This window comes from Micropterus salmoides, unplaced genomic scaffold, assembly GCF_014851395.1.
Source record: "Micropterus salmoides isolate LMB-PRFRI ecotype aquatic unplaced genomic scaffold, ASM1485139v1 Ms_hic_scaffold_17, whole genome shotgun sequence".
In the NCBI taxonomy this organism is placed as follows: Eukaryota; Metazoa; Chordata; class Actinopteri; order Centrarchiformes; family Centrarchidae; genus Micropterus; species Micropterus salmoides.
This window is the reverse complement of record NW_024040817.1, coordinates 6,738,459-6,810,547: the sequence shown is the minus strand read 5'-3', so window position 1 is coordinate 6,810,547 and position 72,089 is coordinate 6,738,459. Positions and strand designations below refer to the sequence as shown.

Below are 72,089 nucleotides of genomic sequence, written 5' to 3'. Positions count from 1 at the left end.
CACTGGGATTTTTGTTTATTTTATCAGTAATCAACGTGTAAGTTTTTCATTAATATGAATATCTGATCATTTTTGTATTTTCTTTTAGCTCAATGTCAAGTTTATTTTATGTACATTTCTCTTTTGCTTTATTTTACTATAAGTCAGAATATTTTTAGACCTTTAAAAATTCAGTAAGTGTGAAATTCTTCCTTTTTGATTTGTATAGTTTAACTTTTTACTGCATAACTGTGAATGTGTTTGCTGAGTTTGTTTGTGTCAAAGTCAGAGAGCCGTGTCTCTCTACAGTGAGAGGTTTTTGTACGGCGGCTCAATGAGTTTGTATCACTGTGGTACACGTTCGGTGGAGGAACCAGACTGGATGTTGGAAGTAAGTCAAACCTTTAACAAAACTTTTATTTCAATAGCTATTTTTCAACGTTTATAATCAGCATGCCAGAAAACTATTTGACTTTCCATATTAATGTATAAAGTTTATTAAAATTATTTGCACTATGAAACAAAGTTCACTTTACTAATACAAATTTACCAACTCATTATATAAATAGTAAATATACAATATTAAGCCACAGCAGAAATCATTATTTCCCACCTTAATGGTAAAGTTGCATCTTGAGGGCTTGTAGCTTTAGTTCAGTCTGACAAAGTCAGAGAGCCGTGTCTCTCTACAGTGAGAGGTTTTTGTACGGCGGCTCAATGAGTTTGTATCACTATGGAGGACTTTTGGTGGAGGAACCAGACTGGATGTTGGAAGTAAGTTTCTGCTCAAATACTAAATACAATATTATCAAGTCCTTTAAATTCAACTTTTCAATGTTTAAGGCAGATAAATACATCTTGTTTTAATTATAAAAACATGAAATGTTTTTATAATTACCATGGAGGCTAACTCAGAGCAGCTTAATTAAACTGTGCCTCACACAGTCCTGTCAAAATGAAATATAATCAACTTGGAAGTGGAGAAAATATAAAACTTTAATCTTAACGTAAAAATGTTTAGATTAGTTAATTTTAAAATGCTCTCCACAATAATGGCTGTTGTTGTGATTAAATACAATTCACTTTCTTCATGTAAAATTGAAGTGAAGATAAATATGGGTGTTTTGAAAATGTTGCCTATTGTTATGAATTTGGAAAAAGAATACAGTATTTCCATATTAATAGTGAAAGGACAACTGGCACTACTTTCAACACAGTGGTCAGTGTATCTGTCAGTAAGTGAAGTGATACAGCTGAGCAGTGATACCTGTGTGACTGAATTTGCACTTGAACAGTAACGACGTTTAAACTGTATCTAGTGGTTCAACTCAACATTATAGCTGTTAATATAAGTGAAGAAACACTTTGGTGATGATTGAAATCCAGATGAAGAACATCTGATTGTTGTCAGTTCATTTCTGTTTTGGTTTCCACTGAATAAATTATTGTACAGTCAAGTATTTGATGATCTTGATAAGAAAGTTTGTTATTTATTTCCAGTGTAGTTTGATATATTTCAGGTCGTTCTGTATGATGATTCTCTCTGTGCTGATTTGCATGAGAGGCTTCTTAAAGGGAAGTGAAACAATGTGTGAGTGAGTGACTGGTGGAGCAGAAAAAACATCTGACAGAAACTCCTTAAAGGAGAAAATCAGCTCTCACACAGTAAAGGTGTCCTCTAAGCTGATTGGTGTCTCCTAGGTGATGTCCGTCCCACCCTGACGGTGCTGCCCCCCTCCAGTGAGGAGCTGCAGCAGGGGAAGGCCACGCTCATGTGCCTGGCCAACAAGGGCTTCCCCTCAGACTGGAGTCTGGCCTGGAAGGTGGACGGCAGCAGCAGCAGCAGCAGCTGGGAGGAGAGCAGGAGCCCCGGGGTGCTGGAGAAGGACGGCCGCTACAGCTGGAGCAGCACCCTGAGGCTCCCTGCAGACCAGTGGAGGAAGGTGGGCTCTGTGACCTGTGAGGCCACCCAGGGCTCCCAGGCTCTGGTCTCAGAGACACTGAGGAGAGACCAGTGTTCCCAGTCCTGACCTGACTCACTGGGACTCTGCTACTGGTTTTACTCTGCTCTCTGAACTCTGTAACTCTCTCTGTGTCTGTGTCTCTTTCTTTCCTTAAGTCATTCTCTAATCACATGTTTCATGGTTAAAGTTTGTTTACTGGATTTAATTTTGATTATTTCTACACAATAAAGACCAGTTCATCAAATTAGTTGTTTTCATTTCTGTTATACTGAAAGTAACAGTGGGTAGAGGTCGCGCCCCATGAACAAGGCTGACTCCTTACTGCAGCAGCCTGGGTTTGAATCTCACCTGATCATCATAGTTTCAGTATCTGCAGTGTGATTCTTCACAGAGTCAGTGAGCTGTAGCTGTCCTCAACATATCATGGTGTTTCCCCCTCAGTGCTGAGAGCGTTGATCTACATATTTACATATTTACATGAAGAGGATACTAAAAATCTGGTAATAAACTGTTTCAGTGATTTTGTTTTTCATTCCAATGAGGAAAATGAGTTTAATATGGTCTGCTGATAATGAATAGTGACGTTATTTTAATGCGCATTGACGACAGATTTGGTTGTATATAATATCCAGATTTTCTCAAATAAAGAAATGACAAGTCAAGAACGTTGGCAGAAGCTGGTATATGGTATACGTCTGTTTCCTTCTTTCCTTCTGTCACTCTCTAATCACGTTTCATGGATAAAGTTTGTTTACTTGATTGTTGATTTGTTGATTTCTACACAATAAATACCAGTTCATGAAATTAGTTGTTTTCATTCATGTTATTGTGAAGGTAACAGATCAGGAGCGTAGTTGGCTTAGATGAATTTCAAATTACATTTAAATAATCTTTACATGGAAATAAATATTCTATTTTAAAAACTAAACAAATATATATTATTATTATTATTATTATTATTATATGTTGTTACCTCTAACTTATTCACTTTTCAACTCATCTACAGTAGACATATATATTTCATATACATACATATGGTGTTTCACCCTCAGTGCCGAGAACGCTGCCCTACATATTTACATATTTACATGGAGAGAACATTGAGAAGTCTGGTAGTAAACTGATCCAGTGATTTGTGACAGTTTGTTTTGTCAAGTTTGATCTTTTTTTACACCCGATTCACTGGGACTCTACTGGTTTTACTCTGCTACTGCTCTCAGTCTGTCTGGTTCTCAGTTTCTCTCATGAGATGTTTCAATATGGACCTCAGGTGGTTAACGTGCTTGTGTTGATCGTTGATTGATTTTTATCATGTAGACTGGATTATAACAGAAACTTCCTTTCTTTGACATATAAGTTAGCAACATTGGTGAGTTTCACAGTAGCAAGTTTATTTTTACCATATTACTTTTTGATGGTTTTTGTTCTTTGCTATTACTAATGTCATCCTTGGATAACATACACATACCTAGAAATGATTAAAAGTATATTTTTAAAAAAGGAAGGTATTATCTGCATAAAGTCATTCATGAGTCTGATTTGATATATTGCACCAAATAATATTTAAATGAGACAGTATCACTTCGCCAAATGAGAACGACCGTTTCTGTCTCTTGGTGTCAGCACAATTAACACATTGTGATTTTTCACTGCTTGTAGTTTACACCCATCCCATTTACCAAATCAGCTGTATCCCTGCACATTATAAACATATAACTGTTGTGGTTGTTGTTGTCTTAAATTAAAACATTTAATCCGAAGAGACTGGATTATTCTTAGAGTCAGATCACCAGGATTTTATACTTTTATGTGAACATTTTACACAGAAATAATGCTCAGTGCCCTACTCTGTACTGAAACGTTCTCTGTTATATAGTAGTTTATCATGTATGAGCGGGGTTGGGAGGATTACTTTAAAAATTTAATCCGGTACAATTACTAATTACTTGTTTAAAAATGTAATCAGTAACGTAATCCAAGTACCAAAAAATAAAAGTAATGTAATCTGATTACTTTTAGTTACTTTTGCATTATTTCAATGCCAAATAGGCAAATGAAAACAAGAGATGTATCAATGATGTGTTTTCTGCTCAGTGTATTTTTAAAGAAAAATAGAATAACAAAATTTCCTGTTTCCAAAATCCATATTTAAATGTTTTTATATCATATGCTTTGCACTATGTCACCACTATGGCAGTATCTCGCCCATCAATGACAAAAACATTGTTTTGTAGGTATTCTTGATGATATTTAAGTTTGTCATTTGGGAAAACATTTTACAATTTTGATTACTCACTCTGCACTTGTATTAATTTAGCATGAAAACAATATAAAGCTGCTGAAGCATAGTGTTTATGGGGCCGGGCCCCACTCATTACTGTACAAAAAATGTTCTTATCTTATTTGAAAGAGAAATATTAGAAATATGGAGACAATATTTTTCTAGTTTTCTCTCTGATGTCCCCCGGCTGCTCTGCCTCAACTCTGTGTCTGAGTTTCCTGATGGACAGATAGCTTTACTTGTTGTTGAAGTTTAACAAGCTAACTAGCTGCTGTTATTAGCTCAGTTAGCTGTGCAACTACTAGTAAAATAAGTTTACTCTGCCCATACTGGGAGATCGGATCACCGGGGTAGTTTTAGTGTTTACCATAGACTGTAATGTTATAAAGGTGTTTAAGTTACACGGGGTGCAGTGTCTGATTGGGAACCGTAACTGGGCGAGCGGGCAACAAAACCTCGCTCAGCAGCCTCCCACAGCATGAACAGGACCGAACACAGCCTCAATGACCAACAGGGAATCCAGTAACTTACTGAGATGATTTACACATTTACTTTTTGTTAAACTGTTAACTGTAGCCTATCTGCCTGTATCTGGTTGGTTACTTCGGTCGGTTAGCCGTGCTGCTAGCGGCCATATAAGCTTACTCAGCCCCGGGTTGCCAAGAGCCAAACCCAGCAAGAAAACTACACTCGTACTGTATCCCCAGTGGTCAAATTGGCCTCTGTCGGTCTTGGAGGCTGTGCTCGGTTCTGGTCCAGCTGCGTGTTCACTCACTGGGAGCTGGAACCAGAATCTGCATGATGGGGCGGAGGCGTAAACACACATTCACCGCAAATGGCGACTGTAAACGCCAATCAATGTCTGCGACATGTCCCACCCTTGCTTTGGCTTTTTACCAGACTGTATATAAAAAATATATATAGTGGCAAATAGCACAGCGTTTTGTTTCGTGGAAACTTTCTGCTTAAAGGAATCCCTATGAGTAATCCCTGTTGTGGGATTGCGTGGTGTGGGGACAGAGAGGACCCAAATGCAATGTTCGGAGGGAAGGAGGTTTATTGAGGGAGAAAGGGGTAGAGGGACTGGAGGAAGAGGTGGATGTCGGGAAAGCACAGGCACGGGGAACCAAGGAGAAAGGGGGCCACGGAGCTGGGGAACACTGGGGCCGAGGAAGCGAGGAGAGGCGGGGGAACAGGGAGGACGCCGTGAGGGAAGTCCGAGGAGGAGAGGGCCGGTGGATGAGCCCAGCCGACTGAACGGAGGACGAGGGTGAGTGTACCTGGGAGGGAAACAGACAGAGAGACAGGGTTAGGGATGACAGCGACAAGGCACAGGGAAAATGCGAAAAAACAAGAAACATGAAAGCCTGAATGTGGGGGTGGCACCGGGTATGGAGCAACAACGATCAAGCGAGGATGGTGTGGAGAACCGGGGATGAAATACAGGCAGGCGTGAGGTGATTACTGGCAGGTGTGGCAGGCTGACGAGGTGGCTGATGGATGCAGGTGCAGGTAGTTGGCTGGGCTCAGGAGCAGAGAGAGAGAGAGAGAGAGCACACAGGGGAGAAAACACAGGGAGGCAGGCAGGGAACAGAAAACCAAGGAAAAGGCAGAAAAACTGATAAAAAGGAGAAAAAAACAGGATACTCACTGTCAGCCGGGCTGCCACCACAACAAATCCCCATCATTTTTGTATCCTGATTACGTAACGCCGTTACATGTAATCCGTTACTCCCCAACCCTGTGTATGAGTTTGACAGTCTTAAGGGTTTTTTTCAAAGCATATTCAAATTATTAAGCATTTTTACCAAAATTAAGTTATTGATTATGTGGTAATGTCTTTTAGTCTATGTGTTAATAGCTGAAATAAAACAGTGTTAGTTCTGACTTATATTGTGCACAAACTGCATAAAATAACAAGTGTAAAGACAATAATACCCAAAAGACAATACTACAAAAACAATACAAGATAAAAGCAAGAAAACATTGAAGAGACTAAAATACACGTTTAAGATAAATATAAAATAAGTAAAATAGAATAAAATAAAAGGGATAAAGTCAAATAAGATCGGGAAAGGCTCTCCTATAAAAGTATGTTTTAAGAAGGGACTTAAAAGAGTTCACTGACTCAGCCGACCTGATTTCCTCGGGCAGGCTGTTCCAGAGCCTCGGGGCCCTGACAGCAAACGCTCTGTCCCCTTTAGTTTTCAGTCGAGACTCTGGAACAGACAACAGACCTCTGCCCGAGGATCTCAAGGTACGTGCTGGTGCGTATGGGACTAAAAGTTCAGAAATATAACAAGGCGAGAGGCCATGAAGAGCTTTAAAAGTGATAATTTTAAAGTCAATTCTAAAACATACTGGGAGTCAGTGCAATGAAGCTAAAACAGGGGTATTTAAATATATGTATTTTTCATGCTGAAAGTGTTGCTGTCGTCTAACATGTTATAGTTTCTCTGTAGCTGTTGATTCAGATCAGTTCCTCTCCAGCTGAGGGAGGTTTTAGTACTACGTTGTATCACTGTGTGAACGGGAAGCCATTACAGTGCTGACAATAATAATCTCCTGCATCTTCAGTCTGAACTCCTCTGATGGTCAAAGTGAAGTCAGTCCTAGATCCACTTCCAGTAAAACGATCTGAAACTCCAGACTGACGACTTGTAGAATAATAAATCAGGAGTTTGGGAAATTCTCCAGGTTTCTGAAGGTACCAGTCCACCTCATTGCTAACACTTGAACTGGCTTTACATCTGAGTCTGTCCTGGAACAACAGACTGAGCTCCAGGAGACTGAGTCAGGATGATTTCTCCTGATGAATCTGGAAAACATGAAAAAGAGGAGAAGGGTTATTGAGACAAATCCAGTTTGGAGAAAGATGATCAACATCCAAACAGAAGAGTCTCATTTCTTTAACATGGAGAACAGATGGAAGAAGGTAAATGCTGCTTGTTTCAGTGTTTCTCCATCACAGCAGAACATCATTGTGGTGAACCTGGTTGCATCCTGAAGCAAAGTTTTCAGAAGAGAGTCTCACCCTGAACAAGGAGCCCCAGGGTGGCCAGCAGTAGAATCAGTGACATCATCATTGTGCTGCCGGCGTGTCAGTGGCTCTGAAAGGCCTGGACAGCCACTGATCAACACTGGCCTCTTAACGGCTGGGAGCAGAGAGGCAGGACACATATGCAAACACACAGAGTCAGTGAGCTGTAGCTGTCCTCAACATATCATGGTGTTTCCCCCTCAGTGCTGAGAGCGTTGATCTACATATTTACATATTTACATGTAGACGATATTGAAAACTCTGGTGGTAAAAAGATCCATTGCTGTTTTGGTTTGTCTACCTAGTTTGGGAAAAGGTTTTTTTTCACAATGATTAGTGACATTAATATTCATCTTTAGGTGTCTTTAATGTTGAGATTTCATCATGTAAAGCAGTGTTGGGTGTTCATGATCATGCAATGTAATTGAAAGCTCAACAACAGTTCGTGGATGGATGTGCAAAGATTATTTAACTGTAGTGTACTGCAACAATTTTAATTTAAACATCTAATTTGACTTGGAATATAGAAAAGGGAGTCTTCATCATTACCTCTTCTTGCATGGAGTCATATATAGTGTTGGAATCCCGGGCAGGAAACCTATCGCGAGAAATGCATAATGCTGTACTGCAAGCTACCTCACTAATCTCAGTATGGATATCATGACAGAGATTGCAAAGAGACCAAAGAAGAAATTATTGGAGGAAGAAGGGATGAGAAGAAGAAAGTGTGACAGAGCACGAGACAGACAAGAGTAAATATCAGACTGGCTTTTTTTTTGTTGGCGTGAGCTAAAGGAGCTAAAGCTCTCGCTGTAATTGATGTTACTTTGTTTGCTCTGTCCTGTGTTGTTGCTGTTGCTTGATGTTCGGCTGTGTTAGCAAAGCTGTTGACATTAATGATGTAATATAATCAGAGCAAATACATGAACAGGTGTCCGTATACAACAGTGTCATGTAAGTGAATAGTACTCCTAAAACCGGGAGCCAATTTTGATTATAAAGTTTTCTGATGCTGATCTGTGTCTTCATATTTTGTTTTATTTGGAAAAAGTTGAAGTTACTGTGCGCGTGCCGTTTACTCACGGAGCGCTGTCTCATCAGACAGGTACTACGTTATGATATTAAGAATGTTTCTAAGACCGAAATCTTCCCCCCAATAGTAATCAGCATGCAGTGTGTAGCTATCCACTTTTTAATTTGATGGCTTGTCTTCCTTTTGTTTGTCTACTTCTCCCACACGCTGCATCCAGTCTGCTGAAGTCTCCCTCCACTGCTTATTTGGGTGGGTGATTTGCAGGCTGATCAACATCCCGCCCCTCCTGTGATGATGATCAAGAGTTTCTTGATCATTAAAAAATTATCTTATTCTATTATTATGCATCACAAAAACAAAGCTAATTCATGTGTGTGTGTGTGTGTGTGTGTGTGTGTGTGTGTGTGTCCTCAGTGAAGTGTATCAGTCTCTGCAGTAGCTTCCAGCTGCAGCACTCAGTTCAGTTCCTGTTCAGTCTGACTGAGGGAGGTTTTTGTACGATGCTTTTTCACTGTGTGAACACATTCTGACTGTTGATCCAATGATAACTCTGACAGTAGTAAACTGCTGCATCCTCAGTCTGGATTCCACTGATGGTCAGAGTGAAGTCAGAGTTTGATCCACTGCCTGTAAAACGACCTGGAATCCCTGATGCTCGATTGCTAGCCTCGTAAATGAGGAGTTTAGGAGTTTCTCCATCTCTCTGTTGGTACCAGTGTAAATAGTGGTTTGGGCTGCTATAGTAAACATTCTGACTGGTCGTACATCTGATGGAGACGGAGCCTCCCAGAGCAGAGCTCACTGCTCCAGGCTGAGTCACTGTGACCTGGCCTCTGGACTCTGAGGATACAGAGACAAAAACATAAAGCAGCGTCATGGTTTTGTGGGCTTCATTTCAGAGGGACGGATGTTCATAGAGGAGAGGAGTTTGATTCTCTGGACTTTACCTGTGAAGCAGCAGCAGAGGAGAGTCCAGATGAGGACGCAGATCAAAGTCATGTTTTTGATGAGGAGGATTTCTGTGGCTTCTGTTGTCATGAAGGACAGCTGTCAGTCATCCAGTGTTCAACTCTCAGGACTATAAACTCTCCCAGAGCACTGGAGCATGGAGCTGCTGATGCAAAGTGGCTCTCTATGGAAATGCTCTAACTGACTTCAACAGGGACTTGTATGTGAAATATAGTCATCATATACATAACAAACCAACTTCTACCAGCACAAATTATCTTTTTAGCACCATTGTTACTGCTCTGTATAAAAATTTGTAAGATGACTGCTTCTGTTTTTTCTAATGGAGTTATTGCACATTCCAATTCTAATGCTGTGTCAGTACCAGAACAGGTAACAGGTAGAGGTTACAAAGAACTGTCAGTCACCTGCTGTGCTGTGTGAATTTTAATGCTTCATTTGCAACACTTCATTTGCTGTCAGTGAACCCAGACTGGATGTTAACTGTAAGTAAATTTGACTCTTTTAATAACCAAAGTTAATTTAATTTCATAACTGTAGACATTGCTGTATTTTAGCTGTTGCAATGATTCTTGAATGTGCTACATTATGTCCTCCAACAGATTAAAATCTTCTTCAGTTAACCAGTTTTGTATCACAAGAATTAAATTTCAGCAGTTTCAAGATATCATGTTTTCGGTCTGACAAAAAAAGTATTTTTCATATGTTTTAATTGATCTATGTGAAGATTATTGTAAAATGTATTTTTTCAACCTTACATGTTTGTCATTTGCTTATTAAAGGTTCAGTGTACAATATTTAGGAGGATCTTTTGACAGAAATGCAATATAATATCCATAACTATGTTTTCAGTAGTGTATAAAGACCTTACATAATGAACCGTTATGTTTTTATCACCTTAGAATGAGCCATTTCTATCTATCTACACCGAGGGTCCGCTTACATGGAAGTCGTCATGTTTTTACAGTAGCCCAAACGGAGAAACTGCTCTACAGACTGTGTTTCGTCACTACATTGAATACATCTGAAAAACAAGCAGAAGAAGAAGAACAACAAGTAACGTTAGTAGTAGTAGTAGTAGTAATTTTAGCAGTAGTAGTAGTAGTAGTCTTGTGGTTTATTAGAAGAGAAGTGAAATTCTGACTAATGGAGGACCACACATATTATTTAACCCAAGAGCCGACCCAATGTGTCGGCCACCTTAGCTTCTCCTGCATGCTTGGAAAAGAAGGGCTGAGCGGTGACTGATGGTGCATTCATGTGGTGTTGGAATAATTGGATTTATTTTCCTTTTCCTTTATTGCAAAAAGAAGAATAAAGTGTAAATGGGACATAAAAAAGTATAGAAAACAGCGTACAAATATAAGAAGACACAAATAATAAAAACTTTGGTAGTCTGTATCATATATAAATATTAAAAGTTTGAAAGTTTTCACAGCCTTTTTATTGTTGGATTTAGAAATTAAATTGCTCTGATAATGCTAATCTAACACATCTTTGTAGTAGCATCCATGTTGATTCCACATTCCGACATAAAAGCGCATGAACACACCAGAAGTCGGAAGAACGACTTCACAACTCGGGAAATGGGACCATCCGAGGAGCACGTGAATGCACAGTGAGCCGTTGGTTGCAAACTGCCACCCTCACCACGAGATGCTACTAAAACTTACACACTGAACCTTTAAACATGAATGCATCACAGGAACAAAATGTCATTTTAACTTCTTTAAATTTGTAGTGAAACCTGTTTGTTGCCATGGTTCAGCAGTGATGCCTGCCTTATGCCAAGGTTACTGAGCTCAGCAGGTGAGAAAAGAAACACTTCTTTTACATATGTCTCAAAATCTGGCAATCTTTGACTCTCATTTGTAAGTTATTGAATATTTACTGCGTGTTGTTATGCTCTTTATTGTTGATCAATAAGGCAGAGACTAAAAAGTTTTATCCAAATTCATGAAAACTTCACATCTGCTCTCTCTCTCTCTCTCTCTGGTTCTGTCTTTTTCCCTTTACACGTTTTAACATTAAGTGTTCTTGTCTGTTGTATTATTAGTGGTTTTAATAGTTCAACACAATAAAAAATCTCATCAAATACTGCTTTCCTTGTGGATTATATTTATATATTTTTTTCAAGTTTGACATGTCATGATTTTCTTTTTTTTGCCATACATCTAATAATAGGACCAGTCATTTGAATAAGGTATGAAGACACAATAATAGCAATACTGTCTTTTTTTAATGTTCCAGGCTGAGTCACTGTGTACTGGCCTCTGGACTCTGAGGATACAGAGACAAAACATAAAGCAGCGTCATGGTTTTGTGGGCTTCATTTCAGAGGGACGGATGTTCATAGAGGAGAGGAGTTTGATTCTCTGGACTTTACCTGTGAAGCAGCAGCAGAGGAGAGTCCAGATGAGGACGCAGATCAAAGTCATGTTTTTGATGAGGAGGATTTCTGTGGCTTCTGTTGTCATGAAGGACAGCTGTCAGTCATCCAGTGTTCAACTCTCAGGACTATAAACTCTCCCAGAGCACTGGAGCATGGTGCTGCTGATGCAAAGTGGCTCTCTATGGAAATGCTCTGACTGACTCCAGCAGGGACTTGGATTACTCTGATGATGCTGTTTATCAATAAGATATTTTTAAAAAACCTCTTGTTTAAAATATGTTATGATTCATTTCAGTTAATTGCTAGAGAAAAAAAATGTACCAGCAGTATTCCCTTTACACAACAGCAATAAAATATTTCTTGTAAATCTCAACTTAAACATTAATGTGATCAAATCAAATATTAAACCAAAGCTATTTACCACTGCCAGGGAATTACCTTTTATCTAGCTTGTTAAAACAAGTTACCATCAGAGTCCAGTTTTCTTGGGATTGGGAACATAGAAACAGTCTATGTTCAGTAGAAAGTGTCCCTGTTACAGTGAGGTGAAGTGGTCGAGCACAAGGTGTACTGGGGTTCCCGTGAAACTGTCGTGGTCGCGGTCGCCTCACGCACACGCCCGCCTGCTGCCAAAGTTGAATTGTCTTGAATTTTTTTGTACACGATGCGCAGCACAAGTCAGTGGAAGAGAGACTGATCCTCGCTGTTTGTGAGTTTCCAGGATCTGAATAGTTATCAGGACATCAACAGGAGGGAATTCACATGGCAGAGCATCCCCACAAAACTAAATGCAGGCCTACCAGGTAAAGTTAGCCTGTGTATAATTTTAATTTACAGTTTTTTTCAGTCGCCAACAAGCGCTTACCCATACTTCAGATACTTTTTCTAAACTCTTAACACAGACTCACACCTACAAAACACAATTGGCCAAATGGATAATTTTCTTCTCAAAAACACATTTTGTTACATATATACTAACTCTTCATTTCAAAATATAACACATTTTTCTCTGCACACACTATCTTTACCAAAACACTGGAAATCTGACTCAAAATGAAATTATTCTGTCAAAGAATGACACAAAGTACATGCAGTCAATCAAAGTACACCAGGTTTCAAAATACTGGCTATTGTTGACATTACAAAAACTACATAGACTTTTATGTTTCAGTTTTACAGGTATTTGCATGCAAAACATGCAATCCACCGTTTTTACACTAAATTTCTTGGTTGGTAACTGTATGTCCACAGTAATGTTCACATTCAAAAGCATTCCAGTAAAAAGCAAATCCGTTTTTTTTTTCCTTTACTGTTTACTACAGGAGGTACAGTAGAAACACGGTATGATAGAACAGAAAAAGTTTTACAGTATTTCTTACAGTGAACAAAATATCCGTGAAACACTCAAGACCATTCTGAACAAAAAAACAACAGCAAAAAGTCCAGATAAAAATTGGGGGAACTAAAAAAAAAAGCACAACATTGCTGTATCTAATCTCTGCGATCTTCAGGGTTAGGCCACATGTTTTCGTCATTATCCAAGGTGATGCACCTGGGATAAAACCGATTGGTATGTCGGATCCACCCTTGACAATCCTGAACTGTGATGTCCCTGCAGCCAGCATCCATGGCTTCAAGGAGGGACATCTGGTCATGTGGCTGATGGTCATAAACCTTCCACCTCCATGCTGAAAAGAACTCCTCTATGGGGTTGAGGAAAGGTGAATAGGGTGGAAGGAAGAGACTTACCAGTCTTGGGTGAACTTCAAACCATGTTGTTATTGCTTGCGCATGATGGAAAGCCACATTGTCCCAGGTAATTACAAAGGTCCTCATGTTTTCACCCTCCCGATCCTGCTCTGGAACCAGGCGCTGGTGGAGATCATTGAGAAAGGCAAGGATGCGCTCAGTATTATAGGGTCCAACCTGACATCTGTGAAGGAGTAATCCTGCATTTGCAATTGCTGCACACATGGTAATGTTTGTCCCTCTCTGTCCTGGCACATCAACTGTGGCCCTTTTTCCAATTACATTTCGTCCACGTCGACGCCTTTTGGCCAGATTGAATCCTGCCTCATCTATGTAAATGAATTCATGAGGGGCCTGGTTGGCCTCCAATTCCAAAACTCTCTGAAACAAAGTTTATGTAAATCATGTCATTACTGTAATCCATACTGTACTGTAACCTATTACTGTGTAGGTTACCTATTTGCAAAGTGCAAAGCTTATAGAACTGGACATTGAATATACACTATACCTGGACATATTGTCGTCGTAGCTCCTTGACTCTCTCACTGTTCCTCTCAAAGGGAACAGTGTAGAGCTGCTTCATCCGCACTCTGTGTTTGGACAATGTCCGCGTAATGGTTGTGAGGCTGATGCTATCGATGTTATCAAACATCTCATGGTCCTCCACAATTCTAGTCTGAATTTCACGCAGTTTTATTGCATTGTTTGCAACAACTATTTCTACAATGGCAAGCTCTTGATCATTATTGAGGAGCTTTCCTCTTCCCCCAGAGGGTGGAAGACGTTGCATTCTTTAGAGGGACAAAAAAATTAAACATATGCATTACTGTATGACCTTATTGACATGTCAAGTGAGAAGAGAAACAATCCATGTAAAATGCAATACTTACCTGTTGGTTTGTTGAAAGATGCGTATAATGGAAGCAACCGTTGACAGCCTCAAATTGGGCTGCACTCTTTCACCAGCCTCTCTTAGTGAAAGACCGTGGTTGATTACATGGTCAATGATAGTGGCACGAATTTCATCACTGACTACTGTTCTTGGAGCCCTTGGAATGCCACCACCACGCATTCTTACACCTCTACCTTGGGCCTGCTCCTCTCCCTGGTCCCGCTCCTCTCCCTGGTCCCGCTCCTCTCACTGCTCCTGCTCCTCTCCCTGGGCCTGCTCCTCTCACTGCTCCTGCTCCTTTCACTGCTCCTGCTCCTCTCACTGCTCCTGCTCCTCTCCCTGCTCCTGCTCCTCTCACTGCTCCTGCTCCTTTCACTGCTCCTGCTCCTCTCCCTGCTCCTGCTCCTCTCCCTGGCCCTGCTCCTCTCACTGCTCCTTCTCCTCTCACTGCTCCTGCATCTCTCCCTGGCCCTGCTCCTCTCACTGCTCCTGCTCCTCTCCCTGGCCCTGCTCCTCTCCCTGGCCCTGCTCCTCTCACTGCTCCTGCACCTCTCACTGGGCCTGCTCTTCTCCCTGGGCCCCTTGCTCTTACTCTTCCTCGTCCAGACGTTGAAAACGACATGAAATGTGTGAATGGTATGGCCACAAAAGACCGATGCTGTGCTAACTGTGTTTAGAGTTTTGAAAGCTGATTGGACAAACGCATGTTAGCGACTGAAAAAAACTGTAACCCAGTGGTACATATTCATCTGTTACTGGACTGCACACATTCTGTATTGTAAATGTAAAGGACTGAAACACTTACCTGTACATATTCATGTCAAAGTTCTTTGACCCTGCCACTGTTCCTCTCAAATGGCACCCTGTACAATTGCTTCATGGTCATGTTGTGCTTTACTTAGATGCGTCTGATAGTGGTAATGCTTACTCGATGTTATTATGTATTATGTTGTTGAATACTTGCCTATCTAAGTATTTTTTGCTGTAGCTGGTGGAGACGGATTGCATTGTTTGCTCTGACTACTTAATACTGAACTTTACTGTATTTACCATACACAGTACTGAAACATCTCAACACGTTATCACGGTATGTTTCACAAAACTACCACTTTTGTTGGAAAAGGAGCATTAGCCACCTTGCAATACAGTACATGTGATCCGGTAACGTGATATGGTACAGTACTGTAAATACTCTAGATACAGTCTGAGTAGAGAGTTGAAGACATACCTGTTTTCCAGTTGGAATGTCCTTATTATGGATTTAACTGTGAAACAGCTTAGATTAGTGTGGACTCTCTGCCCAGCTTCCCTCATTGTCAGGCCATGGTTTATGACATGGTGCACCAAGTTATGTCACCCGAAATAATGGTCCTCGCATGGCCTCTTCGACCATGTCTTCCTCTTCCTCTGCCTCTAGCTTTCCCTGCCTCCATGCTTGCAAAGTTCTCAAAATGGCTTTACTGAGGCCATTTTACTGAATGGTGTTCAGTTTTGTAAGTAAGTATTTTATGTGTGTATCTAGGTCTTTTCAATTAACCAATGTGTGTTGTATTTTGAATAGATGTGTTTTTCCAATGGTACCCTGAGATTTCATTTTTGAACTAAGTGTCTTATGTATAAATAGTGTGTAGTGTCTAGGAGCAAGTGTGTTGCATAAAGGAGCAAGTGTGTTACAGAATTGCAACTAAAGTGCAAAGCAGCGCTTTTGTTTAAGGTATGGTTACACTTTGTTTAAGGTATAGTAACAACAACTTCAAGTTATGTTACTTTGGTTTAAGCATGTGTCTTTAGTGTTCAAGCAATGGGTAAAAACTGTATTACAATATTGCACTGTGAAACAATAGACTGACTGAAAAGATATATTCTTGAAGAAGTTAAACCTGTCAAAATGAGAGTAAAGACCATACTTAAAAAAACGTTAAACATTCTTAAGTAGGAAAGTCACCTACAGATCGGTATAGTGTTTATATACAACTACTGGCTTTGTGTGTGTGTGTGTGTGTGTGTGTGTGTGTATATATATATATACAGTGTGTGTTTGTCCTCAGTGAAGTGTATCAGTCTCTGCAGTAGCTTCCAGCTGCACCAGTCAGTTCAGTTTCTGTTCAGTCTGACTGAGGGAGGTTTTTGTACGACGCTTTTTCACTGTGTGAACACATATGGACTGTGATAACTCTGACAGTAGTAAACTGCTGCATCTTCAGTCTGGACTCCACTGATGGTCAGAGTGAAGTCAGAGTTTGATCCACTACCTGTAAAACGACCTGGAATCCCTGATGCTCGAGTGCTAGCATAGTAAATGAGGAGTTTAGTAGTTTCTCCATCTCTCTTTTGGTACCAGGCTAAAAGGTTCCCATTAGCTACATCCTGACTGGTCCTACATCTGATGGAGACGGAGCCTCCAAGAGCAGAGCTCACTGCTCCAGGCTGAGTCACTGTGACCTCGCCTCTGGACTCTGAGGATACAGAGACAAAAACATAAAGCAGTGTCATGGTTTTGTGGGCTTCATTTCAGAGGGACGGATGTTCATAGAGGAGAGGAGTTTGATTCTCTGGACTTTACCTGTGAAGCAGCAGCAGAGGAGAGTCCAGATGAGGACGCAGATCAAAGTCATGTTTTTGATGAGGAGGATTTCTGTGGCTTCTGTTGTCATGAAGGACAGCTGTCAGTCATCCAGTGTTCAACTCTCAGGACTATAAACTCTCCCAGAGCACTGGAGCATGGTGCTGCTGATGCAAAGTGGCTCTCTATGGAAATGCTCTGACTGACTCCAGCAGGGACTTGGATTACTCTGATGATTCTGTCTAGCAATGGATCAATACTCACATTTTGTGTCTGATATTTAAAATGTGATGTGTTCACAGGGACATGTTGTTTATTTGTTTTTTGTTTTATCAGTTAGTTTGAAAATGTCACGCTCTGCCGGTTGGCCATCCTTGGTGTTGCACTTTTGTGTTTAGTTAGTGTTATTTTGGTCTGTTGGGTTTTGGGGGTCTGTCTTGTCTTTCGTCTAGTGTTCGGTAACCCTTGTCATGTCTGTTACCCCAGTGATCCCTCTGCATGTCTGTCTCTGTTTTCCCCTGCGCTCTCTCTCTCTCTCTCTCTCTCTCTCTCTCTCTCTCCCCCTCTCTCTCTCTCTCTCTCTCCCTACCTGTGCCTCGTTAGCCTCATGTCTTTCACCTGTGTTGCTCCCGCCCTGCTCGTTAGTCCCTGTGTATATATACCTGGTGTTTCTGTCTTGTCTTTGCCTGGTCATTGTTCATGTTACCCCCCAGTCTGTTGTGCGTGAACTCTCTGCCTGCCTGTAACCAGCCTTCCTTGTCTTGTCTCGTCTCCCTGTACTTTTGAATTTTGGATTTCTGTTATTCAGCCACTCACCTGTAAGTGTGCTCGCTTTTGGTTATATTAAAACCCTTCGTTGAACTATACCTGCTCCGCTCTGTGTCCTGCGTTTGGGTCCTCCAACCTGCCTCCACACCACGATCGTGACAGAAAAAGTAGTTCAGTAGTTAACATTGTCATTTGAATATTTCATTGTTGATTCTTAGGTACATGAAATGGACAAACATACCATCTTCATGTAGGAGGTTTTTGCTTGAGACAGGAAATATTTAAGACAGTTAAAACAATAAAAGCCTTACAGTCTTCACTATATGTGAAATATTTAATTAAAGAAAATACATAAGAGGAAAACTGTGCCTGTTACTACTTTTTATCTTTAGTCCTGAAAACCATCTGTTGTCATGGTTCAGCAGTGATGCCTATCGGTTGCCATGGTTACTGAGTTCAGAGAGGGAAATGAAACCAGTTTCATCCAATCTGAGGAAGATCGACACACTAGCAGCCTCCTCTCCTCCTTTCCTACAAGTGTTCTCATGTTAGGCTCTGTCACTTTAAGAGGGTAACCTCTGACCCTGAGGTGTGACTATGGCTGTGTCCGAAATCCCCACTCATTCACTACTCCCTACCCCCTATGTAGGGAGTGTGTAGAGCATTAAATAGTGAGCTCACTCGCATTGTTAAAACACTTTCGGACACTACCCCGATCGTTATTTCAGCGCCGTTAATTACGTAATTGCCGTCGGCCAATCAGTTTTTTCTATTAGCGGAATGCATGATGGTATATATGGCTTGGTTAGTGACCATCGGTTGTAAACTACTTTTCAAAATGCATTCTGGGATACATTGAGTGGACTATATAGGGTATAATAACTCTCACTATATAGTCCACCATAGTGAGTAGTGGGTGATTTCGGACACAGGGACAGGGACATATGTTTCTTATGATCGCAGGATCTCTGGATCTCTGGAATGTTTCCAGAGATCTACTGGATCTCTACTTCTAACTCGCAAGGAAAACCTTTGGCAAAACTATTTAACTTGCAAAACTTTCTGACTCACAAGGAAAATATTTTGTCTTCAAAGAGGACATATTAGCAATCAGAACTTTTCAGTGACACAAAAAAAGGCCTGTTTATTTTTAATTACAAACTTTTTATTGCAGTGCGATAAATATGCTCTCAAAAATTTTTTTGTTTGCTTGCATTAAAAAGACAATAAACCTTATACTTATACAAGCCTTTTCCTAACGTGTTATCCAAAATGATTTATCCAGAGCAGAAGGGGCATCAGAGGCAGGACAGATCTAAGTCTGATAAGAACTGTGCTCTATAATATTTTCATTTTTAGGCTCCCATGGCTCTGTGTATGGAAATGTTGGTCAGTCACTACTTTGGTCCATATGATGGATTGTAGTGAAGTTTTGTACAGAAACTTTGGTTGATGACCTTTCCTCTTCCGCCACCAGCAGGTCAATGTTTTCTTATTCTGTTAAATTCTCATTGCTTACACCATGTGGTCATTGAGAAAGCACTAACATTCAATATTGTTCACTCAATCAGTACAGATTGAGTTCAGTTGACCCTTCTACCACATCCCCCGACGATTGAGACAAAAGCCAACAATATGAACAACAACAACACTGTTCCTGTCAAGCTGGGTAGGCTGGGTTGTCCTCTATTCATTATTACATTAAAAAGCAGAACAGTAGGGCTTTATAACGTTACATTCAGTAGGAAGTTAGCTAGCGTTAGCTAACTAACATTAGGAACAATCCATTCTGGATTTATTTCAGGTTTTGGAAAGAGAGTAAATCGTACTTCTCCTTTCAACCTCTCGGCGGTTGCGACTGTAATTATTACAAGGGCCCCAGCGTTTGACCATATCTTAGAAAAATACAGCCAAAAAAAGCTAGAAAACAACTCCTTTTGCATTAGAGTCAATGGAGCGCAGCCATGAAAGTTTCGGACCTCAGTTAGAGAGAGTCCTATACTGCGCTGTGATTGGCCAGCTGCGTATTCGGGCCGTGGCTTAGCGAAGGGTCAATTAGCACACAGTTACCCAGGTGGTAACACAAGGAGGAGGAAGAAGATCAGTATGGAGGAGGAGGAGGAGGAGGAGGAGGAGGAGGAGGAGTTTCTGAGGGCTTGTGTGTCATGTCTGAGGTCAAAGTTTGGTTTTTCTGCAAGATTGAATGGTTTTAAGTGGAGAGCTTCATTTTGACCTGAAAATAGGATGTTTGGGAAATTGGTTGAGCAGTTGTGGATTTGTGTTACGTACCCACGTACAATCTTTCCCTAACCTTTTGGATGTTTCATTCAGGATGTGAATCCATATTTCTAGTGTCAAAGTGCTGTGCTTTGTTCACCAACCATCCACCCTGATCACCTGCCTGTGCCGTCCAGAATCGTAACCCTTTCTTCACAATTCCTATAGAGTCACAGTTGTGAATATTCACCTCTTTTCTCTGTTATTTATCTTTTTGTTTAGGACTGAAAAAGATATTCAGCAAAGTCAACTCTGGTAAAATTGGATGAACATTTTTCGATATTGTCTGAAGTTTCATTGACTAAACCATTAGTCTGAGACAAAAATCACCAGGCAGTGATTTTGTTTCTCATTAGCCTGTTGAAAACAGATGCCATCAGTACCGGGGAAAACGGTGCTGTGGGCGAAATTACTGATTGAAAAAAACCCCACCAATGTTGTAGCTTCGATTCTATTTTAGATTTCATTTCTGCAGAGAGGAAATATAGTGGTGCAGTGGTTAGCACTGTTGCCTCATAGAAAGAAGATTGTGGGTTTAAACCCTGGTTGCCCTGGCTTCCTCCCACTGTCCAAAGACATGCATTTTAGAATAATTGGTGTCTTTGAAATTGTCCTTGTGTGAGTGGTTATTTGTCTATGTGTGGCACTGTGATGGACTGGAGACCTGTCCAGGGTGTACACTGCTTTTGCCCAGTGTAAGCTGGGATTGGCTCCAGCCCCCGCAACCCTGTACGCAGGATAAGCGGTTGACGATGGATGGATGGAAATTTACATGTAAAGGATACTAAAAAGTTATTAGTAACTAATCAAGTGATTTGTAACTGTTATGTTTTGTCTTTCTATTTTGGGAAAGTTGTGTTTTTGATAAGTGACATGAATATTGAAGTTCAAGACATTTATTTGTTCCTGAGGGGAAATTAGTTTTGCTGCAGTAGCAAAGAAGTTAACACACAGTACATAACAACAAAGACGACAACATTGTAGCAGACCTAAATGTATTAGTTATGCATTTTAATAAATTTATGAGAATTAATACCCAATTATGAATTTTAATATTCATAAAATCAAATTTCATTCTTCGTTAAGGGCACCACCGGAGTTGTTATAATCCTAGACTCTCCGGCCCTCTAGGTAGTTTGAATAATTGTACAATTATTACTAGTGATCAGTTAGTTAATAATCTCTAAATTATCTTAAATCAGTCAGTCAGTCTCATATCTAAAGGGTCAATTCTCTTGGCAGGAACTATAAAGAGGCAACAATTATATTACAGTGAATTTATTCTCTAACTAAGGTGATAAAAAGACGGTTGGATACAGGGAACATAAACATTTGCTGAACAATGAGCCTGGAGGTTCGATTGTGGGAAGCATTTGACTCATACGGCATAGAAGAGCTACTGAAAGTAATCTAACGCTATGGTTTTAAGCTTTACAATGGACATCTGATCACAGAACGTGTGTTAAGTCTTACTGCTTGTCGACAGCCTGCTTTTGGCCTGTTGCTGGTCCCACGCTAGCTGCCGATCCTGGCTTTTTGCTAGGGATTCTCCGGGGTTCTCTGTCTGTTCTCTGATTGAAAACGCCTCCTCCGTCTGGCAATTCGGCTGTTTTCAGGTTTCCTTCGTTGTCACTGGCGAGACCACGTGGCTTGGTCTGACCTCGGTGAAGTTGGCTCGACGAAAAAGGCTTAAAATGGAACTTGGTCGTTCCTGAATTAGTCCAGTGTAACTTAACGGACTGATAACTTTAACAAACAAAAGAAATAAAGAAATTAAAACAAACTGAAGGCAGATCGATGTCGCGGCACTTCAGGTGTGTAGCTTCAAGTGAACAAAGGCCTGTTTGTTTCGCTGGTCGACTGAGGGCGTTGCCTGGCGCGGCACGCCGGCGCGTGCCGAAGCGTCCAGAGAGCAGAACAGAGTAGAAGAGAGCCAACAGCGAAGAAGAGAGAGCGCAGCAAGGTCGCGTGTCGCTCTTTTGTTGCCTAGGGCGCGGTTCCCCAGGGGGCGTCTCAGGTTTCCCAAGGGACTGCCTTTCTAAACTTAATGTCTAAAAAGAAATCTATTTGCACGTATTATAATCAAATATTTTCCACAATCGAACCTCAATGGTTGAACGGTTGTACTGTTCTAGGCATTTGGTAACAGGAAACAATTGTCACATTATTGGTCAGGATATTTATACATTTAACGGCATTTCCGATGAGGGCATGTAATACTTATTTCGTCCACTTGGGGGAGCTCAGGTTACACGAGGAAAGCTTGGATTACATTAGATGAAGGAGTGTCTTGCTGAAAATAAAAACACTGCACAAGTAACTTTTCAGCACTTATATCAACAACAGATAGCAACAACAGTTAACATAACTACTCAAATAGAGGCAAACGTAATCAGGTAACTAAAGATTTAATTAAATGCTTTGAGTCTTTGGAGACTGCAGTCCTTTTACATTGAAAGTTCAGTGTCTGGACCATGTCACACTTAGGTGAGACAAGGAGTATCCCTTTGATGTGGTAATAAAACAAAGACTAAGGTCAGTTGCCATGGAAACGTGTGTGGTGGGGCCAGTTTTGATAGGCTGTTCAGGGAATGCCAATGGCTGGTTTGTGTCCCTTTGTCAGTTTAACAGTCAGGCCCCAGGTTATCAGCTTCGGAATCAAAAAGGTGCCAGTTTTATGGTCGGGATAGCACTTAGAGAAAGCAACTTTGACCCCTCCCCTTCTTCTCTGGGGAGGAGAAAGGAATTTAGGGTAGCTCCAAATTTATTCAATGTAAAATGTACAAATCCACACCGTTGTTCACTACAACATCGGTTAAAAATACAGGGTCAGACCAATGGGTAAATGAATACCACAACATTAAAAGTTTAAGTTCAAGTCAGCCTTATGTGCAGACGTTACCTATTCTTTACAGAGTTAAGCAGAGAGATAGCAGAGGGTACGAAGGTGAATATCGATATGTTTTGGCTGGTGGTTGACTGAAGCGGGAACCAGAAGGCAGCATCTTAAATTCTGCATGCAGGGGGTGAGAACTATCAGACATGATGGATTCTGCCTTTTTAAGCACATGTCTATTGTACAGTTCAGTTAGTTTTATCTGCTGAATCCCAATGATTTTGCTGCTAACTTTATTTACCATTGCTAATGTGTTTTTCGGTTTTAAACTTAGAGAAGCATACCAGCAAATTCATGAAAAAGTAAAGACGGACTCAATAAAAGATTTATAACACAATGTCATCAGGGATCTGTCCAATAGACACTTAGTTAGCTTTCTCAGACAGAAAAGACGTTGCTGAATTTTCTTACTCAGCATATCTGTGTTTAGTTCAAAGGTCAACTTGTTATCAATGATGATTCCCAGATACTTATACGACTCAACAATTTCAACCTCTTTACCATCTATAATCGTCTTTTCAGGAGTTGGATGGTGACGTCTAATCTAGTCGGACTGTCAAATCAAACAATATTTCAGTCAGATTTCATATCAAACTGGAGGGATAAGAAATAATAACTACTCTAATAATAAATTCTAAATTTAATTAAACTAAAATAAAGTGCCTAATTTTTAGAAAAAATTAAATTGAAAGTGTAGTTTGAAGTGATGAAGTGTAGTCTTAACCAATTTTATAATAAACACTCAACACATCATAACAAATGAACAGCTGTAATGCCTCCTCTTCTTTCATCCCCTCTTATAGAGCTACCACTTTTCTACTTTCTCATGTCACGTGAGACGATTGAAGCACATGCGATTGGTCTGTGAGTTTCCTGGGCCGCTAAACCAGTACAGTAAATGCTAGAAAAGCTGTGCGGGTTAAAATTGAAACGCTCCGTCCCGAGGTAGTAAGTCTCAATAATAAATCGGCTGTAGGTTGGCGGTCCGGAGAGGACAGCGGCTGGGTCCGGATCCGGACCTCGGTCCGCCTATTAGTGACCACTGGTATAGATATTTCATCAAGTGAAGCAGTAATGAGTCATGAGTTGGTGCTGAGGCCAAGGATCTCAGATAGTTTGCTAAACTCCGGCCAGAAGTTTTTTTAGATGTCATCATCAGTTACAGTTGGACAGATTGCCTCAAGTCCATGTTGTAATATCAGTGAGCAGTATTGTGAGGTTTATGCTGCACTTTGAGGACTTCTTGCCCTTGTTGACTTAAAAGTTGGACTGAAAGTTGATGCTTGATAAATCATTTCACCACAAGTTCCATTCAGTAGCTCTTCTGGAGCTTTGGATCAGTTACATGATCTTCTTCAGCAGATGGTGATAACACAGAGGTCAGGGAATATTTGAACTGTGAAGCCAAAACACAAAATCCCTAAAAATGATCAGAGGAATGGAAATTTGAAAATCTACATTTCAGTGTAAACATGCCGACTCCATCTGCTGAGAAACATCATGTGATGTAACTGAAAGATCCACAATAGTTTGTGGTTTATTTGTTTATTTGCTTTTACTTTCTTTCTATTCTTTGTACCATTTTGGGCTAGGGCAACATGCAATAGTACTGGCTTCTGGAATTATACTGTAGTTTAGTCAGATGGTGGTGATCTCTGTACATGTTTAGTGACCCACTTTTAATTGAAGTGTAACAATGTGTGAGTGAGTGACTGGTGGAGCAGAAAAAACACCTGACAGAAACTTCTTAAAGGAGAAAATCAGCTCTCACACAGTAAAGGGGTCCTGCTGAGAGAGCAGTTTCCTACATATTCACATATTTACATGTAGAGGATTCTGAAAAGTCTAGTAGTTAACTGATCCAGTGATTTGTAACAGTTTGTTTTGTCTTCCTTGTTTGTAAAAAAAATTAATATAAATGCAGGTTTTACATGTTTAGGTGTCTGTAATATGGAAATATCATCAAGTAAAATAGTGTTGGGTGTTTGAGGGGATGCTGAGGCCAACAATCTCAGAAAGCTTCCTCGAGAAACTCCAACCAGAAATTTCAGAAATGTGGGTGGAGCCAAAAAACATGGAAGTCATCATGAGTTACATTACTGTTTTTATGACATGATCTTCCTCAGCAGACGCAGTTCACCCAGCTGTCATAGAATATTTTCACTTTGAAGCCAACGTGGACATGAAGTCCTAAAAATGCTCAGAGGAAGAGGAATTTGAAAATCTACGTTTCAAAGAAGACTGGGTGACTCCATCTGCTGGTTGTGGTCTGTTTTCTTTTTTTGTTGTTTCCAAGGTTAAGAATAATCATTTACTCTCAGTATGTTGGTGGAGTTTTGATTTGTATGTTAGAGAAAATGTGTTATTCCATATTCTTTATATATAGTATTTACGGATATAGTTATATCAAGAAGGTTACTTATTTCTTTTGCATTTTTATGATTTAAGTTGATATTTAGCTTTTCTATAGATGACATGCGTTTATATATTTAAAATACTATTTTGTGCTTTCAAGGATGTACTGGTTGTGTTGGACAGTCTCTGATCCTGAATGTTTTTGATGACGATCTGTGTCTTCATATTTGCCATTAAATATAATTGAAATTGCTTTAATCCAGTATGATGCTGAGGTCAAAGGTCATGAACAAAACTTTTCTTATCTGCTTTCCCATGCTGGCTACTCTGGATTATTTGGCAAATCAGAAAATATAAATATTCATGTCACTTATCAGAAAAGTGGGATTATAAAAAGACATGAATGGATCGTGAGAAGCTGTGATGGACAACGTAAGATTTCTTTCTTTTTTTTAATTGAGCTTATTTTGCTACATGCTCATTGGTGGTTAAAGCAAAAGTAGAGAAATCTTCAACCTTGTAGAAAAACCAGTGTGTGTGTGTGTGTGTGTGTGTGTGTGTGTGTGTGTGTGCGTGTGCGTGTGTGTCCTCAGTGAAGTGTATCAGTCTCTGCAGTAGCTTCCAGCTGCAGCAGTCAGTTCAGTTTCTGTTCAGTCTGACTGAGGGAGGTTTTTGAATGACACTTTTTCACTGTGTGAACACAGCTTGACTGTTGATCCAATGAAAACTCTGACAGTAGTAAACTGCTGCATCTTCAGTCTGGACTCCACTGATGGTCAGAGTGAAGTCAGAGTTTGATCCACTGCCTGTAAAACGATCTGGAATCCCTGATGCTCGAGTGCTAGCACGATAAATGAGGAGTTTAGAAGTTTCTCCATCTCTCTGTTGGTACCAGGCTAAGTCGTTTCCACCATTTACACGTTGACTGGTCGTACATCTGATGGAGACGGAGCCTCCCAGAGCAGAGCTCACTGCTCCAGGCTGAGTCACTGTGACCTGGCCTCTGGACTCTGAGGATACAGAGACAAAAACATAAAGCAGCGTCATGGTTTTGTGGGCTTCATTTCAGAGGGACGGATGTTCATAGAGGAGAGGAGTTTGATTCTCTGGACTTTACCTGTGAAGCAGCAGCAGAGGAGAGTCCAGATGAGGACGCAGATCAAAGTCATGTTTCTGGTGAGGAGGATTTCTGTGGCTTCTGTTGTCATGAAGGACAGCTGTCAGTCATCCAGTGTTCAACTCTCAGGACTATAAACTCTCCCAGAGCACTGGAGCATGGTGCTGCTGATGCAAAGTGGCTCTCTATGGAAATTACTTAATTTGTCTTCTTAAAAATAATACTATAGTAAGTATTATATCCTCATAACATCTATTTCTGCCAGCACAAATAATCTCTTCAGCAGCCATATTACTGCGTAATGTACACAATGTAACTGTGTAACAATATGATAGACAATAACACGACTGCTTCTGTTTTTTCTAATGGAGTTAATGTGTTACACCACTCAGACAACAGCGGCATCAGTAGTGTAGGAAAATGTTCATTTTTATTTCTTCACCGGCAGGACTGGCAAAACATACACAAAACTGCTCGTCAAGCGGCACCAGGAACACACACTTTTTCTGACCAGGGCTACGTCTAACAACAGCGACTTCTTCTAATGTGGCTTTTTGACATATGTCACAGCTTATCCTGCCCCCTACTAGCATTGCAATGAAACATTATTGAACAAGCATTCCAGTATACTAGGCTATTAAAACAACTTGCTACATTAGACTAACTGGCATGTATTACACACAAAAAAACACATTATCAGGTGCCACATTCCTCCCCTGTAAAATCAATGTTGTCCTCAACATAAGCATTCATTACATTTACCATACAACATTAACCATGTAGCGGCAGGGCAACAACCACTTCATAACTTTTAACATTAAAGATACTTCTCTGGGTTAAACCTCTAACTCAGTGGCAATAGCTTTCTTTGAAAGTTGAAATCCAGTAAATGGCCTTAAATGCTTTTCCCCAGGTGTTACCATCAGAGTAAATTACTACATACCATATTATCGCTTTACGATGCAAGTTCAGCAGAGTTAACCATGAGCAGTTGCAACAATAGTACAGTATATTGTTCACCTGAAGCAAAGACATTCACTTTACTCTGGAGACTTCTGACTTACTGAATATACTGAAAACATTCCATTTACTTTGTTTCATTGCCATACTTAGTCCCAAACCATTTAGCTTATGACTAGAATTTACTTTCAGTTCCTTGACAAATGTAAGTAAAATGTTTGTTTGTTTGTATCCCACGGGCACAAGAGTAGGATAAACCAAATGTGTTTCTACCAAAAAGCAAATAGAAAGGATAGAATAGAAAAGGCTTTTTCTGGATATTACACTTACAAACCTGGGTTATAAAAAAACTCAATGTCCTTTTGCATACCAGGCCAATAAAACTTCTGTCTAGCCGCCTGTAAAACCTGTTCACCCCCATGTGACCCATTTCACAGTGAAGGTACTTGTACACCAGTTCTTTGTACTTGTTTGGCAGCACAATTTGAGTACAGGTTTTGCGTTTCAACAGCCCCTCTTGTGAAACATGCAGTCTTTTCCACTCGCGCAACAGTTGCTTAATGTTCACTCCCATATTTCTGACCCTACTGTCTGGTTTTCCTCCAGACTTTTTCAGCTGGAGTACATGGGATATGGTAGGGTCTTGCAACTGTCCCTGTAGCAGCTCTTGCTGAGTTATTTGTATGTCCGACACAATGTTTGTAAGTACCTCCTGAACGTGTGGGCTGCAGGTAAAGACGGAGATCCAGTCCACTTCGTGCTGGTTCTGTGTTTCAACTGCACCGAATATTGCACCTAGAACTTTAGGGGAGCACTGCTCTGTACACTCACTCATATAAGAGTCCATACTCACAGGTCTACGGGACAAGAAATCTGCATCTGTGTTTGTTTTTCCTGGACGGTACTTCAGTGTTACTTCAGTGTTATGTTGAAGTCGGCCAACTCCGACACCCAGCGATGTCCAGTCGTGTTCAGTTTAGCTGTTCTCAAGACTTAAGTGACAGGATTGGTAGCACTGTATACTGTTACAGAGGGAGCGTAAAACAAATAGCCTCTAAACATGTCCGTCACAGCCCACTTAAGTGCCAAAAAAAAGGTCTTTCCTGAATGTAATCGATTTTTTCTGATGGTGTCAAAGTTCGTAAGCCGTACCCAATAACTCTGAGTTTGCCTTCCTGCCTCTGGTACAGGACTGCTCCCAGTCCTTGTTCAGAAGCGTGGATCCTCAAACCTTGGATAAGCCATTACAGGTGGGTTAGTCAGAATGTCAACTATATAGTTCAAAGCTTTTTGATGAGTGTCAGTCCACACTATTTTCTGATGTGGAGGGGGCTGTCCTGCCCTCGCTGACTGACATTTAGACTTCGACTCAGGACTTGAAGTTACATCTGTTGAGAGCAAGTCACACGGGCATTTTGCATGACGAGAGAAATCTTGTACATAACTTCTATAGTACCCCCAGGAAACCCAGAAATTTGCGCAGCTCTTTAATGTTTGTAGGGGGGGGTTGCCTTTAGAGCTTGCACTGCCACTATTTCCTTATTGTCCATGCTGTAACCTTCAGCTGAGATTACTTTTCCCACATAGCGTACCTCATTTGAGAATTTGTGAATTTCTGAGCAAAACTACTCTTTCACTTGACTGAACTTGGTCCTCTCTCTCTCATTAGCTCCTCAATGACATTATAACCTATTATCGGTCTCTGCACTATGTCTCTGCTCACTAGTACTGGAACTAGTATCTCATCAGACCTTGTTGTTTTAGCTCTTGGGTCACAGAGACTAAGACTGACCTCAGCCCAGCCCTGAAAAGGTATTTCTAAGCCATTGGCAGCTCTTAAGTCCAGCAGTTCATCATCACTTAACAAATCACTTATGGGGTTGATTTTTGCATCAGGTAAGTTCTGGGACTTCCATGCCTCACTTATGATGGTCACTTGTGCTCCTGTATCCCACAGGGCTTGAGTCTTCACGCTGTTCATTTTGCACCAGACAAGATGCTTTTTGCCTACCAGCTGTGCCACTTGCTTGCGTTTTGTACCAAGATTGTGTGGTTGGAGGAGTTGGTGCTTATGTTTTCATTTGCCTTTAAAGGTGCTAAGGAAGGGTGATGAGTGGGTAGTTGTTTCCCCCACCCCGATACTGTAGGTGGGCTTACAGGTGTTACAGGTGTGGTTACATGTGTCTCACTGCCACACTTGAAACAATGATTACAGTCAGTTTTGTCTTGCTGACATGCTGCACAACGTCTCTTTGGTCTCTTAAAAGCATAAGCTGGCGCTTTCATTTGATTTTCATCACCAGCCGTTCTCTCACGCTGGACCGTTTGTACAAGGGATGCCACTTGGCCTGTGAGCTCCCTGATTGCTGTACTGCTCTCCTCTAGTTTTGTGAACAGGGGATTTTCTTTAACCTGTTTGCTAGGCTTAGCTCAAAGTGTGGGTGTTTGAGGGTCTGTTTCATCCCCACTACTCTCTACCAAGTTCAGACTTGCCCTACGAGTGGCTTTGTTTGTTGCTTTAATCTTTTGGGCCCTCTCATTTTCGTTATATTGAACATTCTGCATCTTTTGCAGAAGCAGTTCATCACTACAGTTCTCATTGGAGGTGCACCCGCATCTCTGCTCTTATGTTATCATTTAACAAGCCTGTCATGATAGACTGGGAGCACTGACTATGAACTAACTCTCTGTTGTATTTCAGGCCAGACTGGGCACTTTCAGATGCAAATTCCAAAAGCACAGACATGCCTTCGTCCTCCCTCTCCAACAGCTCTTCATGTTCACCAAACTTTACAACGTGCTTAACCAGGGCACAACGATTTTTATTTTTAATGTCCTCAGAGTCTCTGCCAGATATTTTCCAGTACTTACAGACTTGTTCTAGTTCTCTTACAGTCAGTACAAGCAGTTTCTTTTCTATTTCCAAAATGAACTCTTCTCGGTGCTCCGACATCTTGCGTGTTACGTGCGCGAAAAACAACAAAACGGGATGGTGTCGTACTAGCTAGACTTCAACTGTTCAACTAACATTAGCTCAGTTAGCTTACTCCATCAGTCTACCGCTCTCACACACCGTGTTTACCGCGTTTTCCTTCAGTCTTAAGCCGTGAAGATGTAAAATCTCGGTGGGACCTCCAAACGGTTACACCACTCAGACAACAGCGGCATCAGTATTGTTTTATTTCTTCACCGGCAGGACTGGCAAAACATATGAAAAACAGCTCATCAAGCGGCACCAGGAACACACACTTTGTCTGACGAGGGCTACGTCCAACAACAGCGACTTCTTCTAATGTGGCTTTTTGACATATGTCACAGCTTATCCTGCCCCCTACTAGCATTGCAATGAAACATTATTGAACAAGCATTCAAGTATACTAGGCTATTAAAACAACTTGCTACATTAGAGTAACTGGCATGTATTACACACAAAAAAAACACATTATCATATGTATGCATATGCAGTAGCAGTACCAGAGCAGATTAGAGGTAGAGGTTAGACAGAACTGTCAATCACCTGCTGTGCTGTGGAGACACATGGATACTGATATGTAAATGAAGCTTTAAAAAATTTTTATGTTCTTCATATCACATTCATTTTGCTTTCAGAGGTTTGCTTTTCTGTATGTTTCTTAATGTTTCATTCAACACTTGTTTTGCTGTCAGCAATTGTGGTTTTCACAAAGTATTTTATAGTAACATATGCGGCATTGAAAGGAGTTTAAAAAGTTGAATAGTGTTATTTATTTGCTGAAATCCCATATCTAACATTTATAAAAATACCATAAACTTTGAACATTACAAACATTGTTCTTGTGCCACTGTGGAACAACTTAAATATGTGTTTGTTCTTAGTAAACTGTATTGTTTTTCAAAGTTAAGATTGAATGTTCCTGCTCTAAAATAACTATAACAAGCTCAATTCAGTTTATGTTCTAGAGCTTTTGATCAAATTACATCACTTGTCACTTGTTGAATATTTGAACTTTGAAGTCAATGTGGAGAAGAAATCCTAAAAATCCTCTGAGGAATTAGAATTAGAAAATCTACATTTCAATGAAAGCTGTGACTGAAAGCTCCACAACAGTTAGTGGAAAGACTTTGTGTAGAGATTTTTTTTCTCATTCAAAGGTCAAAAAGAACTTTTAACCTCAAGGTATTTGTTGAAGTGTTTTGTTGTACGTAAAAGAAAATATTTATAATATTTAATATTATATTTGAAATGGTATTTTGTGAGTTGAGGGAGATTTGTTTGGGCCATATTTTATCATGAAGGTGTGTGATGCTGATCTGCTTCTTCATATTTCCTTAGGTGGATATAGTTGAAATGGCTCTGAGCCAGAATGAGATAGAGGTCAAAGGGCATGACCAGGCCCATTAGCCGTGAAAGAAAGAGTGGTAACATTTTCAGTCTCTCTTCATGATGATGTGAATTTGCAGTTGTTTTTTTTTTTGTGTGTGTGTGTGTCCTCAGTGAAGTGTATCAGTCTCTGCAGTAGCTTCCAGCTGCAGCAGTCAGTTCAGTTTCTGTTCTGTCTGACTGAGGGAGGTTTTTGTACGACGCTTTTTCACTGTGTGAACAACCACTGACTGTTGATGTTATGTGCACTCTGACAGTAGTAAACTGCTGCATCTTCAGTCTGGACTCCACTGATGGTCAGAGTGAAGTCAGAGTTTGATCCACTGCCTGTAAAACGATCTGGAATCCCTGATGCTCGAGTGCTAGCAGCGTAAATGAGGAGTTTAGGAGTTTCTCCAGCTCTCTGTTGGTACCAGTGTAACCAGTTAGAATTGTAAACATTCTGACTGGTCCTACATCTGATGGAGACGGAGCCTCCCAGAGCAGAGCTCACTGCTCCAGGCTGAGTCACTGTGACCTGGCCTCTGGACTCTGAGGATACAGAGACAAAAACATAAAGCAGCGTCATGGTTTTGTGGGCTTCATTTCAGAGGGACGGATGTTCATAGAGGAGAGGAGTTTGATTCTCTGGACTTTACCTGTGAAGCAGCAGCAGAGGAGAGTCCAGATGAGGACGCAGATCAAAGTCATGTTTTTGATGAGGAGGATTTCTGTGGCTTCTGTTGTCATGAAGGACAGCTGTCAGTCATCCAGTGTTCAACTCTCAGGACTATAAACTCTCCCAGAGCACTGGAGCATGGTGCTGCTGATGCAAAGTGGCTCTCTATGGAAATGCTCTGACTGACTCCAACAGGGACTTGATTACTCTGATGCTCCACTGATTTTATCAATGGATCAATCACTTTATCAGAGTACTTATTGGAAGTATTAATTCTCTTTTTTTTATATGGATTTGGCCACAGATAAAAGTTATTTCAGAATGTCCTCTGTTGTATAAATTCCACTAAATTCACCAACAATGAAATTAACATCAGTGTTACACTGAAATTTCAACAATGGGATTTTTGTTTTTTGGTAATCTTTTCATTTATATGGATCTCTGATCATTTCTGTATTGTAATTTTACTGGATGTAATGTAGGGTTAGGGCTGAAAATGACTTTTTATTTCATAACTGTGAATGTTTACTTTGTGTCAAAGTCAGAGAGCCGTGTCTCTCTACAGTGAGAGGTTTTTGTACGGCGGCTCAATGAGTTTGTATCACTGTTGTGGACTTTTGGTGGAGGAACCAGACTGGATGTTGGAAGTAAGTTTTCAAATACAAAATAAAATATTGTAAAGTTTTAAAATTGATATTTCGTTGGAGAGAAGATACATTTTAATCTTAATGTAAAAATGATCGCTAAGGTTAGTATAACATTTTATACCACGAAAATAACTGTTTAAGTAAAAGTTAATTCATTTTATTTAATTGAACAGAGCAAAGATCAAGATGGGTTACTTTAAAATTTTGAAATGTGATTTAAATACGGATGAAGAACATTTGAATGCAGTCGGTTCATTTTATGTTTATTTATACTTCCACTAAATACTTCAGTCAGTTATGCTTATGATGTTTTACAATTTTAACGAGAAGGTTTGTTATTTTATTTCCAGTGTAGTTTGATATATTTCAGGTCGTTCTGTATGATGATTCTCTCTGTGCTGATTTGCATGAGAGGCTTCTTAAAGGGAAGTGAAACAATGTGTGAGTGAGTGACTGGTGGAGCAGAAAAACCATCTGACAGAAACTCCTTAAAGGAGAAAATCAGCTCTCACACAGTAAAGGTGTCCTCTAAGCTGATTGGTGTCTCCTAGGTGATGTCCGTCCCACCCTGACGGTGCTGCCCCCCTCCAGTGAGGAGCTGCAGCAGGGGAAGGCCACGTTCATGTGCCTGGCCAACAAGGGCTTCCCCTCAGACTGGAGTCTGGCCTGGAAGGTGGACGGCAGCAGCAGCAGCAGCAGCTGGGAGGAGAGCAGGAGCCCCGGGGTGCTGGAGAAGGACGGCCGCTACAGCTGGAGCAGCACCCTGAGGCTCCCTGCAGACCAGTGGAGGAAGGTGGACGGCAGGTTTCACACAAAATCTTTACATGTCACACAATTTTTGAAAGAGCAAAGAGCAAAACCTCATCTCAAATCTCCAAAACCACAAGCTATTTCCCAGCTTTTCACTCAGTTTTCAATTGCATAAAACACTTTTTTCAAAACACACAATTCTCTACCTAAGACACAAAAATCTAACAGGAAGTGACCTGCTTTCCTTTTCCAAACACAACCAATCAAAATGCTACACTTCTTACCTGATCACTAACCAATCACTGCTTTAGTATACAGTAGACCTATACACAGGTCAAAGGGCAAATTACCTGTTTTGAACAGTGGATGCCAACAATGGACAGAGAGCAAGGGGACTAGGAGGGAGAGGCAGAGGACGACACCAAGGACAAGTTTAAAGAGAAAGAGTTGGTGGAAGAGGAGGAGGGAGAGGAGGAGTCCTGCTCATCTTGTGTCCTTTACAGTAGCATCCATAATTTGAACCTTCAGAAATTAGAACAGGTTGCAACAATCTAATGGTTATTTCTGCAGTACAGTGTTGTAAAAAATATTCATTTTTGGCAATAAAGGTAAAAATTATACTTTTGGTTTTCCTTACGTTTATGCTTTGGTTTTCTTGTATGGTACTGTATACAACACTGTGCTACTGTTACAGCAGTAATATTTTGACAAATAAATATTTGCTGTTTCAACACTGCATTGGTGTTTACAGTGAACTTCTCAGCACATTTTAGCAGATTACTTACACTGTAAAAAAATTTATGAAAGTGTACACATAGGCCTATGAAAGACAAAAGAGTTTTAGATTTAGAACAATAGTGTGTAAATGGTATATCCAAAAACGTACTATTATGAAAAAAGTGTTTGCCATTTGATTAAATCTATTTTATTTGAAATGTAATCTATACAGGAAATTAATGTGTTTGACTTCATTGTCAGAAAATTACTAAAGTATTTCTATAACTCTCCATCTGAAGGAGGTTTTTGTACGACGTTGTATCACTGTGTGAACGGACGGCTGTAATCCTGCTGACAGTAATAAACTCCTGCATCTTCAGTCTGGACTCCTCTGATGGTCAAAGTGAAGTCAGTTCCAGACTGACTCCCACTGAAACGATCTGGAACTCCGGACTGACGGGTTTGAGCATCATAAATCAGGAGTTTAGGAGCTTCTCCAGGTTTCTGAAGGTACCACTGCAAGTCATTAGTAACACCTGAACTAGCTTTACATCTGAGAGAGACAGTCTGTCCTGGAACAACAGACTGAGCTCCAAGAGACTGAGTCAGGATGATTTCTCCTGATGAATCTGGAAAACATGAAAAAGAGGAGAAGGGTTATTGAGACAAATCCAGTTTAGAGAAAGATGATCAACATCCAAACAGAAGAGTCTCATTTCTTTAACATGGAGAACAGATGGAAGAAGGTAAATGCTGCTTGTTTCAGTGTTTCTCCATCACAGCAGAACATCATTGTGGTGAACCTGGTTGCATCCTGAAGCAAAGTTTTCAGAAGAGAGTCTCACCCTGAACAAGGAGCCCCAGGGTGGCCAGCAGTAGAATCAGTGACATCATCATTGTGCTGCCGGCGTGTCAGTGGCTCTGAAAGGCCTGGACAGCCACTGATCAACACTGGCCTCTTAACGGCTGGGAGCAGAGAGGCAGGACACATATGCAAACACACAGAGTCAGTGAGCTGTAGCTGTCCTCAACATATCATGGTGTTTCCCCCTCAGTGCTGAGAGCGTTGATCTACATATTTACATATTTACATGCAGAAGATACTGAAAACTTGTCATTTTCAGTTTCCTCTACATGTAATATGGTATTATGGTGTTTTAGACAATGATTAATGACATCAATATTAATGCAGGTTTTACATCTTTTAGGTGTCTGTAATGTGGAGATTTCATCAAGTAAAGTAATGTTGGGTGTTTGAGGGGATGCTGAGGATGACGATCTCAGAGAGCTTCCTTAAGAAACACAACCAGAAGTTTTGGACATGTGGGTGGAGCCATAAAACACTGAAGTCATCATCAGTTACATTACTGTTTTTATGACATGATCTTCATCAGCAGGTGGAGTTCACCCAGCTGTCATGGAATATTTTAACTCTGAAGTCAAAGTGGACAAGAAGCCAGAATAATGCTGAGTAAAATGAGCGACTCCATCTGCTGAGGAAGAGCATGTGATGTTATTGAATCATGATGTAGTAATGTTATCTTAAAACAACAGCTTCACTCCGGGCACGGTGCTTTTGCACTATGTAGCACTGGAATCCCGGGCAGGAAACCTTTCACAACGGCATAGTGCTTTACTATAAGCTGCCTTGATGTTCTCAGTATGGAGATCATAGCAGAGGCTGAAAAGAGACTGAAGAAGTCATTGTCGAAAGGAGTGAGGAAGATACAAAGAGAGAGTTGTCGAGCTGGCCTTCTTGCTGTTGGACTAGTCAGTAAAATTAGCCTGCTTGCTATTTCTTGTGTTTTCCGACTTGCTTGATGATTGGCTGTATAAGCAATGTTTTTGACATTTTTAATCATGTAAGTTATGTAATCATGACAACTACATGTGTACAGCTGTTCATATTTGCAACAGTGGTGTGTAAGTGAACAATACTCATGAAACAGGGGGCACTAAATAGCAGAAGAAGCCATTCTTGTGTAATGTTGCTTTACAACAATATTTTTTTGTAATTGGAGGGATGTACTGGTTTTGATTGGTCCATTTTTTATCACAAAGTTTTCTGATGCTGATCTGTGTCTTCATATTTTCTTTTATCTGGAAATAGTTGAAGTGTCTGTGATCCAGTATGAAGCTGAGGTCAAAGGTCATGACCAAGACTTTTCTCATTAATAGTCTCAGGTTGGTTTCTCTTGATTATTTAACAAACCGCTGATGAACCTGAGATTTCAATGGGATATAAATGGATAGAGAGAAGACATGCTGGAAAAAGTAATTTGATTTCCCCAAATGTTGAAATGTTAAATCCACTTCACAGAAATTATGTCTGTGTGTGTGTGTGTGTGTGTGTGTGTGTCCTCAGTGAAGTGTATCAGTCTCTGCAGTAGCTTCCAGCTGCAGCAGTCAGTTCAGTTTCTGTTCTGTCTGACTGAGGGAGGTTTTTGTACGACGCTTTTTCACTGTGTGAACACACGCTGACTGTTGATTTCATGATAACTCTGACAGTAGTAAACTGCAGCATCTTCAGTCTGGACTCCACTGATGGTCAGACTGAAGTCAGAGTTTGATCCACTACCTGTAAAACGACCTGGAATCCCTGATGCTCGAGAAGTTGTCCTATAGATAAGTAGTTTAGGAGTTTCTCCATCTCTCTGTTGGTACCAGGCTAAAAAGTCAGAATTATAAACATTCTGACTGGTCCTACATTTGATGGAGACGGAGCCTCCCAGAGCAGAGCTCACTGCTCCAGGCTGAGTCACTGTGACCTGGCCTCTGGACTCTGAGGATACAGAGACAAAAACATAAAGCAGCGTCATGGTTTTGTGGGCTTCATTTCAGAGGGACGGATGTTCATAGAGGAGAGGAGTTTGATTCTCTGGACTTTACCTGTGAAGCAGCAGCAGAGGAGAGTCCAGATGAGGACGCAGATCAAAGTCATGTTTTTGATGAGGAGGATTTCTGTGGCTTCTGTTGTCATGAAGGACAGCTGTCAGTCATCCAGTGTTCAACTCTCAGGACTATAAACTCACCCAGAGCACTGGAGCATGGTGCTGCTGATGCAAAGTGGCTCTCTATGGAAATGCTCTGACTGACTCCAGCAGGGACTTGGATTACTTTGACGATGCTGTTTATCAAAGGATCAATACTCACATATTATGTCTGATATTTGAAATGTGATAACAATTCTTGAAGTCTTCTATGTTGTTAACAAAGACTTTGTTGTTGCAATAAAACTTTTATTACATTTTATACATTATTATCAATTTCTTGTAGGAAACTGAATTACTCTGTATGAAGAAAATACTTTATATACTGCCAATTTCTTTTGATTCAGTTTTTAATGTGCACTATTACATCTTTTTCCCAGTCTAATGATTTTAAAGCCCTGGGGCATGTTGTTTTTTGTTTTATCAGTTTGTTTGAAAAAGTAGTTCAATAGTTAACATTGTTCATTTGAACATTTCATTGTTGATTCTTACTTACATAAAATGGACAAACATAGCATCTTTATTGGAGGTTTTTGCTTGAGACAAGAAATATTTAAAACAGTTGAAACAAGAAATTAATTCAATTATTTAATTTAAGATTAAAGAATATACATATGAGGAAAACTGTGCCAGTTTTAACTTTTTATCTTTAGTACTGAAAACCTTCTGTTGTCATGATTCAGCAGTGATGCCTATCGGTTGCCATGGTTACTGAGTTCAGAGAGGGAAGTGAAACCAGTTTCATCCAATCTGAGGAAGACCGACACACTAGCAGCCTCCTCTCCTGCGACCAACAGGATGGAGTTTAGTTTACCTCGTATAAACGTTATATCTCTCTTTGCAGTGGGTCGAGTCGTCCCAGAACACTAAGAAGAGAAGCTCTCTGTGTCTTACAACACTAAAAAAATATATATAAATATCGATTCTGTTGTGTTCAATAACTGCTGAGATATGCTGCAGTGAAATTTCATTATTTGAGTATGCTACTTTTTTGTGTCACAAAAAGTTTTAATTGCTTATATGTCCTCTTTGATTTCAAGGCAAAAAGTTTTCCTTGCAAGTTTTGCAGGTTAAACCATTTTTCAAGTGAGAAAGTTTTGCAATTTGAAAAGTTTTGCAAGTCAAAAATGCAATATTATGTAGCTGCAGTACCGGAGGCTGCAGTTTCAGGACCCCCGCAATCCTGGGACCACAGTTCTAGGACTGTAGTTCTTTCGTGACAATGCCATCTAGTGGAGTGGTGGTGGTAATGCACAGCAACGTGAAGGAGGTTAACCATGGCTGCTAGCTCAGCTGTAGGGTTAACCTCCTTCACGTTGCTGCTAGCACAGCTGTAGGGTTAACCTCCTTCACGTTGCTGCTAGCACAGCTGTAGGGTTAACCGGTCGACAGGCACACACTCTGTGATGGTTGTGGTAAGGGTAATTGGCTTCAGGGGGGTGTCAAGAATAACATAGCTAGCTAGCTAGCCAGCCAGCTAGCTGGCAGTATCAAAGTAAACAAGGGTCCTAGATATGCAGTTCCGGTCCTAGGATTGCGGTCCTGAAACGGCAGCCTCCGGTACTGCAGCTACATACTACTCCAAAAATCGTCAATATAAGAGATTCGATTGGTGGGTTTGACTGACCAATCATGGGTTTTCATTGACCGCTCCAACTCCAAGCAGCACTTAGTTGTAACGTGTACAGGCAAGATGGAGGTAAGTTGACGTTATGTTGCTCATTTCAATAGTAATTCTTTTAAATGTAGTTTGGCATAATTGAATGATTTTTTATATTTACCATTGGCCAGGCCATGGAGTCTATCGCTGTCTCCTTTTTTAAAATGACATGTATAATAGTTAGCTAACATTAGGCGTCTTAGCATGAAGCTTGACTGGTAGTGCATCAGACATGACTAGCTAGGTAAATTTTAGCTGCTCATGTTTAACGCATTGTACATGATATCCAGCAGAAATATTTTTCTGTGACTGTGGTAAATGGAGTTTATGGTCCCACAGCATAAACTAGACTTTAGACCGCTGATATTTCATTGGAAATATAGACTGTTATCTAGATATTTTGAGGTGTTGCTGCCTTGTTATGTTTTCTCCTTTAGATGTGACATAGAAGCATTTATTATACTCGTTTATTTTCCTCCCATAGTTGCACTCTAGATCATTGGTGCAGCATGAGAGCCAGAGAGCTGCAGAGAGCTTAGGAAGCATCTTCACCCTGCCGGATATCTCTTGGTCTGACTGGCTTCTCCCTTTCTTTTCCCCTCCCTGCAAAGAAGTGCAGCACTGGATGTCCTCATCATCCACTGTGGCGGCAGCTGCACGGGGAGGTCAGCATTGTGAAGCTGGTCAACATGATGGAGGACCTGCACCGGCTTTACCTCCAGCACCCTGGCATGAAGATCCTGTTTTCGTTTGTGACCCAAAGTGTTGGTGGAAGGCTGGTGCCCATCAGTGAACAGTGTTATGGCTGTATTTGTTTGTAGCTTAAATGATGCCATGATTGAGAACCGTCGCATCTGACATGGCAGCCCTGGGCTATATTTGAAAAATCTAATTCATTTCACAACTAGCATAATTATGTTTTTAAGTAAAGTAGGTAATTGCCTTAAAGGCCACCTCCAAATGCAGTGAACTGCTTTCAGTTGGCAGTTTCACAGCTTTTGAATTTGGCTTTTAGGACCCTTTCTTTTGCTCCTAAACATAGCTGACCGTCATGGTTAATATTGTTTATTTATGTTCAAAATGGTTATTAAAAAGTAACACGCCCACCTTTATCCCCCTTTCTCCCTACCACTCTATGGACTCCTAAGTGCTCTGAACCTATGCCGGACATACAGTAGCTGTTACCACTTGCACGGGCCCAGTCTATTTATTTGAATAAATGTGTTTACTACATGTCCACATTTGTGAATATTTTAAAAATAACACATGGTTTACATTGCAATAAATTGTATTTATAAATTTCCACTCCTTTTATCTTTTATACTGACTGGAAATGTTAAATTTCACATTCTGATATACTGTAATTCTAGTTCAAACACACAAGAACATGTGCACATCCAACAAACCTGTGGGCATAGTGCTGAATGAAAGGCCTTAGAGTGAAAATTTAAGAATGACCTGCACACTGCGTAATTATGAATCCCCCTAGGCAGTATCATTTATTGCAATGTTTCAAACTCTGAGGTCTTCTCAGGCAAATACACAGGTATTGTGAAACTTATACAGTGAGGTAAAAAAACAACCAGCTGATCAATAGCTGCCTTCTATCAGCAATGGCGCCACCAAGGAAAACCTTTTGCAAAACTATTTAACTTGCAAAACTTTCTGACTCACAAGGAAAATATTTTGTCTTCAAAGAGGACATATTAGCAATCAGAACTTTTCTGTGACACAAAAAAAGGCCTGTTTATTTTTAATTACAAACTTTTTATTGCAGTGCGATAAATATGCTCTCAAAACATTTTTTTTTGTTTGTTTGCATTAAAAAGACAAAAAACCTTATTACTTATACAAGCCTTTTCCTAACATGTTATCCAAAATGATTTATCCAGAGCAGAAGAGGCATCAGTGGCAGGACAGGTCTAAGTGTGATAAGAACTGTGCTCTATAATAATTTCATTTTTAGGCCTCCCATGGCTCTGTGGATGGAAATGTTGGTCAGTCCACTACTTTGGTCCATATTGAAATATGATGGATTGTAGTGAAATTTTGTACAGAAACTTTGGTTGATGACCTTTCCTCTTCCGCCACCAGCAGGTCAATGTTTTCTTATTCTGTTAAATTCTCATTGCTTACACCATGTGGTCATTGAGAAAGCACTAACATTCAATATTGTTAACTCAACCAGCACAGATTGAGCTCAGTTGACCCTTCTACCACATCCCCCGACGATTGACCTGAAAATAGGATGTTTGGGAAATTGGTTGAGAAGTTGTGGATTTGTGTTTAGAGTTTCGAGAAAAAGAGGCGTAATTTTAAGATATGTGTTTAAGCAATCGAGAAAAACTGTAATAATGAGAGAAGACTTGTTTACTTTAGTATCACGTACCCATGTACAATCTTTCCCTAACCTTTTGGATGTTTCATTCAGGATGTGAATCCATATTTCTAGTGTCAAAGTGCTGTGCTTTGTTCACCAACCATCCACCCTGATCACCTGCCTGTGCCGTCCAGAAACGTAGCCCTTTCTTCACAATTCCTATAGAGTCACAGTTGTGAATATTTACCTCTTTTCTCTGTTATTTATCTTTTCGTTTGGGACTGAAAAAGATATTTAGCAAAGTCAACTCTGGTAAAATTGGATGAACATTTTTCGATATTGTCTGAAGTTTCATTGACTAAACCATTAGTCTGAGACAAAAATCACTGAATCGATAACAAAAATAACTTGTAAAACACTGTGAACAGAATCAAGGCAGTGATTTTGTTTCTCATTAGAAATCATGTGTGTGTGTGTGTGTGTGTGTGTGTGTGTGTGTCCTCAGTGAAGTGTATCAGTCTCTGCAGTAGCTTCCAGCTGCAGCAGTCAGTTCAGTTTCTGTTCAGTCTGACTGAGGGAGGTTTTTGTACAACGCTTTTTCACTGTGTGAACAACCACTGACTGTTGATGTTATGTTCACTCTGACAGTAGTAAACTGCTGCATCTTCAGTCTGGACTCCACTGATGGTCAGAGTGAAGTCAGAGTTTGATCCACTGCCTGTAAAACGACCTGGAATCCCTGATAGTAGCTGATTAGTATACTTAATAAGCAGTTTAGGAGTTTCTCCAGCTCTCTGTTGGTACCAGTGTAACCAGTTAGAATTGTAAACATTCTGACTGGTCCTACATCTGATGGAGACGGAGCCTCCCAGAGCAGAGCTCACTGCTCCAGGCTGAGTCACTGTGACCTGGCCGCTGGACTCTGAGGATACAGAGACAAAAACATAAAGCAGCGTCATGGTTTTGTGGGCTTCATTTCAGAGGGACGGATGTTCATAGAGGAGAGGAGTTTGATTCTCTGGACTTTACCTGTGAAGCAGCAGCAGAGGAGAGTCCAGATGAGGACGCAGATCAAAGTCATGTTTTTGATGAGGAGGATTTCTGTGGCTTCTGTTGTCATGAAGGACAGCTGTCAGTCATCCAGTGTTCAACTCTCAGGACTATAAACTCTCCCAGAGCACTGGAGCATGGTGCTGCTGATGCAAAGTGGCTCTCTATGGAAATGCTCTGACTGATTCCAGCAGGGACTTGGATTACTCTGATGATGCTGTTTATCAGTGGATCAATCAGTTTATCAGAGTATTCATCTGAAATGGTTTAAAATCTTTTTTACATGATTACATGATTTGGTTTCACGCTACAAGATATATTTTGTTTCAAAATATCTTCTGCCTAAATTTCCAAAGAACAAATATAGAAATTGAATTTAACATTAATATATCTAACTAAAACATCCATTCTGGAAATTTGTGTGACTGTCTTAATTTTACATCTCAGCTGATAAAATATTACAATCAGAGACTATTTTTGGTGAGTTTGTTTGTGTCAAAGTCAGAGAGCCGTGTCTCTCTACAGTGAGAGGTTTTTGTACGGCGGCTCAATGAGTTTGTATCACTGTGGGAAACGTTCGGTGGAGGAACCAGACTGGATGTTGGAAGTAAGTCAAACCTTTAACAAACTTTTACTGAGTTGTTGTTTTTTTCTTTTATATTCAGCATGCCAAAAAACCTTTTGAATGTCCATATTAATGTATAATGTATAATAGAATATTTTGCACTAGGAAACAAAGTTCCCTTCACCAAAAAAAAACTCAACTCATTGCAATGAATATATTACATATTAGCAAAAAGGAAAATGATTTCCATCTTTAATGGTTAAGTTGTATCTTGAGAGGTTGTAGCTTTAGTTCTGCCTGAAAAAGTCTACAGTGAGGGGTTTTTGTAATGCAGCTCAATGTGTTTTTCTCACTGTGGTTGACTTTTATTGATATTCTAAATTCAGCCTTTGAATGTTTGATGGAGATAAAATATATTTAGTTTGTTTCAGTGATTGGGTTTTATTTCTCCTCATTTACCAGCAGCTTTACTAAACATTTCTTTACACATTACTCACACTGAAATTCAAACAGCTTGAAGTGGAGAACAGATAAATAATAACAATAATAACTTTAGTTATGATTAAATATAACCCTGCGACCCTGTACGCAGGATAAGCGGTTGATGATGGATGGATGACTTTATACAATTCACTTTCTCCACGTAATGATTGAAATCTGGATGAAGAACATTTGATTATTGTCAATTAGTTTGATATGTTTCAGGTCGTTCTGTATGATGATTCTCTCTGTGCTGATTTGCATGAGAGGCTTCTTAAAGGGAAGTGAAACAATGTGTGAGTGAGTGACTGGTGGAGCAGAAAAACCATCTGACAGAAACTCCTTAAAGGAGAAAATCAGCTCTCACACAGTAAAGGTGTCCTCTAAGCTGATTGGTGTCTCCTAGGTGATGTCCGTCCCACCCTGACGGTGCTGCCCCCCTCCAGTGAGGAGCTGCAGCAGGGGAAGGCCACGCTCATGTGCCTGGCCAACAAGGGCTTCCCCTCAGACTGGAGTCTGGCCTGGAAGGTGGACGGCAGCAGCAGCAGCAGCAGCTGGGAGGAGAGCAGGAGCCCCGGGGTGCTGGAGAAGGACGGCCGCTACAGCTGGAGCAGCACCCTGAGGCTCCCTGCAGACCAGTGGAGGAAGGTGGGCTCTGTGACCTGTGAGGCCACCCAGGGCTCCCAGGCTCTGGTCTCAGAGACACTGAGGAGAGACCAGTGTTCCCAGTCCTGACCTGACTTACTGGGACTCTGCTACTGGTTTTACTCTGCTCTCTGAACTCTGTAACTCTCTCTGTGTCTGTGTCTCCTTCTTTCCCTCAGTCACTCTCTAATCACATGTTTCATGGATAAAGTTTGTTTACTTGATGTAATTTTGATTATTTCTACACAATAAAAATCAGTTCATCACAATACTTGTTTTCGTTTATGTTATTGTGAAAGTAACAGTTCAGGGGAGCGGCTGGCTCACTTGGTAGAGCACTTGTCCCATTTATAAGGCTGAGTCCTTACTGCAGCAACCTGGGTTTCACTGTTCTATTGAAAATACAGGCTACAAATTCCCAAAAAATATCTTTAAAAAAAGAACAGATCATGCTGTGTTAAAAGTTCCATAATAACCCCGAAATGTTTAATTAAGCTAAGTTAAAAGGCATGTATTCATCCTTTGTGGATTCCTTAAAGCTTTAGGGACACCAGCTTTATTAAACTTATTGTTCTTTTTTGTTTGGTAGCAAAGGTAATTTAATACATATTTAAATGTAAATGAGGTAATACTGTATGTTATGAAGTGTGTGATTGGCAGAAAGTGTTGAAACGGGCTTCTTCTTTACATAGAAATAAATATTCTATTTTAAAAAACTAAACAAATGTTAATATGTTGCTACCACTAGTAACTTATCTACTTTTCAACTCATCTAGTAGATATGTATATATAGCATTTCCCTACATATTTACATATTTACATGGAGTGGACATTGAAAAGTCTGGTAGTAAATTGATTCATTGATTTGTGACAATTTGTTTTGTCCAGTTTAATCTTTTTATTTTTTACAGTAATTAGTGGCATGAGCTTGCTGGATGTCACTGGTCAAAGTATTCAAATTTGAAAACAGAGAGGCATGTGGAACGGGAGATGACACGGGGAGCATTTGTGTAATCTTGTGAGACTTGGTGCAATTCAAACATGGCAGCGCGCAGCTAAACAAACATTTCATGAAAACAAACAATCCGCCAATTTAAGCCAACAAATATTAACAGTCAAATCGCTCTGGAGGACCTCGAAGACGAGTGTTTGGAGGACCTTGAAGTTTACATTGATGAGTGTTTTCACCGAGTGGCCATGGGGAAATCAAAGAGAAACTACACTGAAGACTCACCTGGAGCATCACTGGAAGCAGTCTCCTCACAAGGCGCAGATTTCACAGAGATCCTGGATTCAATAGACAAGAAATCGTCTAGCTTTGATGCCCGATTAATTCTGGTGGAAGTACTTCAGAAAGAGTTACAGGGTCTGCGGGAATCCCTTGAGTTCAGCCAGAAACGGGTGGTTGAGCTCGCGGCAGAAAACAAGGTCCGCCAAGCTTTGGTTAAATCCCTCACGGAGGGAATGATGTGGCTCTCGGCGGAAAATAAAAACATTAGAGGAGCGATCATCAATCTCCAGGCTCGTAGTATGCGGGATAATCTGGTAATTTTGGGCATCACGGAGCAGGCCCGCCGTCAGGGGGGGGTCAAAGGGTACAGATGACCCCGGCCCGAGGCCTTGGGGCCCATGCAAAGGTCTATGGTTAACCCTTAAATGTGATCAAGTTAGACACTTTACTAACGGTCTTTTATAAATAACAAAACTTTTTAGATGTATTTACATGAAAAATAAATTTATTGTTGTCATTAAAACATATTTGAAACTTGTCATTTCAACTTTTCATACTTTCTCACGGTACACATCCATTTTCTTACGCAGTGAAAAACAAATGTATAACTTATAATAACGAGTCGGGGCTAGTGAACTCCTCACAGCTGATGCGATGTGAGTCACGGTAAATAACTGAAAGAGTTTTCAGAGGCTAAAACCTGAGGCGCAGGTCTCCTCTGTTTGGGACTGTGAGCTGCTCTTTATCTGAGGTGCTAAAGTGAACATTTTTGTGGATTCGTGGTGAGATTTCTGCCTGAACAAAAGTGTTTTCAGTTAGTTTCAGTTAGTTTTGTTTACCTCCTCCTATCATCTGGTAGTACAGTCCCAAACGGTTCTCTGTCTGCAGACGTTCAGCAGCGCAACATCGCAGGTGTATGCACAGCAGAGTATAGGGCAGGTAGACTGTTAAAGTATATTATTAATTCTCATACATGATTGATTTCATTGTTGTAATATTATGACTTTTTTTCTGGACCTGTCAGAGAACACAGATATGTAGGGGATATTCTGAATGTTCAGAAAAATTTGAACATCAGCAGAAACCTGCTGAAACACATGAGCTAAAGTGCAGGAGTTTCTAACTGAACTAAAATTATTTAATATCATTGAGGTGAGTAAAGGGCCCTGCGATGGACTGGCGACCTGTCCAGGGTGTACCCCACTTTTCGCCCAATGTCAGCTGGGATAGGCTCCAGCCTATATGTGAGCATGGCCTGGATGAGTCTATAACACTGAATTTGAAATTTTTTTATTTTTTTTTATTTATTTATTGAAACAGGAAAAGATTAAGAGCAATCGGGCCTGACTCAGTATAGAACTGATTTTCAGCAGGTTCCTGTTCTGCAGAACATGAATACCTCAAACACAACAAAACTCCAAGACCATACAATAACAAACACACAGCAACAAGCACACAAACTACGATGTGGAGGTCATAAAGCTATCACAGATATACCTGTCCATCAGATGGCGAGCAAAAGTTTGTTTAAATAGTCTTATTGATGTTATAGATCTGATGTGCTGTGGAGTATCATTCCAGGCTCTAGTGAGCAAATTAAAGAAAGATTTCTGTCCATAGCAGTTTCTAAAAGCTGGTATAGGGAGAAGTCCATTTGCAACAGATCTCGTAGTGCGTTCGGGCCTTGAGCTGAGTTTTGGAGCTAGCGCAGACAATCCTGCAGTAGTGTGTCCATTTAAGATCTGATAAAAAAGGTTCAAACCATGGCTTATTCTATAGTTCTGAAATGTCAAGGCATTACTCAAAGGTCCAGCCTGGAAGCCTGTTGTGAATCTTATAGGCTCTATTGTAGAGTCTCGCTACAGGTTCAAGGATCTCATTTGTTGTGAGTTACCAAACAGGTAAACAATATGACAGAGTGGACAATATAATGGGATGAAGATATGTTTTAGAAACAGAATGCAGTAAATATGGTCTAATTTTACTATAAACAAATAACTTTTGGTTTAACTTTCTGGTTAAAATTTGGACATGGTCACAATAAGTAAGATGTGAGTCAAGAAAGACTCCCAGATACTATATAGGTCTGAGTTAAGTTTGTAATTAATTGTATCAATATCTGAGCCAGACAAAAAAATGACAGTGTCATCAGCATATAACAAAGTACTAGAAACATCAAACACATTAGGAAGATCATTAATGTACATAAGGAAAAGTAAAGGACCTAAGATGCTGCCCTGTGGAACTCCCATAGAACACACTCGTGACTGTGATGTTACCGAGCCGATTCTTACAGTCTGAGATCGGTCACTTAAATATGATTTAAACATATCTATTGCAGAGAAGGACAAATGAAAAGAAAGAAGTTTATTTAACAAAATTTGATGGTTATCTGTATCGAAAGCTTTTCGAAAGTCTATGTATATGACTCCAGTAACCTGACCTTTATTTAAAGACGCCCGTTATTATGAGTTAAATGATTGTTAGGGACTCCATCTGTGTCACTATAAGGCTAATGGCCAAGAGCTTCTATGAAATTGCCCTTGTTTGTTTTAGAACTAAGAAGTTGGTCGAGGTGGTGCTGGATTGGGTGTCGATGAGGGGCCCAGTTTGGAAAATGTTGTCCCCAATACAGGCGCATACAATACACACACCACAGTCAAGGATACAACACACACTAGCCTACACTACATCCCTTAAGTATAATTTATACTTCTGCAACGAATTGATGGCGTAGCCTCTGCATAGCCCCCTACCCTACACTGTCACCTACGCCATAGCCTGACGTGCACTTCTTCAAAAATGTAACCACACATCGAGGTAACGCAAACCGTAAGCACTGTGATTTGTCGGCTGCGTAGCCTCACAATACCTCAGAGCCGATAGAAAGTGTCCTGTGCTTTGAAGTAACTTTTACTAGCGGCCAAAACAGTGGCTGAACTCGTGGATCAATATATTTGACCATCACAACCCGAACGAAATGACTCGTTTCACTATCAGAATGTGATCCATTCGGTCGATATCATTTGAAAAGGCTACACCAGCCACACGTATACAATTCGTGAAAGAGACGGACAAGAGACGCACAAGTATAAATGCATGGCTACGTGCGTAGCCTACAGGGTAGCTTCGCACATAGATCCTAGGCAGGAGTATAAATCAAGCTTAGTTGAATGATGACCACATTTAAGCTCTACAGTCTATAGTTTTGAGGTGCATGTAAAAGAACATGTGTTATTGCATATATTTCATAAAAAGTATATGCAGTTATAATTAAATTATATACATGTAAATGTGAGCCATTTTGATTATGAGATTTTCTGATGCTGATCTGTGCCTGAGACTGAGGTAAAAGGTCATGACAGAGACTTTTCTTCTTAACAGTCCCAGGGTGGCTCCTTTGGATGACTTGGCAAATAAGACAAGAGAATGGCACATTAAGATATGAATGGATGGTGAGATGTGGTGATGGAGAAACTAATTTATTATTCAACAATATATTTTTATCATTGACCTTGTTTTCTTTAATCAAGGTCAATAATATGTGTGTGTGTGTGTGTGTGTGTGTGTGTGTGTGTGTGTGTGTCCTCAGTGAAGTGTATCAGTCTCTGCAGTAGCTTCCAGCTGCAGCAGTCACTTCAGTTTCTGTTCAGTCTGACTGAGGGAGGTTTTTGTACGACGCTTTTTCACTGTGTGAACACAGCTTGACTGTTGATATAATGATAACTCTGACAGTAGTAAACTGCTGCATCTTCAGTTTGGACTCCACTGATGGTCAGAGTGAAGTCAGAGTTTGATCCACTGCCTGTAAAACGACCTGGAATCCCTGATGCTCGAGTTTAGGAGTTTCTCCATCTCTCTGTTGGTACCAGGCTAACCGGTGGTAGTTGTTCCAAATTTCAACATCCTCACTGATCCTACATTTGATGGGGACGGAGCGTCCCAGAGCAGAGCTCACAGCTCCAGGCTGAGTCACTGTGACCTGGCTTCTGGACTCTGAGGATACAGAGACAAAAACATACAGAGACAAAAACATACAGCAGCGTCATGCTGTGAGCAAAACCTTTCTCATTACAGTTTTTCACAATTGCTAAGATCAAATCAAACACTTGCCTCAAAACCATTTGATCTGTGCTCAAAATCAAACAATGCTTTCAAAACATAAACAAAGCCAGTCAATAGGTTAAACACTACAGAGCATCTCGTCCAGGGCATGTAGTTACAGAAAATGTTTTTTGCATAGAGGAAACACATTTTCCAATTTAAAAAGTATAGTAATCACAACTTTACAGTAAATATGTAGTATACTGTAAGTACTGCAAGTAATACAGTATTGAATATCTGTATATTTAAATACAGTAAGCCAAAAGAACAAAGAAAACTATAAATGACAAGCACATTACACTCAAAAATGTTGTGCAACTGCAAAATCAAAGTCAGTACAGTAAGAGACTTCATCCACATCACATGCAATCTTGTCCCTCGCCAAGCAAAGGAGGAAAACCCTCTGTAGTGCTGGAAGCAGACTGACTGTAACAACACTCCACACCTATCTCACCACAGGCCATTTATATTGGCCGTAAGAGATTTTCCATTGTAAATGAGTTTCGGTCATAGACCTTCCACCATCAGGCAGAGAAACATTATTCTGTTGGACTGAAGTAAGGTCTGTAGGTTGAAGGTAATCATTTATGAATCACTGGTTGCTGGTTTATGTTGAACCACTTGCTTTGTGGGACACCACAGTGAAAGCTGACATTGTCACATAGACAGGATGTACTGCCAGCTGATGGACCTGCAGCTCACGCTCAAACACAAAATTCCAATGTCAACCCAGAAAAGTAAGAAGATGATCAGTTATAGCTCCAAGGTTGAATAAGGGTAGAGAAACTGTCCCTTACTTATAGCTTGGACAAAGGGTGACATTGCCACTACGCTGGCCAGGGACTTGACCACATATTGGTTTGATCATATCATTCGAAACAAGTGTGCAGAGTTATGAGTTGTTGTGTGTAAATGATGACAGTTGTGTAGTTGTGTTTAACTTTTGGCACATGTATTTACCATTTTGCAACACAAGTGCATCACAGTGCAAAATGTGTTTTAGTTAGTGAGAATGTGTTAAGAGTTTTGCAAAAAGAGTGGATGAGATTTGCAAACAGTGTCTAAACTACCTGAATTTGTTTAAGGTTTTGCACAATGAGCCTGCACAATGGAGCAGCTTTTCTCCCCAAAACAGAGTGCACAGTGAGGCCACGAGATAGTATTGTGAGGCCACGACATAAAGTGGACCTTGGGGTGCTCCGTAGTTCTTTTCCTCTGAAAATGTCAAATGTTGGTTAATGACTTGCTTGGATCCCGATGATTGCCCCTTGCGGCTATATTTTTTATTGAAGTTGTTTTGATACATGTTCATTGGTGGTTAGAGCAACAGTGAAATGTTCATTCTATTTGATGAAATTGTGTGTGTAAAGCATGTGTGTGTGTGTGTGTGTGTGTGTGTGTGTGTGTGTGTGTGTGTGTGTCCTCAGTGAAGTGTATCACTCTCTGCAGTAGCTTCCAGCTGCAGCAGTCAGTTCAGTTTCTGTTCAGTTTGACTGAGGGAGGTTTTTGTACGACGCTTTTTCACTGTGTGAACACATGCTGACTGTTGATAACATGAAAACTCAGACAGTAGTAAACTGCTGCATCTTCAGTCTGGACTCCACTGATGGTCAGAGTGAAGTCAGAGTTTGATCCACTGCCTGTAAAACGATCTGGAATCCCTGATGCTCGAGTGCTAGCATAGTAAATGAGCAGTTTAGGAGTTTCTCCATCTCTCTGTTGGTACCAGGCTAACCGGTGGTTGTTGCTATAAACATAAACATCCTGACTGGTCCTACATCTGATGGAGACGGAGCCTCCCAGAGCAGAGCTCACTGCTCCAGGCTGAGTCACTGTGACCTGGCCTCTGGACTCTGAGGATACAGAGACAAAAACATAAAGCAGCGTCATGGTTTTGTGGGCTTCATTTCAGAGGGACGGATGTTCATAGAGGAGAGGAGTTTGATTCTCTGGACTTTACCTGTGAAGCAGCAGCAGAGGAGAGTCCAGATGAGGACGCAGATCAAAGTCATGTTTTTGATGAGGAGGATTTCTGTGGCTTCTGTTGTCATGAAGGACAGCTGTCAGTCATCCAGTGTTCAACTCTCAGGACTATAAACTCTCCCAGAGCACTGGAGCATGGTGCTGCTGATGCAAAGTGGCTCTCTATGGAAATGCTCTGACTGACTCCAGCAGTGAATTGGATTACTCTGATGATGCTGTTTATCAATGGATCAATACTCACATATTGTGTCTGATATTTAAAATTTGATGTATTCACAGCAATTCTTGAAGTCTTCAGTGTTGTTAACCAGAATAAATTCCCCTCCACTTAAAAATCTTGTTGCACTTCTAAATTTTCTACATTCGTATCAGTTCATTGTGGAAAACTATGCTGGATTTCTCTGTACGAAGAAAATACATTTCAAAATGTAAGTTTTAACATTCAGTCTCAAGGTCAGTGCCATTTTCTTTTGATTCAATTTATAATGTGTACAGTATTTGATCTTTCTTCCAGACTAATGATTTTAAAAGCCATGGGATCAGGTTGTTTGAAAAAGTAGTTGAGCAGGTAACAATGTTCATTTGAATGTTTCACTGATGATTCCTGCTTACATGAGGAGAACAAACACATCATCATCATTTAAGATAGTTAAAACAATAAAAGCCTCACAATCTTCACCATATGTGAAATATTTTAAACACTGAAATTCAGAAAGTTTAATTTCAAAATAAAAAAATATATACACCTGAATAAAAGTGTGCTAGTGTTAAATTTTTATCTTTAGTACTGAAAACCGTCTGTTGTCATGGTTCAGCAGTGATGCCTATATGTTGCCATGGTTACTGAGCTCAGAGAAGGAAGTGAAACCAGTTTCATCCAGTCTGACGAAGACCAACAGAACTTGTAGCCTCCTCTGCTGCAACTACAGGATGTTTAGTTTACCTCATATAAACTTTATTATCTCTCTTTGCAGTGGGTCGAGTCGTTCCAGAACACTGAGGAGAAGCTCTCTGTGTCTTAAAAAAAATAATAAATATCAATCGCATTGCGTTTACATTTATAGTTAAAAGAATAACTGCTGAGATATGTAGGGGTCTTCATTGAAAAGAGTAGATAAATTAAATCCCAAACAAGTGAGTTTTAGTCTCAGTTAGGATTTTATCATTTCAGTACTTAAATTTCTCACACTGTACAACACACACTATCAAAACACACTTATCACAGACTCACAACTACAACAATATTGTTTTTTTTGTCATTTTCCGTAGCCTTGTCTGTGCAGTTGTAACCCAGTGCTTCTCTCTTGTGGAATTGTTATGGTACTACAAATGTTCGAGTCTGTGATACAGAATTTTTCCTAACGTGTCTGTGTGTTGAAAGTGATTTATCCAGAGCAGAAAGGGCATCAGAAACCCAAGCAGGACATTTACACAAGTCTGAACTGTGCTCTACAGTATTCAGTCAGCTGGTTAGTCCTTTTTGAACAGTGGTGCTCAGAGAATAAATCCAACTTATTTTGGTTGCTGAGTAGATAGATAGATAGAAAGGTTATGATAGGGTAACCCTAATTATTTTGTGTTAGTCACACTAGGTTTAGGGGTGCTGTTTTACTTTGGTTTAAATGTTGGTCCGATCAGTGAGGTTTAGTTTCTTTGCTCGTTGTGTAGTTTAGTAATTCAGGCCTTAATTGGAGGAGTACTCTTTCTGTTGTATCTGTGTCTTTGTTTTAATCAGCACAAACATGCCCTTTTTTCTTTGTAGTTTGTGTACCTAATTTTGTTGATTCTTCTTAAAATCTGTTTTAAATGAACAACTTTTTTTGTTACTTCCTTTACCCCTCACGAGCTAGGTCGTGACAATGAGCATAGCTTCCAGCTGCAGCAGTCAGTTCAGTTTCTGACTGAGGGAGTTTTTTGTACGACGGTTTTTCACTGTGTGAACACATTCTGACTGTTGATATAGTGTTCACTCTGACAGTAGTAAACTGTTGCATCTTCAGTCTGGACTCCACTGATGGTCAGAGTGAGTGAAATATGAGAAGACACAATAAAAGTTTGAAAGTTTGGTCGACAACATAATAAAAGAGGATCATGTGTTGAAAGTTTTCACAGCCTTTTTTGTTGGACTTGTATGAATTGGAAATTAAATTGCTCTGATTATGTAATTCCAACACATCTTTGTAGTGGTCTTGATTCCACATTCTGACTTAAGAGCACATGAACACACCAAAGTCAGAGGAATGACTTTACAGCTCTGGAAATGGGACCATCCGAGGAGCACGTGAAAGCACCATGAGCCAACCTCCACCACTGGATGCTACAAAAACTTTCACACTGAACCTTCAGGTATGAATGCATCAAAGAACAAAAGGTCACTTAATTTTTTATCTTTTGTACTGAAACCTGTCTGTTGTCATGGTTTCTGAGCTCAGCTGATGTGAAAAGACCCTTGTTTTACATATGACTCAATATCTTTAACTCTCATTTGTAATTTACTGAATGTTTACTGTGTGTTGGATGCTGCTTTTTTATTGTTGATCAAAAAGGCACAGACAAAAAAAAGTTTTATCCAAATTCATGAAAACGTCACATCTGCTCTCTCTCTGTCTCTCTCTCTCTCTCTGGTTCTGTCTCTCTCTCCTTTTACACATGTTAACATTAATTTTCTTGTTGTGTTATTGGTGGTTTTAATAGTTCAACACAATAAAAATGTCATCAAATAGCTTTCCTTGTGGATTATGTTCATAAAATTGACAGGTTATGATTTTTTTTTTTGCCATGCATCTAATATTACCAGTCATTTCAATAAGGTATGAAGACACAATAATAACAAGACTGTCTTTTTAAAATGTTACGTCTTCATTCTTTAATGACTGGGGTAACATTAACCTTAATGATATATATAATATATAACCTGTGATTGGGCGCTATATAAATAAAATTGAATTGAATTGAAAGGATTAAATTTTTTTTATTTAATTTTAATATAAAACCACCCATTTATCTTGTATTACAGGAGATTCTTCTTGATGAAGATCCACATGTTGTTTAGACATAATTTGTACCCAGAAAAGATGGTAATGAAAAAAAAAAATAAGAATGTCATGAATTTTATATTTTAGCATTAGAAATAAAGATTAGGATATCATCAGCTTAAAGTGATACAACATGACTGTGATGTACGATTTTACAGTTTTTCTCCATTGCTTAAACACTATAAACAGGCTTTTGAGCTAAAATTTCAAAACCATAACCATGCTGTACTGTACAGCACACTTAAGAATAAAAAAGAGTAGAGTCACAAACGACCTACTAATGGCAGCTGATGCTAGCTCACATTCCCTCCTCAAACTCCTCGAACTGTCTGCTGCTTTCGACATTGTAGATCATGGCATACTTCTAAACCGGCTCCACCAAACCATTGGACTCACTGACACTGCTCTTAACTGGTTTACATCGTACCTCACTGACAGAACAGAGTACATTTCACTTGGTAGCGCAAGGTCCCGGCAACACACCGTCACCTGCGGAGTCCCCCAGGGGTCAGTTCTTGGCCCCATCCTCTTATCATCTACATCCTCCCCCTCGGCAACGTCATCAGTCACCGTGGAGTCTCATTTCACTATTATTGATGATACATGAAATCTGACCTACACCCCACTACAACTTCACCAACATCATCATCGTCTTCAACACTCACCGCCTGTCTGGAGGAGATAAAGGTTTGGATGAAACACAACTTCCTGCAGTTGAACAGCTCCAAAACTGAGGCAATTCTTGTTGGCACCCCACATCAAGTTCAGTCATCCTCCATAACCGTTATAACTATCTCTGGTCAAGACATTCCCCTCTCCACAACAGTCACAAATCTAAGATTTGATCCGCAACTCACCTTTGAAGCCCATATCAAAAACCTGTGCAAGATCTCATTCTATCATCTCAGAAATATTGCAAAAAAATTCTACACTCACCTTAGCTGATGCTGAAAAACTGCTCCGTGCGTTTGTCTCCTCCAGACTGGATTACTGTAACGCACTTCTATGAGACTATTGAGACTTTTAAAAAAGGCCTAAAAACATTTATTTTTAGAAGAACTTATGAGTTTTAACCTTGCACAATAATGTTGTTGCACTATTTATCTATATTTTATACACTTATGTTTTTACCTGGCTTTTATGATCTTACCTGTAGCACTTTGAGGTTTTTCTTAAATGTAAAGTGCATTAGAAATAAAATGTATTATTATTATTATTATTATTATTATTATCTCACCAGTGTGTAAGACTGTGTTGTACTGTGTGTGTTTTTGAGGGCTTGTGTGTTATGTCTGAGGGCAAAGTTTGGTTTTCCAGCAAGATTGAATGGTTTTGAGTGGAGAGCTTCATTTTGACCTGAAAATAGGATGTTCTGAGAATTGGGTGAGAAGTTGTGCATTTGTGTTTGAGTTTCAAGAAAAAGAGGCATAATTTCCAGAAATGTGTCAGAGCAATCGAGAAAAATCTACAGGCCTCTGCAACAAGTTTTTTGAAAATGAAGATGGAAGATTGATTTTGGGATTTTATATATAGTTGATCTACTTATATTTAAATTATACACTTGTAAGTATAGTTTTATGACTTCAGTTGATATTGGAACTTTTTTTAAATTACATTTAATTAAATTAATCTTTGTTATGAAGGTTTCTGATGCTGAGCTGTGTTCATATTTTCTTTTAACTGGAAATCATTAAAATAGCTGTGATCCAGTAAGAGGCTGAGGTCAAAGGTCATGAGAAAAACCTTTCTCATTACAGTTTTTCACAATTGCTAAGATCAAACCAAACACTTGCCTCAAAACCATTTCATCTGTGCTCAAAATCAAACAATGCTTTCAAAACATAAACACAGCCAGTCAATAGGTAAAACACTACAGAGCATCTCGTCCAGGGCATGTAGTTACAGAAAATGTTTTTTTGTGTAGAGGAAACGCATTTTCCAATTTAAAAGTATAGTAATCACAATTTAGTACAGTAAATATGTAGTATACTGTAAGTACTGCAAGTAATACAGTATTGAATATCTGTATATTCAAATACATTAAGCCCAAAGAAAACTATAAATGACAAGCACATTACACTTAAAAATGTTGTGCAACATTATATCAATATTAATGCATCTTACATGTTTAGGTGTCTGTAATGTGGAGATTTCATCAAGTTAAGCAGTGATGAGTCATGTGGGTGATGATGACGCCGAGGATCTCAGAGAGCTTCCTCGAGAAACTCCAACCAGAAGTTTTTGACAGCCAGAAAACATTTCGGAGCCAGAAAACATTGAAGTCACTATTAGAAGCATTACTTTTTTTACAACATGATCTTCATCAGCAGAGGACGTTCTCCCAGCTGTCACACAGTATTTTAACTCTGAAGCCAATGTGGAAAAGAAGCCAGAATAATGCTGAGTGAAATGGGAATTTGAAAATCTACATTTCAATAAAAACTGGGCGACTCCATCTGCTGAGGAAGAGCATGTGATGTGATTGAATCATGATTTAGTAATGTTATCTTAAAACAACAGCTTCATTCCGGGCACGGTGCTGTTGCACTATGTAGCACTGGAATCCCGGGCAGGAAAACTTTCACAACAGCATAGTGCTTTACTATAAGCTGCCTTGATGTTCTCAGTTTGGAGATCATAGAGGCTGAAAAGAGACCGAAGAAGTCATTGTCGAAAGGAGTGAGGAAGATACAAAGAGAGTGTGACCGGACAAGATTAAATATCAGACTGGCTTTTACTTGTTAGCCTGAACTAACTGAACTAAAAGGATCCAAGACAGTTGTCGAGCTGGCCTTCTTGCTGTTGGACTAGTCAGTAATATTAGCCTGCTTGCTTTTTCTTGTGTTTTCTCCAACTTGCTTGATGATTGGCTAGCAAAGTTTTCAACATTTTTAATCATGTAAGCTATGTAATCATGACAACTACATGTGTACAGCTGTTCATATTTGCAACAGTGGTGTGTAAGTGAACAATACTCATAAAACAGGGAGCACTAAATCGCAAAAAAACATTCTTGTGTAATGTTGCTTTACAACAATATTTTTTTGTAATTGGAGGGATGTACTGGTTTTCCATTTTTGATTACAAAGTTTTCTGATGCTGATCTGTGTCTTCATATTTTCTTTTATCTGGAAATAGTTGTAGTAGCTGCAGGGCCGTGCAGAGACCTTTGGAAGGGCAGGTGCTCAAAGTATAAAAGGGGCACATGGAACAAGTCTTTAAATAGGGCTGTTCTCAAAATATTGATCCAGAAATATATCGTTATGTATTCCTTGCTGATATGCGTATGCTGATGCTTCTGTATCGATACATCAACAAATGCAGTGACACAGTTTTGAAAAAGAACCTCAGGGAATACCCAGATCTAGCTTTAAAACACGGTGGGCTTACACAACAGTTGCTGTTGAGGAGTTGCTGGGGATGTTGCTGCTGCTGCTGTTGTTGCTGCTGACACTACTGGAGGTGATCTGTGACTAGAGATATTTTAACATATTTAACATAGGAGATGTATTAGCTGATGAAACAAATATGTGACCAGGACAAGATGTAAATATTGCCTTCTCTAGTGCTGCAGCTGCTGCCAAGACTGACTGCTATGAGAAAATAAGAGGAAGGTAGAGGAAATAAGATACCAGGTTCAAAAAAGTGTGGGAAAAATCTGGGAAGGAAACAGTACTGGGAGAAAGAACTAGGTTGGCCAAGGCATGGGTAAGAGTGAGACAAATCTATAGACAGGTGTGTGTGTGTGTGTGTGTGTGTGTGTGTGTGTGTGTGTGTGTGTGTGTCCTCAGTGAAGTGTGTCAGTCTCTGCAGTAGCTTCCAGCTGCAGCAGTCAGTTCAGTTTCAATTCAGTCTGACGGAGGGAGGTTTTTGTATGACGCTTTTTCACTGTGTGAACAACCACTGACTGTTGATAGAATGTGCACTCTGACAGTAGTAAACTGCTGCATCTTCAGTCTGGACTCCACTGATGGTCAGAGTGAAGTCAGAGTTTGATCCACTGCCTGTAAAACGACCTGGAATCCCTGATACTCGAGTGCTAGCATAGTAAATGAGGAGTTTAGGAGTTTCTCCATCTCTCTGTTGGTACCAGGCTAAACGGTGGTTGTTGCTATAAACATAAACATTCTGACTGGTCGTACATCTGATGGAGACGGAGCCTCCCAGAGCAGAGCTCACTGCTCCAGGCTGAGTCACTGTGACCTGGCCTCTGGACTCTGAGGATACAGAGACAAAAACATAAAGCAGCGTCATGGTTTTGTGGGCTTCATTTCAGAGGGACGGATGTTCATAGAGGAGAGGAGTTTGATTCTCTGGACTTTACCTGTGAAGCAGCAGCAGAGGAGAGTCCAGATGAGGACGCAGATCAAAGTCATGTTTTTGATGAGGAGGATTTCTGTGGCTTCTGTTGTCATGAAGGACAGCTGTCAGTCATCCAGTGTTCAACTCTCAGGACTATAAACTCTCCCAGAGCACTGGAGCATGGTGCTGCTGATGCAAAGTGGCTCTCTATGGAAATGCTCTGACTGACTCCAGCAGGGACTTGGATTACTCTGATGATGCTGTTTATTAATGGATCAATCAATATATCTGAGTAATGAATAGAAATGTTTTAAACCTATTTTAAATTATGTCAGTTTCATGATTCTAGACATATTTTCGTTCAAAGTGTCCTTTGTCTTATTTAATTTAATAGAGGAAATGAGATTTCAAATTAATATTTAAAATAAAAATGTGCATTCTTAAAATTTGTTACACTGTCTTATTTTCATATTTCATATAGAGCTGAAAATACCCAATCATATTGGTGAGTTTGTTTGTGTCAAAGTCAGAGAGCCGTGTCTCTCTACAGTGAGAGGTTTTTGTACGGCGGCTCAATGAGTTTGTATCACTGTGGTGGACTTTTGGTGGAGGAACCAGACTGAATGTTGGAAGTAAGTCAAATTTTAACAAACTTTTAATTTATGACCTAATTTTCTTCTTTATATTCAGCATGCTAGGAAACTATTTGACTTTCCATGTTCATGTAGAATATTTAATAAAATATAATGCACTAAGATTAAATGTTCACTTCAGCAAATCAAATTCAAAAACTCATTCCATTAAATATAGAACAGCAACCTAATCCTGAGGAGAAATCATTATTTCTCACGTTAAACGTAAAATTGTATCTTGAAGGCTTGTAGCCCTGTAGTTTGACAAAGTCAGAGAGCCGTGTCTCTCTACAGTGAGAGGTTTTTGTACGGCGGCTCAATGAGTTTGTATCACTGTGGTGGACTTTTGGTGGAGGAACCAGACTGGATGTTGGAAGTAAGTTTCTGCACACAAACTGCATTGTCAAATAGTACTATCAAGTTGTGTTTTAAAGTCAGCTTTTAAAAGGTTGATGTGCAAAACTTTTATTGTTCTTGGTTTTATTTCTAATCCTTTACAATTCAAGTCAATTCAAATTAGCTTTATTGGCATGAATGTGTAACAACAATATTGCCATATTACCATGGAGGCTAACTCAGAGCAGCTTGACTAAACTTTTCTTTACACATACCTGTCAAACTGAAATTCAAACAAGTTGAAGTGGAGAAAAGATCAAACTTTAATCTTAAGGTATAAATGTTTGCCAAGATTAGTTTTAAAATTTCCACTGCCATAAGAACAGTTGTTAGGATTTAATAAAATTAACTTTCTTCAAATAGAATTGAACAGATAGAAGATAAAGATGGATATTTCAGAATGTTACAGTGTTTCAAATTTTGTTTGAAATTGTTTGAAAAGTTTGGTAATGATGATTGAAATACAGATAAAGAACATTTCCTCATGGTCAATTCATTTTCTGTATTTGCTTCCTCTAAATACTTTAAATGAATGTATAGTTGAGAAAAATTTCATATTTTATTTCCAGTGTAGTTTGATATATTTCAGGTCGTTCTGTATGATGATTCTCTCTGTGCTGATTTGCATGAGAGGCTTCTTAAATGGAAGTGAAACAATGTGTGAGTGAGTGACTGGTGGAGCAGAAAAACCATCTGACAGAAACTCCTTAAAGGAGAAAATCAGCTCTCACACAGTAAAGGTGTCCTCTAAGCTGATTGGTGTCTCCTAGGTGATGTCCGTCCCACCCTGACGGTGCTGCCCCCCTCCAGTGAGGAGCTGCAGCAGGGGAAGGCCACGCTCATGTGCCTGGCCAACAAGGGCTTCCCCTCAGACTGGAGTCTGGTCTGGAAGGTGGACGGCAGCAGCGGCAGCATCTGGGAGGAGAGCAGGAGCCCCGGGGTGCTGGAGAAGGATGGCCGCTACAGCTGGAGCAGCACCCTGAGGCTCCCTGCAGACCAGTGGAGGAAGGTGGGCTCTGTGACCTGTGAGGCCACCCAGGGCTCCCAGGCTCTGGTCTCAGAGACACTGAGGAGAGACCAGTGTTCCCAGTCCTGACCTGACTCACTGGGACTCTGCTACTGGTTTTACTCTGCTACTGCTCTCAGCCTGCGCTCTGTAACTCTGTCTCTCTCTTTGTTTCCCTCAGTCACTCTCTAATCACATGTTTCATGGATAAAGTTTGTTATCTTGTAAGTTTCATTATTTCAACACAATAAAGACAAATTCATCAAATCAGTTGTTTTGATTTATGTTATGGTGAAAGTAACATATGTTTTTTATAATAGTTCATTGATATCCAGAAGATTTTTACTCTATAATTTAGGGGTAGCTGTGACTCAGGAGATAGAACAGGTTGCCCATTAATTGGAAGATTAGCGGTTCAATTCCCAGCTCCTCCAGGCTGCATGTCAAAGTGTCCTTGGGCAATATACTGAACTCCGAATTGCCTCTGGTGGCTGTTCCACCAGTGTATGAATGTGTGTAAATCGTAGTTTCTGTATGAGCACTTAATGAATTAATCTCTAAACATCATGTCAAAGTTTTGGGTGTTCCAGTTATGCTGACTGTGACTACCTTAACAAATTGGAAAACATGACATTTGAAAGTACATTATTTTCAGTGTTAGAATATATTTAATTTTTCTCAGTAACTTGTAACAGATAATTAACAATAAATACAATAAGGATTTGAAATTAAGAGGAGTAAAAGAACAAACCCCCATAAAAAGAAAATACTCAACCTCAACATTTGACGTAAGTAAAGTACTTGAGTAAAATAACCCCTAAGTGGGGTCACTAAGACAAAACTGAGAAATATCTTGGAGCTATTTTTCTGATCCACATTCTGGAGACTGAAATTACACTTATTTAAGATACTGCAGAGATCTCATCTTTTGATCAGAATAAGACAGAGATGAGTTTTTGCTCCTTGGGCCAATATGAGAGAACTGAGACATATTTGAGAAGAATCCTGAGATCCCAGGAGTCATAGCTGAGTTTTCTTTGAGCTCTTTCTCTGATCTCATGGTCCAACGTCCAGGAGACTTAAATTAGACTTATTTAAGATCAGTTAGAGATCTCTTGTTTGGATCAGAATCAGACGTAAATGAGATTTTATATGGTTGTTTCTCATGAGATGAATTTGAGAAGTGGGAGAAACGGCCTTTGGTCTCACCTTGGTATTAAAAGCAGCTCATTTGTGTCTAGGAGAAAAGAAGGAAACAACTATGAGATCTCATCTTGGATTTTGCTTTCCTATGGGTAAGTTTTCAACATTTTTAATCATGTAAGTTATGTAATCAAGACAACTGCAAGTGTACAGATGTTTATATTTGCAACAGTGGTGTGCAAGTGAACAATACTGAGAGCACTAAATCCCAGAAGAAGCCATTCTTGCATAATGTTACTTTAAAGTAATATTTTTTTGTGATTGGAGGGATCTATAGGTTTTGTTTGGACCATTTTTGATTATAGAGTAATCTGATGCTGATCTGTGTCTTCATATTTCTTTTATCTGGAAATAGTTGAAGTAGCTGTGATCCAGTGTTAAGCTGAGGTCAAAGGTCATGACCAAGACTTCTCATTAACAGTCTCAGGTTGGTTCCTCTTGATTATTTAGCAACTCACTGATGAACATGGGACATAATTTGACCAAATCTGTATGTTTACAATACCAAAGCAAATTCATGTGTGTGTCCTCAGTGAAGTGTATCAGTCTCTGCAGTAGCTTCCAGCTGCAACAGTAAGTTCAGTTTTTGTTCAGTCTGACTGTACCTAGCCTGCATGTCTTTGGATGGTGGGAGGAAAGAACCCACACGGACATGGGGAGAACATGCATACTCCACACAGAAAGGCCGGGGCAACCAGAGTTTGAATCCACGACCTTCTTGCTGTGAGACGACAGTGCTAACCACTGCACCTGTGTCTGATGCTGATCTGTCTTTATATTTCCTTTAAACTGGACAAAGTTGAAATAGTTGCGAGTCAGAATGAGATAGAGGTCAAAGGTCATGGCCATTGTATGTGCAGTATGTTTTGTGTGTGTGTGTCCTCAGTGAAGTGTATCAGTCTCTGCAGTAGCTTCCAGCTGCAGCAGTCAGTTCAGTTTCAATTCAGTCTGACGGAGGGAGGTTTTTGTATGACGCTTTTTCACTGTGTGAACACATACTGACTGTTGATATAGTGTCGACTCTGACAATAGTAAACTGCTGCATCTTCAGTCTGGACTCCACTGATGGTCAGAGTGAAGTCAGAGTTTGATCCACTGCCTGTAAAACGATCTGGAATCCCTGATTCTCGAGTGCTAGCAGCGTAAATGAGCAGTTTAGGAGTTTCTCCATCTCTCTGTTGGTACCAGTGTAAATAGTGGTAGTTGCTCCAAACATAAACATCCTGACTGGTCCTACATCTGATGGAGACGGAGCCTCCCAGAGCAGAGCTCACTGCTCCGGGCTGAGTCACTGTGACCTGGCCTCTGGACTCTGAGGATACAGAGACAAAAACATAAAGCAGCGTCATGGTTTTGTCGGCTTCATTTCAGAGGGACGGATGTTCATAGAGGAGAGGAGTTTGATTCTCTGGACTTTACCTGTGAAGCAGCAGCAGAGGAGAGTCCAGATGAGGACGCAGATCAAAGTCATGTTTTTGATGAGGAGGATTTCTGTGGCTTCTGTTGTCATGAAGGACAACTGTCAGTCATCCAGTGTTCAACCCTCAGGACTATAAACTTTTATTTTCCTTTTCCTTTATTGGAAAAAGAAGAATAAAGTGTAAATGGGACATAAAAAAGTATAGAAAACAGCGTACAAATATAAGACACAAATAATAACAATTTTGCCAGGGGTAGTCTGTATCATATATACATATTAAAAGAGGACCATGTGTTGAAAGTTTTCACAACCTTTTTGTTGTTGGATTTAGAAATTAAATTGCTCTGATAATGCTAATCTAACACATCTTTGTAGTAGCGTCCATGTTGATTCCACATTCTGACATAAAAGCGCACGAACACACCAGAAGTCGGAAGAACGACTTCACAACTCGGGAAATGGGACCATCTGAGGAGCACGTGAATGCACAGTGAGCCGTTGGTTGCAAACCGCCACCCTCACCACGAGATGCTACTAAAACTTACACACTGAACCTTTAAACATGAATGCATCACAGAAACAAAATGTCATTTTAACTTCTTTAAATTTGTAGTGAAACCTGTTTGTTGCCATGGTTCAGCAGTGATGCCTGCCTTATGCCAAGGTTACTGAACTCAGCAGATGAGAAAAGAAACACTTTCATCTTTCAGCCCCGTTGGGTCTGGACGCCATGGTACATTCGTGGCCGAGGCTACGTCTGTACGCTTTTCCCCCAGTCACTCTGCTCCCGGGGGTTCTGGAGCGGGTACGCCAGGACAATGTCGGCCTACTGCTCGTAGCCCCGTTCTGGCCAACCCCTGGTGTGGTTCTCGGACATCATGATCGCTCCTGGACAGCCGTGGTGGGTACCTCTGAGGAGAGACCTGCTGTCCCAGGCGCAGGGCTGGGTTCTTCACCCTTGCCCCGCCATATGGCGACTGTGGGTCTGGCCCCTGAGGGGGCACAGTACCTAGAGGCGGGTCTAACAGCCGGAGCAGACAAGACCCTCCTCAGCTCCAGGGCCCCGTCCACACGGATCCTCCGTGGTGCCCGGAGGATGAGACCTGCGACTCGGTCCAAGGTTCCCACTTGGGATCTGGCGGTTGGGATCTTGGGGCATTGGCTGAGGCCCCCTTCAACCCCTGGAGTCAGCTGAGGCTAAGCACTTGACCCTCAAGATGGCCTTTCTCCTTGCTATCACCTCTCTGAGGAGGGTGGGGGATCTCCAAGTGCTTTCGGTTTCCCCGCAAGCCTGGAGTTTGCCCCGGGGAATATTAGGGCTATCCTGCACCCCCGTCCAGGATACATCCCTAAAGTGCCTTCTTGTGCGGCAGGGTCCACAGTGCTGCAGGCATTTCATCCTCCACCTCATGTGACGGAGGAGGACGGGAGACTTCATCTGCTCTGCCCTGTCAGAGCACTGATTGTTACACTCTGAGGTCCTCCCGTTGGAGGAAGGCTGACCAGCTGCTAGTGTGTTTTGGGTCCCCCAGGGCTGGGCTCCCTGCATCCAAACATACTATTAGCAACTGGATTGTTCAGACTATTTCCCTGGCCTATCAGGTGCGCGGTTTGCCTTCACCTGTGGCTGTGAGGGCTCATTCTACCAGAGGCATGGCGGCCTCTCGAGCCCTCCTTTCCGGGGGCTCTTTGCAGGATGTTTGTTTAGCGGCTGGCTGGGCCACTCCGCACACATTCATTCGGTTTTACAGTCTTGACCTTCCTTCAGCACCTGGCACTCGTGCGCTCTCCTGTTAGTCGTGCCACTTTATTGCACACTGGGGCAGGCGTGGTTTTCGGCACGGTTTAGTGGGTATCTCGTTCCCATAGTGTCGTAACCGATGCAGTTCGAGTTCCCTCGAAGGGGAACGTCTCGGGTTACGTATGTAACCCTGGTTCCCCGAGAAGGGGAACGAGAGACTGCGTTGGCCCGCCGCACCTCTCTCCCCGCCTGATGCGCCCGCTTCATAGTTTAAGCTAATGATAAGTATGTACAGGTGTGCTTTATACTCCTCCGGTTATTCCGTCACACCTTACCGTTCTAGCAACAAGCCAATAGGATTGGAGTGATTTCATTCATGTTCAGACCTGCTACGCCTAGAGGCGTTCCCATAGTGTCGTAACTGACACAGTGTCTCGTTCCCCTTCTCGGGGAACCAGGGTTACATACGTAACCCGAGACGTTTTATCCAAATTCATGAAAACTTCACATCTCTCTCTCTCTCTCTCTCTGGTTCTGTCTTTTTCCCTTTACACGTTTTAACATTAAGTGTTCTTGCCTGTTGTATTATTGGTGGTTTTAATAGTTCAACACAATAAAAAATCTCATCAAATACTGCTGTCCTTGTGGATCTTTTTTTAATGTCACTTGTTCATACTTTAATAACTGGGGTACCACTAACTATAAAGCATGTTAATATAAATCCACCGTTTATCTCGTATCACAGGAGATTCCTCTTAATGAAGATTTATATGTTGTTTAGACCTAATGTTTTAAATAACAGGTCCAATGAAAGGGATGTCAACTCAGTCTGTGTATGCAGAAAAAAATAAAGACCTTATCATCTCATCAGTGGTGTCCAATTACAGGAATAACTACTGTCTTTGTTTTTAATAATCACATTCCATTAGAGACCGGGTTTACCACAGGGTCAGATAACTAGTATTTTAAAAGATCAGGGGATAATAAAAAAAGGCGTTAAGGACCATGTACAGAACACATCTGTTAGTTTTGTCAGTAAAACCAGACAGTGTTTATCTGTTATCCTAAAGCAGGTAGGAGCTGGTGTGAAAGGAAGCCATTTTAACAGAAGCAGTAAGTCTGTGCTACATGTTGTTCTTCACATCTGCCCTCTCTGTCCTGCTCTGCCATCTTTGGTTATGAAGGTTTCTGGTGCTGATCTCTGTTCATATTTTATTTTAACTGGAAATAGCTGAAAAAGCTGTGATCCAGTGAGAGGCTTAGGTCAAAGGTGATGACCGATACATTTCTCATTAACTGTCCCAGTTTGGCTCTTTTTATTAATTGGCAAACCAGACAAGACAATGGGAGAGAGAAGTATCAAATACATTCCATCAAACTCATTTTTGACAGCTATTTCCGGTCCCGCCCCCACACCGGATGTCTGTATGTAACTGATAAGAGGGGTGTATCCGGTCCCGCCCCAACCGGAAATATGGCTGTATGTAACTGAAAAGAGGGGGTTCATCCTGTCCCACCCCAGCCGGAAATATGTCTGTATGTAACTGATAAGAGGGTTGCGTACATCCTTCCATTGTGTGTTTTTCATTGATTTAAAGACTTTATTAAGTAATACAACTTGAATGAATTAACTAGGAGGTGTTTGTGACAATAAATTTATCATTAAAAAGTATAGCAGTGAGTTATAAGTAAAAGGAGGAATCTCCGGGGCCAGCAAAGGATCAGTAGGAGGTTTCTTTGGAATCAAGTCGGTCTTTATTATTAAACAAGTGAAGAATAAATTGAAATAATGACAGCAAAGCAGTAAAATGGTATAACGGTGAGTAAAAATTACCTTCAACAGCATGCAGCAAAATAAGAGTGAGTTCCAAAATTAAACTTTGTAAAATCTTTGCTAAAGCTTTGTGTGACAAACTTACCATCATTTAAGAACTAAAGAATGAGATGAAATAATTACAGTAAAATAGTATAACAGTGAGTTAAAATTAAACAGCATTTTTTAATTACCTTCAAAATCTTTGCTAAAGCTTTGTGTGACAAACTTACCATCAGTAAACAAGTGAAGAATAAATTGAAATAATGACAGTAAAGCAGTAAAATGGTATAACGGTGAGTAAAAATTAAACAGCATTACAAATTACCTTCAACAGCATGCAGCAAAATAAGAGAGTGTTCCAAATTACTTTGCTATTGCTTTGTCTTACAAACTTGCCATCATTATCACTCCAAAGCTGTAGCCTAGAGTTTCCATGAGCCAATGACAAGAGACTAGGAGGGGTTACCATAGGCCAATGATGGGAGTCTGTGAAAATAAAAGGAGTCCATTTAGTCATTCAGAAACATATAACGAAACTATTCCAAAACAACCTAAACATGAGCAAGAGAGCAGTCAATTCGAAGATGATCAGCCAGACACCTGTAACGAGTTATCAAAACTCAACCCCAGGAGGAGCCCCGAAGAAACGAGTGTTGTACTTGAGTCGGATCCAGACGCCGCCACCCATACACTTCATGAGGAATGGAATTTAGATTCAGGACGTGTCTGGGGTATGCATTCAATTATGATGTAAACGAACTTTGTTTTTACCAGTTGGAGAAAGGTGAAACATTTGGACCCCTCACAGCAAAAGCAACGCTCACATCAACGGACTGGGCTGTGCTGACTCTGTTGGTTTTAAACAATCTGAAAGCCGCGACGTCCGAGGAACCTGCTACAAAAGACAAGGAGACTCAAACAACTGTGAGAATCAAGCAGGAAGTTCCACCCGTGTTTGTTCCTAAAAAAATTGTTTCCTGTAGTGTTTGGGAGACAAAAAGCTCAGCTTCTGGTAGATGGTTCTACCGTGCAAGCCATCAGAAGAGTGAAGGAGATGAAGCCTTGGATGAATTTGTCTTGCAGTATTTCAATACTGAATGTGGCGTGTTTCAGACTTCATTAAGGATACCTGTCGAGGATTGGATGGAAATGATGTTTGAAAAAGCAGAAAAGCTAAAAGATCTCTTCAAAAAAGTCAGACCTCCTGGGAGATTCTGCAAATGAAAAAGACTCTAACGTTCACAGAAGACTCCTCCTCCAACAACGCCCCCTAAGCCTGCCCCTAAGAAAACACAATTTAAAGGAGGCCTAAATCTGAAATACCATGTCTTCGAGCCAGCAGACTCATAGAAAAAGCAACTCTCTACCTCTTCTACCACATCCAGGGTCAGAGGAGACAGCTACCCCTTCTACAACACATCTGGTGATGACCCATTTTAGCATGAGCAATATGCCTACTTGGTGGTGTACGGATCGAGAGCATGAGAGCCTCGATACTAATCCTGCATCAGCAGCAGCAACACAGCAGGCGCAGGGCGCCACTTCCAGCCCTCTGCTTCACCACCACCACTAGCAGGGCTGCCAGGGACCCCTTTCATGCTAGACACGGACTCTGGTTGCATCTCCCCTCTTTCACCACCTCCATCACCCTTCTGGCCTTCTTCTCCTTCTTCAACATCGTCGGTTCCGAGCGTCTCACCACCAGACTCTCCCAAAAGAACAGATGAGCCTGACGGGGTGCTCTCCGCCGTGTTTGTGAACACAGTGAAAACTGTGGTGCTTCGACTGCTGAAGAAAGTTCTATTTAGATATAGAAGTTCTATTTGTAACGGTTGTATAACGGACCACCCGAGCCAGATGCAACACGAGTGTCTGTTTGACATGCCTGACTACTTCCTCAGGCGGCATTATGATGAGGTGTTAAAGCGGCTCTGGACGGATCGTTTCATTGCTACCATTCAACGGGCGCTTCATGCGCGAAACATCCAAGTGTCTGTATACAGGGTCCATGGTGCTACCGAGGCCTTTCTTCACAACCTCAAAATGACACGACGCATCGGTGAGAAAATTGACAAATTGTACGACATGTTGATCGGAGAAGATGAGGCCAAGATCAAGGAGATGAATGAAGTTGCGGACTTTTGGAAGGGAAAAATTAATTGATAATGGGTGATTATTGTAGAAAATATGTTACATATTGTTGATTTTGTGAGTTATTGTGTAAAAAAAAAATAAATAAAATAAAAAAATAATTAAAAATAAATAAAAATTACCTTGACTGAAGTGATAAGATTGCATATAATATTTACCATATTGTAGGAGTGTATTGAAATTAACATTGACTGTGTTGAGAGGATGATGTTTGTGAAAACTAATAATAAAAAAAAAAATCATAAAGACTCTTGTATCCCGTTGTTGTTTCAAATACCCTCAAAGAGAGCAGCAGGAAACATGTCTGAAAAACGAATTATGAAAAAAGTGTATTATAATCCATCACATCCGGCTAGTTTTGGCGGAGTAGACAGACTCCATAGAGCGTTACAGGATGAAATGGGAAAAAAAGTAAATGTAGAATGCGTCAAAGATTTTTATCTGAGCAGGATTCATATACTTTGCATAAACCTGCCAGGATACATTTTGTAAGAAATAGAGTTTTTGTACCACGACCCCTAAATCAGTTTCAGGCGGATCTTTGCGATATGCAGGCTTTGGCTGAACACAATGATGGCTTTAATTATTTATTAACAGTAATTGATGTTTTTTCCAAACGGGCATATGCTAGACCCTTGAAGAAAAAAACAGGGGTGGAGGTCTCTAAGGCATTTGAGTCTATTTTAAAAGACAGCCGGAACCCTGAAAAGTTACAAACGGATGCGGGTAAAGAATTCTTTAACAAGACTTTTGAAAGATTAATGACAAAACAAGGTATTAATCATTTTGCAACGGCCAGTGACTTAAAAGCGTCAGTGGTTGAAAGGTTTAACCGTACGCTAAAAACGCGAATGTGGAGGTTTTTTACAGCTACAAACACCCGTAGATACTTGGATGTCTTACAGAAATTGCTTGAAAGCTACAATAATAGCTACCATAAAAGTATAAAAATGACGCCTATGCAGGTCACGTCAGAAAATACCTCTCAAGTGTTTGAAAACCTGTACGGTACATTTCCTATTAGGCGCAAAAATGATTTAAAGATGAAATTTAATGTAGGGGATTTGGTAAGAATATCAAAACTGAGAGGAGTGTTTGATAAAAATATCAACAGAGTTATACAGATGAACTTTTTAAAGTGACAGAATGCATTCCTCGTCAACCCCCCGTTTATAAACTGAATGATTATGACGGAGAGCCTATACAGGGTACATTCTATGAAGCGGAATTGCAGAAAGTTTTGATTTCTAAGGACAAAGCATTTCCGGTTGCAGAAATCTTAGAGGAACGTAGTATCAGGGGGAGAAAAGAAATGCTGGTGCGCTGGAAAACTGGCCTGAGAAGTTTAACAGCTGGGTCAAAGCAAGAGACCTAAAAAATATAAAAAAACAGATACATTTGATTTGTAGTCATTACAACATGGATCAAGCCTCCGGAGAGGGGTTTTACGTGACTTTACCTTCCAACGCCAGTCTCAAGTATTTAAAATAATACGAGCTCTAGCTACCATGTAGATTTAGCACAGCATCTTAATTTAGAGGGACGGTGGCAAGTGGCCTTGACAGAGATTTCATATCCGCATACCTGGTTTAACATATCTAATGGGGATGCCTACTTTGATTGGAGGAATAAACCCTCAGAAGGAGAGTCAGACAGTGAGGTCCACCGTCAGAGGTTTAGGGGAGGATTATCACAACATAGAGCAGCTCAGGCTCGAGCTGCATGCATTTCTTAGAAAAATTGGCTCCGATATTTATTTTCTCTTTAGTACCATTCAAAAGAGATTTGAATTTCAGGCAGGGGGGCAATTTCACCTCCGTTTTTATCCTCCTGTTGCTTACATGTTGGGGTTTGAAGCGGGGAAATGGTTACAGTTCAATCAGAGGATGGCACCCTACCCAGCAGATATAAAAGCTGGTATGTCCCATCTATATGTCTACAGTGATCTGGTTCGACATCAGCTGGTTGGCGATACATACGCTCCGCTCTTGAGAACGATCGATATACAAGGAACATACGGGGACGTCATCACACAATATTTTAATCCCCCCTGCTACCTTCCAGTGATCAAGAATCACATTGAAAACATTCACATAGAGATTAAAACGGATCAAAATACACCGGTGAAGTTTACTTTTGGAAAGACTATTGTGAAACTCCATTTTAGACCTTCAAAAAACTTTGCATCTTCTGTGACAAAATGATACATCATACCCGCGATCCTCACCGTTTTGTGAGCTATTATGAAAATCAAGTAGGGGGTGCTCTCCCTGGTTTTAGCGGGGCTCCCGTGATGTACGGGAGAGGCATAGGGTCTATATTCTCAAAATTATTCGTTTTGTTGCACCGCTGATGAAAAGAGGTTTTGCCATTGCTAAGCCTCATCTTAAATCAGCGCTAAAAACTAGCCTCAGAGGTGATAACCCACGCCGTTGGTAAATTAGGTGATCGCTCGGCCCAAGGTGTTCAAGAAGGGTCAGGCAGCATGATGGTGTTGGCTCGAAGAGCAAGGAAGAGACCGCCAGGGCGGCGTGTAAAAGCAGGGCATAAAAAGAAAAAGATCAGTTGAAAAAGTAAGACCAAGAGGAAGCACACTAGCAGAAGGGCCTCTGATATATTTTAGAAAAGATGGCTCTTTTACATCACAAATCGGCCGAATGCACTATGGGGGAATTGGATTATTTTCAGCTCCTATGACACAGCTCTCTATCGATGAAAAGATTTCACAGAAGTCATGCCTCTGTCAGCCATTACTGATGGAGGTCCCGTTGAATTCTTTATCCCCGGTGACGGGGAAAAATATTTGGATTTGAACGACACCCTGTTACACCTGCGTTTGAAATTACGAATGCGGATGGATCAGACCTGGCTGATGATGCCTCTGTGGGTCTCATCAATTATCCCCTAAAACAATCTTCAGCCAATGCGACGTTATTTGGGAGATAGACTGATTTCACAGTCCAGCGACACACCCTACAGAGCAATGATCGAA

At 40.5% G+C, this 72,089-nt stretch overlaps 1 protein-coding gene, 1 pseudogene and 5 gene segments (V, D, J or C); all 7 read right to left on the bottom strand.

Moving 5' to 3' along the window:
• Window positions 1-6,559: 6,559 nt before the first annotated feature.
• On the bottom strand, window positions 6,560-7,310 carry LOC119906656 (annotated as a pseudogene).
• Window positions 7,311-12,951: 5,641 nt separating this feature from the next.
• LOC119908133 lies at window positions 12,952-14,532 on the bottom strand. Its single transcript, XM_038725891.1, has 3 exons — window positions 14,298-14,532; window positions 13,916-14,198; window positions 12,952-13,788 (listed from the first exon to the last, which is right to left on the bottom strand). Exons 1-3 carry the CDS (start codon window positions 14,477-14,479, stop codon window positions 13,150-13,152), a joined length of 1,104 nt encoding a protein of 367 aa, XP_038581819.1. The 5' UTR covers window positions 14,480-14,532; the 3' UTR covers window positions 12,952-13,149.
• Window positions 14,533-31,815: 17,283 nt separating this feature from the next.
• LOC119908136 lies at window positions 31,816-32,285 on the bottom strand (the record flags this gene model as incomplete). The annotated part of the segment is given in 2 exon segments: window positions 31,816-32,126; window positions 32,234-32,285. Coding segments are annotated over 2 exon segments (363 nt in total), but the record flags the coding sequence as incomplete, so codon positions are not given.
• A 1,371-nt stretch (window positions 32,286-33,656) lies between these two features.
• Window positions 33,657-35,265, bottom strand: LOC119908137. The segment is given in 2 exon segments: window positions 33,657-34,996; window positions 35,213-35,265. Coding segments are annotated over 2 exon segments (360 nt in total).
• Window positions 35,266-36,805: 1,540 nt separating this feature from the next.
• On the bottom strand, window positions 36,806-37,308 carry LOC119908135. The segment is given in 2 exon segments: window positions 36,806-37,149; window positions 37,257-37,308. Coding segments are annotated over 2 exon segments (375 nt in total).
• Window positions 37,309-50,917: 13,609 nt separating this feature from the next.
• LOC119907659 lies at window positions 50,918-51,424 on the bottom strand. The segment is given in 2 exon segments: window positions 50,918-51,265; window positions 51,373-51,424. Coding segments are annotated over 2 exon segments (384 nt in total).
• A 6,891-nt stretch (window positions 51,425-58,315) lies between these two features.
• LOC119907736 lies at window positions 58,316-58,806 on the bottom strand. The segment is given in 2 exon segments: window positions 58,316-58,647; window positions 58,755-58,806. Coding segments are annotated over 2 exon segments (384 nt in total).
• Between the last annotated feature and the right edge of the window lie 13,283 nt (window positions 58,807-72,089).

Coding starts and splice junctions, on each gene's coding strand:
- LOC119908133 (XM_038725891.1), bottom strand. CDS start 14,479: ATGCGTGGTGGTGGCATTCCAAGGGCTCCAAGAACAGTAGTCAGTGAT. Junction 14,199..14,297: donor ATCTTTCAACAAACCAACAG/GTAAGTATTGCA, acceptor GTCCCTCTAAAG/AATGCAACGTCTTCCACCCT. Junction 13,789..13,915: donor TACGACGACAATATGTCCAG/GTATAGTGTATA, acceptor ACTTTGTTTCAG/AGAGTTTTGGAATTGGAGGC.